The sequence below is a fragment of the Bidens hawaiensis genome, unplaced genomic scaffold (genome assembly GCF_021521415.1).
Source record: "Bidens hawaiensis isolate Kalapana, Puna unplaced genomic scaffold, B.hawaiensis_p1.1 tig00005663_1, whole genome shotgun sequence".
NCBI lineage: Eukaryota > Viridiplantae > Streptophyta > Magnoliopsida > Asterales > Asteraceae > Bidens > Bidens hawaiensis.
Window position 1 is genome coordinate 1 of NW_027491369.1, and position 72,089 is coordinate 72,089.

Consider the following 72,089-nt stretch of genomic DNA (forward strand, 5'->3'; position numbering starts at 1 on the left):
CATACTCAATGTGATAGTTAATGCACTTATCTTAAGTGATAAGTGTATGCCTTGTATGATTTATGTATGATGATTGCTTGACGGTGCGTGAACGATCTTCGGATATTGCATGAACCGTCAGGTGGTAGTTAAGATATGATTGATAAGTATGATGAGAGATATGATGTATGTATGAATATATGATGTATGCATAATGTATGTATGTCATGATGATGGTACGTGAACGCTCTTCGGAGATTGCACGTATTGTCAAAGAAAATATGTATGAACAGGTATGGTACAGTTACACGAAACAACGGGACCAGACCCTAATAATATCTGTGATGTTAGGGACCAGACCCTTATAATATCTGTGATGTTAGGGACCAGACCCTTATAATATCTGTGAGGTTATAGGGCGAAAGGCTCTTTAAAACGTATGATTATGTATGTAAAGAAAGTATGAAGGTAAGAATGAAAGTATATGCACTTATGTGTGTATGAAAGAAAGTTAAGAGGTTAAGTATGAAATGTAAGAAGGTATTGTATGATTATGTGATTAACTAGAACTCACTCAGCGTAGCTGACTTTTAGTATGCACGCAGGTGAGTAGAATGAGGCAGGTAGCTTGAGGAGGACACATGGCAGAGTTGGACGAAGCTGGCATCTGAAGATTTTGCTATGATGTTTTATTTTAAAAGACTATGTTTTGTTTTTAAGTGACTATGAATGCTCGATAAGACAAGAATTATGGTTATAGAATGTAATGGTTGAATGTTTTTAATGTTCTGCGAATGTTTTGATTAACTCTGATATTTAGAACTGCGTTCATGAGTAAATCCAATACGAAAGTAGGGCTACCGGTAACGGAGCGTTACAATATTTTACTAAATCCGTCACTACCTATTATATTTAAAAAAAATGTAACTAAAAAAATTGCAAGGATATTCATGAATACTCTCCATTATTGGGTTGCTTAACAAATTAAACTATATATTAATTTGAAGATTTTGTGTCTTTAACAAATTTACTATTCGATTCTAATACTTTTGATTGGTTTGTCTGGTGTCCCTACTTCTATTATTATTTTCTCTTTTCTAATTTAATTTTTTTGCTTTATAACATAATACTATTTTTTTTTCATAAAAACAGATAAAACAAATATGAGAATTTTGACTTTATGAAATACAATTCTATATTATTAATTATTATACAGTTTCTTTTTACAAAACTTCACCAAACCACCTATATTATCATAAGAACTTTTTTTTGTTTGCATGTTTTACATGCGAGTTAATGGGTCCGATTCATGTACGCGGTCTAATATTTACACATATGTTTTTGGTATAGTTTAATGACTTTGTCACAACGAGCGATTTATAAATACTAGTATTACTTAAACACCACAAAGTTCGTTTATTAATTTGAATTGCTTAAAAATTCATATAGTTAGTTTTTTTATTCCATCTCTTATCTCTACCTATTTTCATTTGAAATCACAAAAGGTACATGATGTATTTTGGTGTAATTGATAAACTTTTCATTTGTCTTATAATCAAAGCCTTCAATACAAAATGCTTGATTGTCTTAATAAACTTTTGAGAAAATTATTGTTTGCGTACATGTGGTTTCAGGACGGAGCACAATGAGTCCCCATAAGAAAGTTTGAACTGGTTGAGTCTCTGTGGTTTAAAAAATGAACTATTTGAGTCCCTGTAGTTATTTAACTATGTTAGCTTCAAGGGTAGATTTGACATTTCACTTTTATATATATACATTGTCACTGTGAGTCCTTGAACTTTCATAATTGGTCACCTTGAGTCTTTTTCACCGTTTAACAAAAATAAATAAACTTGACCAATTTTTTTAACAAAAACAAACAAACCGAACCACCTTTTCATCAAAAATTAACGAACATAACTACTTTAAATAAAAATAAACGGACCAAACTAAATTTTTAAGCAAACTAAAAGAACCGAATGACTTTTTTTAACAAGTAGTTCATTTCGTTTAACAAAAATAAACGAATCAAACTCCTTTTTTAACAAAATAAACGACCCGAACTTGTTTTTTAACAAAAATAAACTAATCAAACTATCTTTCTAACAAAAATAAATGAACCAAACTTGTTTTTTAACAAAAATATACAAACAAAACATATCTTTTAATAAAAATGAACGTATAGAACTACTTTTTTTTTCTACTAAACTAAACGAACCGAGTCACTTTTTTTAACAAGCAGTTTAGTTCATTTCATTTAAAAAAAAATAAACGAATCAAACTACATTTTAACAAAACAAAAAAAAAAACGAATCACACTTATTTTTGAACAAAATAAACTAACCGAACTACTTTTTTGACAAAAGTAAACTAACCGAACTACTTTTTTAACAAAAAAGAAAACACCGAAATACTTTTTTAATACAAATAAACAATACGAAGTACTTTTTTTACAAAAATAAACTAACCTAACCTACTTTTTTAACAAAAAGAAAACATCGAAATAATTTTTTTAATACAAATAAACAATACGAACTACTTTTTTTTACTAAACTAAACGAACTGAACAATTTGCTTTAACAAAAACAACGTAGAATTACTATAAAAAATAAACGAACCGAACTTATTTTTAACAAAAATAAAAAAAAATTCAAACTACTTTTTTTTACAAAAATAAATGAACCAAAGTTTTTTTAAAAAAAAAATAAGCTAACCGAACTTATTTTTTAACAAAAATATTGTTGTAGCTTATGCTAAAGTGGAGTGCGATTTGATTGCTTACTTTAGAAGTAATTACGTTCGTTTAGTTTAGTAAAAATTAGTTCATTTATTTTCGCTTAAAAGGTAGTTCGATCGTTTATTTTTGTTAAAAAAGTAGCCTGGTTCGTTTATTTTTATTAAAAAGTAGTTCGGTTCGTTTATTTAAAAAAAAAAAATAGTTTGGTTCGTATTTCTGTTAAAAAAGTATGGTTCGTCTATTTTTGTTAAAAAAAATTAGTTCAGTTCGTTTATTTTTGTTAAAAAAAATTTTGGTTTTTTTATTTTTGTTAAAATGTCACACCCCGGTTTATTGCCTAGGCGTATGACCAATAGTTGGTACATGTTTTGTAAATACATCAGAGTTGCGTTTGTTTTAGCGGAAGACTTTGGTTATAATAAAATATTAATTTATTTGAAAGCTTTCTCGGATAATAAATACCCGAGTGTTTGATTTATAAATCATGTTTATAATCTTTTAATAATTTAAAATTGAGCCATCTCTACCTTGCGGGCGTCTATCTTCATGAATGACTATGTTCCTTGCTACCTGTGCTAATATGTTTCCCTGAAATGTGGGGACAAATACGTCAGCTATATGCTGGTGAACACGTATGACTCAATAAAACATTTTGAATGACGATTACAACAAAAATGTAGTTTTCTTGACAACCTCAGCGGAAGCATTTCTACTTCCGGAATATGTACCGCTGCCCTACACACACAACGGTATTCCCCGAGCCAAACAGCCCTAAACTGAGAACTGGTCATGACCGTTTAAGCTCGCGGCTTCATTGCCTTTGATTGATTGATTGAGCTTTAACAGTTATGTTTGGATCCAGACACATGCGTATTCGGTCTGAGTTGATATTATTCTCTACTTTGTATTATAACGTTTTAGAGATTTCATTATCTCATGTAGACATTGATTGACTCGTTAAGACAAACACCCGAACGTCTCACTGAGTTTAAATAAGTTTTGACTGATTGAAAAGGTTAACGTATTCACGTTATAAAAGGTTTGAACGTATTGTGATTGATTGTTCTGAATGATATGGTGATCTCATTTGAAACCTTGACTGTGAATGATTGATTGATTGATTGATGATTGACCTATTATAAAATAGGTATATAAATATCCGGATCGTCTCTTGATCCGGCTATAGACCTTTAGTCTGGTTTAAATAGCTTTAAACCTTGATTGATCATTTGTTTGAATAAAATATTTAGACCCGTAGTCTTTCTGTTTATTTACCAAATCATATGATGAGTTTCTTCTTCATGAAGAAACATCTATAATCTGTTTCTTTTTCAAGAAGAAACATTCATTGACTGCTATACATGTAAAATCTTATGTTTCTTACACATGAAGAAAAAATGTTTTAACTATATTCTTTGTATACGAAAGCTATGTTTCTTAATCGTGAAGAAACTATATTTCCTTATGAATGTAGAACTGATGTTTCTTAGTTGTAAAGAAACACTATTATAATCCTTTGTATGTTTAAAGCTTATGTAAACATAATTATGATCAAGGTTTTTGGGCTATACACCTGACTATGGTATAAGCCGTATATATATAATAATAATATCATAATGACTTAGGTCATAACCCTTACCTTACACGGGTATTCGAAGTTAGATACCTAAGTTTGTATGAGCAGCACTTCTACTCTATGTCGCGTACTGGTGCTTAGATTGTCAGAACTTCGGGGCTTAGCACGAACTTCGAGGTTGGCACGCAAAAAGAGGCAACATATGGTGGCCGTCGTGACGTGCACATACTTCGAGATAGAATGTCGGGTTATTTTCGGATGGCACGCACTTCGAGGTACCGTCGGTATGTGGCATGAATTACGAGGTAACGATTGTCGGGTTGGCACAGAAACCGAGGTAGTGAGAGAGTAAATCTAGAGAGAGAGTGAATGTGAGGTGTGTGGGAGAAATGGTCGTAGCCTCCCCTTTTATACTAGATTTTGGGTCCCATCGCGGTACGCGACGCGATGGGTCCTCTTCCTTGGCCGTAGCGTACCGCGACGCCGCCATTTCTGCATGGGCGCCACGTGTCCTTCCCTGCTGCCACGTGTCTCTGAGTCATCACGGACCATCGCGGTACGCGATGGCCGTCTTCTTGCACTCATCGCGTAGCGCGATGGGTCCCTGAATATTATTTTTCACTTTTAGTCCATTGTCTTTGATAGCTTGTCATTTCTAGTCTAATTCTCGTTGTCCAAAAATACTAAGGCGACTCGCGGAGATGTGAGCGTGCGAAGTGCAAAGTGCGCCATCAAAGCGCCACATTGCTCCCATCGCCCAACGCCCTTCGCCCGAGCCCGTGCGCGTCGGGTGCTTCGCACCCTCCGCTAGGACCACTGGGTGCATGCTAGGCATATAAGAATATTATTATGGAAAATCTCTTCCTTATAAAGAGCTTCCATTTCTTTACCACTTTCCATGTGGGATGGATTCCATTTTCTTTATTTATACCCATGTGGAATGCTTCCACTTTCTTACATCTTTCCATGTGGGATGGAATTTCCTTATTCCATATCCTTAACATAAGATAATTTTGTTTAAGGAATATTTCCTTATAGAATGATCTTGTTTTTTTTTATTTAAATTTTCCCAACACTTATTTTAGGGAATTTTGATCCTTCAACTTTACTTAGTTGTTAAATTTGGATCGAAATTTTGTGGATGTTACATAAAAAAAAGTTCGGTTCATTAAATTTTGGTTGATTATGGTTTGGTTAGTTGATTATGGCTTGATTGGTTATTGTTTGGAGGTTAATTATGTAATTTGGAGGTAATTTTTAAAGAGGGACTAAAACTGGGCAATCACTTAACCACAGGGACTCAAACGGATTATAAAAAAGGGTAAACTAATAATTCCACATTTGACAGGGACTCAAATGGTTTATTTTATAAACCACAGGGACCCAACCAATTCAAATTTTCTTTTGAGGACTCATTATGTCTCCGCCCTAAAACCAAATGAACACAAACATTAATTTTCTCTAAACCTTTTATTTAGTGTGATTAATAAACATGATTTTTGAGAATAAACTCGTTATTGTCTATTGTATTGTCTAATCACAACTTCGAATAAATAATATTCCCCAAACACTTTGTTAATTCGTGAACAAATTGAACACGCAAACACAAATCAAAAATTTAAACACAAATCACCACACCTTTAAAATCAGTTACAACCATAACAACCGTTCAGTTCAACTTTACCAGAACCATTACTCGAGCCATGGGCCGGAAAACAACGCGAAAGCCATCGGCGTCAATTCCAACCGAATCTCCGCCCAAGTTCAAGTTCAATTTCGCCTGCTTCAATGACGTCACTAACTCATACTCGTCTCCGATGAAGAAGACCGGCAACAAATCAGCTGCGGTGACGCCTACCGGAGTACCGCCTGCGCTGAGCGAAGCGCTTAACTCAATTGCGGATCTGAAGGAAATGGCAACTAACAACGTCGATTCGATTAAGCGTCACGTCGATTTCTCGCATTCGGAGATACTTAAGGATACGGAAGCTTCTCATTCACGCCTGCATAAACGATTTAAGGTCTGTTTCTGTACTTTACTGTTTGATTATTATTATTAATATTGAGATCATGTATAACGAGCCTCAGAACATATTATTAAAATTAACAATTAATACCGAAATCGTATATAATTAGCCTCATAACATCTTATTATTATTAATTACTAATATTGAGATCGTATATAATTAGCCTGGGAACATCTCGTTTCTGCTTATTAATATAGAGATCGTATATAATTAGTATTAGAACATCTTGTAACTGCATATTAGTATCGAGATCATGTATAATTAGCCTTAGAACATCTTATTTCTGCTGATTAATATCGAGATCATACATAATTAGCCTCAGGAGTCAGGATAGCTTATTCTGCTTATTAATATTGAGATCATATATAATTAGCCTCCGATTCACTTATTTTTGCCTGTTAATGTAATTCTGATAAGAAAAGGACCGAATAAAGTGCAGTTTCATGAATTACGTTGCTGAAGAGTTCATTTCTGGTTATTAATAAGGAGATCAGATATAATCAGTCTCGGAATAGCTTAATTGTGCATTTGTGTTTAGTAATGTGATAATCATGAAAACGGACCTAATAAAAGCTAGGTTTTATGAGTTAGGTTGCTGAACAGTTCATTGCTGCTTATTAATACGGTGATCATATATAATTAGCCTCGGAATAGCTTAAACCAGCTTAGTGACAGGATAAAAGTGAGGTCTTATGAATTGTGTTGCTGAATAGTTCATTTCTGCTTATGATACTCCCTGTGTCAAAATTAGAGTCCAGTTTTTTGACTTATAAGTGTCTACTTTGCTGCACCTTAAAAGTGATGAGATAGTATTGCTTGTAGAGGGAAAACTGATATCTATATTAGGTTACAGAAAGCTACGGCAATCAAAATCTTCTATCTATAGAAGTAGCTAGATCAGTGTACATTTTGAATTTTGAAGGCACCAGGTTTGATATTCAATACTTAAAACGGTCAAATTGTACTCTAATATTGTGAAGAGTGGCGCATATATTGTTCGTTTTAAATTAAACTAGAATAGGAGACTTGGATATCTGATTATAGGTGTTTTTTTTGGATTTTGATGTGGAGATGTCATTTATGGTTTTCTAATGTATCTATATGGTATCCTTGAGTAGGTAATCATAAAATACTCACTAATTTGTTTTTGTGTTCTGCACTTTTGCTAAAAATTAACGAGTTCATCTATGTAAATGTACACCCAGAGTTCCAAACAACTAAACACCGTGCTTATAACTATACTAACTTCTTCGATCATATATTTCAACTTGAAATTTAAACTAAAAAAGGGTTTACTAATGTAATCTTGTGATATTTTGTTTCTTCATTATATACAACTAGTGGTGGCCTTGTGCAAGTAAAGATTATATTGAATATGCTTGAAAAGTCAAATGTTGTATTTGTTGAAATTATTAATCATGTTAAGACATTTTTTTCATCAGGCTTATCAATAATGTTAAATCATGTTATGCATTACAAACTTTATGTTTACTTGAAATACATCTTGTTAAGTTGTTACTTACCTACACATACCACTATAACTTCTAATAATGTGATTGGTTCAAACTTGTTATGACATTGTAAATCTCAATAAAGCTTCAAGCTTCTGGTCCACTGGTTTTTGTCTTTAAGCTTTTATCTTCTTACTGTTTTTCAAGATTCAAAACCAAGCATGTCAAGAAACAATGAATGACTCTGAGAAAGAATTCAAGAAGCTGAATGACCGAATAAGTGAAACTCATGATACCATGCAGGTGATTTTTAAGTTCTGATGCGTCAATATATGGTCAATTATCATAACTTTGAACTTCATATGTATGACAAACCAACTCCTTTTCAGGCATCATATATGGAGATGATGGCAGAAACACAAGCCAACACAAATCGTGGTATGTTTTTATTACCAATTTGTATAATTATAGTTTACAAGCAAGACGTGAGTTTTTTTGTCACAACTTGTTAAAGATTAATGTGGCTTCTCTGTTTGTGTTTTGTTAATTCCAGTATGCAAAACAACCATCCCTGAACTTCTGCAATCCGTGGATAAAGCCATTGACTCTCTAAGGAGCCACTATGGAATTTCTTAAACTAATTTGTTCTTTTAGGTGAGTAGCTATTACATAACTTAATTACAGAGACCTTTTTTAGACCTCTCAAATGTCAAAACAAACACCAAGGAATTAGGAAATACTCATATGTCATGTTTGGTGCTTAATTTGCATACATACCATTGTTAATGTGAAATAAAACCATAAATAGTTGTGATTTTAGGTTGCATATTTGGTCTCAATTCTCAAAGGTCTATGATTATATTTGCCATTAATGTAAGAATACATTTTACCAGGAATCGGTCACAGAGTAAAGAATAGTTCCGGATGCAGTCTCGTTAGTGTCCCGAGGTGATGAAAGTTACATTTCTTAAAATTTGCTGTTCATTTAGGTCTAATCCAGTTTTAATAAATAGAATTCTCACTTGAATCACCAAGACTTCTTTACAGAAGTAAATATGATACATGAAGTTGTTTTGATGATATTCATATATATGTGCTTTAGAAATGTTCTTCTTTTGTATTACTGTTAGAAAATTCAGTGGAACAAAATTATATTTGCTACTAGAAATATTGCAATTTATTTGTGGGCTTGTAGTTGTGGCCATTGCATTTGGGCCTGGGCCTGCACTATAGGTCTCATAGGATAGGGGTACTACTGTAATTTCCACAAACTTTTAAGAAGATAAGCCATCTAATCCAAAACTCATAAAACAAATGCACACCACCAACCATTTCACAAAACCTAATGCACTGAAAACAAAACCCTCAAAACCAGTTATGGAAACAACCACCTGCTACTCATTCCATCTCTCACCATCTCCAATCAATATCTCAAAACTCCCAATTCCAATTCCAAAACCATCAGTGCACCGGAATCACAGATTCCAGTTATCAGCATCACTCAATTCCCCCAAAGGCTTTGGCCCACCTCCCCCAAAGAAAATTACCAAAAAGCCCCTGAAACCAACAAAACTCAACAATGAAGACGAGGATGATGATGAAGAGATAGAGAGAGATGCAGGTGTGATTCCAGAGGTAGTGACTAATAGGATGATGGGTAGAATTGGGCTTTCAGTTGGGATTCCATTGTTTATGGGACTCTTGTTCTTTCCATTCTTTTATTATCTGAAAGTAGGGTTGAAGATAGATGTACCCACTTGGGTGCCCTTCATAGTGTCATTTGTGTTCTTTGGGACAGCCCTATTTGGTGTTAGTTATGGGATAGTGTCCACTAGTTGGGACCCTATGAGGGAAGGGTCTGTCTTGGGTTGGAATGAGGCTCAAAAGAATTGGCCTGTCTTTTGGCAATCTCTCTGGGGTTCATCTGGTTCAAGGAAGAGGTTTTAAACCTTTTCCTTTGTATAATATTCCAAGTTATTTCCTTATATTAAATATAGAGAATATTTGTCTACAATGAAAGTTTTGCTTTCTTGAATTAATTGCTCGCGCCATTGAGATCTTGTTTGTTGGTAAATATTATGTACTATTGTCGGGGTTGTAGTGCGCGAGGAGGGCCGTGGATGTGTCTATGGTGGAACCATGGAAACGAAACAATGGCCGACTAACACCTAGAAACCAATTATAACCCACATCAATCAACCAATAATATTGTGTCACCTTTTTCAAATCAAATCTGCTCGATATAACCCAATTTGGACTTGGTGAAGTGCTAGCTCAACCTACTAACCAATAAATATATGCACCTTGCATTCATACCCCCATCCACCTTGACATCATTTGCGTTCATCTTCGAGTTGTAGAACTCGATTTCCAACACTAGCACTCCTACGGACATCGAAAGGGGCGCCCAACCCACTCAACTCGCTACCCCTTGTGAGTTCCCCGTCCATGATAACCTAAACAAAGCTTGCTACTTGTTTAAGAAACAAATAAATGAATATTTGGTATTCTAAATCGCTCCATATATATAAGATTAATTTTTTAACTTAATAGTAATACTTAAAAAATAGGTTTCGGTCGCTAGACAGATTTACATTTTATTAATGCTAACTAGTTTGAGGCCCGTGTATTACACGAGTAATTGATGAAAATTTTAAACTTTAACCAAGTGAAATATAGTCAACAACATGATCATATATTGTTAATACAATTACAATCTACATTAAAATTACAGAAATTAAATAACTAAGATTACACTAATATGTTACAAATAAGTAAAACTTTCCTTGTACACTACATTTGTGATTTTATTGGTCGGTATATATTCTTTATCAAAAATCAAAATGTTTAATACATGTCTGCTTGTAACTCTTAATAAGGTAGCATATAGCTCTTTCGTGTGACAAGGTTCTTCAAGTACATACCAATCATAGATAAAGATAAATAGTAATGTATCAATGAAACTAACAGAAAAAAATATTCGTACACATAAAATATCATACTTTTTAATCAATTAATATGATGTCATTTGAGATCATCTGCTCATGTTTATCCGAAAATCATGATTATTCCAAAAACCAGATTACTTGAACTTTGATAAGAGAATCATTCTTAGAATCTTTAAAATTTGAAATTGATTGATCATGATAAAATTGTTATCATTAATATTTTGTGTATGAAAAAAAATTTAAATTGCTATTATATCTTACAACTAACCATTGTATAATCAAGGAACATATATAATCGAAAATTAAAATAGACTCCCTCCATCCCATTATAAGTGTCCCAATTTGACTTTTCAAGTCTTTCTTTTGCAACCTTGACCGTAAATAGTTTTGTTTGTGTCGTATAATACTTGATGAAAATTATATCAATGTAAAATACATTGTTAAAACTCAATTCATTAATATATTTTACATCAAGTATTATATAACAGAAACAAAAATATTGTCGGTCAAAATTAAGCAAGAGAGACTTGAAAAATCAAACTAAGACACTTATAATGGGACGGAGGGAGCAACAAAAACTTACTAACCTTAAAGCATGTTCAAATAACAGCGATTAAGTTACAAATGTGAATATGGAATGTCTTTGAAATATAATGAGAAGCATGATTAAGTTACAAATAATAAAAAAACAAAAATAAAAATAATATATATTTATATGAAGTTACATTATAATTAAGATGTGAATCTTAATGAATTTTTATAAATTTTAATAATAAATGTTATAACAATAATTCTTTTTTTTTATAAAAAAATTTGTGTATAGCTTTATTATTTTGAATATAAAACATAATAAACACTTTAATTTTGTACTGGCCAACATGTAAAACTAACATAATCTTAGTTCGCTGTATTTGTATAAAAATAAAATTAATAAGTTAATATAATATTAATAATATTAAAATTATATAAATAACCGATGAAAACGATATTCTTGGTTTCAAGATCCTAAATGATTTTTGAAAAACGAAAATAGTGGAATGAGGTTTGAAACAATTTTTTTGGTTTAACGTTTTGAATGCTTTTAGTTAAGTAATTTGTCATATAAGGCATATTAAATTAAATATATTAAAGAAGTATTAATCAAGACATAAAAAACATATTTTTAAAGCATTTCGGTTTGAGTTATGGAAGAAAATATTGAAAACCAGATATTGATCTTCTTATTGCTAAAATCATTTATAAATACACAAAAAAGTCATATAAATATATGACAAATGGTTCATATAGTAAACGTTATACATATGGATTATAATTATAATGTTAAAGATATATATAATAGGTATTCTCCATGTTTTCGATATTTATACAAAATGTTCGAAGAAAAATAAGAAAAATACACATTTTCCTGAGTTCAAATGCATATGAGAGAATTTTAAATCCAAATTTGAAACCAATCTTATATAAAAAAGTTATGCATTGCTGCTCGAATCCATTTTAAAAACAATTTGTAGTTTCCATACAAATCCGAATCCTTCAACAATGTACACCTTTATATTCTTAAATTTGCAGTTACCTGTGACTTTAAAATTTAATTCTAACATGTTTGCAACTTCAATTTTCATATTTCCTTATTTCACAATTAATGTTAATGAATGAATGGGTTAAGATTTGAATTTAATAAAAATTGAATTTATATATTGAAATGACTTAAAATATAAGGACCATATATTAAACTTGGTTGTAAAAATGGTGAGGATGGCTAAGAGATTGACAAGTGACAATAATGAGTAGTCTTTTATTAGAATAGATAGATACTATATAACGGTTAATTTCTTAGTAAGACAAATTTGTTGTTTTTTCTATTTTAGTGAAAAGTTATATATACAAGCTTGTATTTTTCATTCCATATTTCTTTAAAACAGTGTTATATAATGATTTAACATTCTGTTACAAATATATATTATTGTGGTTATCAATACCAAATATAGTTAGGTTTTTTCTCCAATTTATCTTCTCCTATATATACATATCATTGTATCATATTGTATGACACACTATATTGATGAAATCTCCATCTTTCTCCCTACATCTTTTCTCACATGTGTGACAATCGTCAATTTCAGGTTAACTCCGTTAACTCAACTCCGTCAATTCAAACTTAAGATCATTGAATCTATAACGCACACTTCATTACATTTAAACTAGGGTTTAAATGACGCTTAACACTTACTACATGTGTAGTCTTTCGGGAATTGCACCGAAACGCAAACGAGTTGACACAAACGATTGGTGAATAAAGGAAAAACGTCAAAACAGTAATTATGTGATAATTATGTGTTAGACTTATGTGTTATGTGATAACATCGTTATAAACACTAACTCAAGATGTAAACAAGTTAGTTTAAGCTAGATAAGTAATACTTAGAAGTGGAGGGGCCAAAGTGTAACATAGTATTATTATAAATAATAATAATAATAAACCCTAACTTGTTATTTCTCTCCCTACACAAACCGATCAGCCCCCCCCCCCCTGGCTCCTTGGCTGCCGTCGACATACACACACATACATACAACAAATTTCAAGCTTTTGATTCAAGATTAAGGTGCTAGGAAGGTATAATCAACTATCCTATGCATCCTTTATACTTTATCTTGACTTTTATTGGGTTAATTACAAACCCTAGATGCCGATGTTTATATGTTAGTGTGTTCATATGATTTTGTTTGATTTGATGATGTATTGATGATGATTTGATAACTAGAATTGATATTGTTACATGTTAATTGTTGTGTCTTTGATTTGAGTTCAAACAAAAACCCTAATCATGTATGTAATGTGTAATTGATGTGCATGGATAGTGTTTATGGAGTCTAGAGTGTTATATGAATGCATGATGGCCCATAGATAGTTAATATGTTGAGTTTGGATGCAAACAGTTTCTGGACAGATTGTGTTATTGATGTTTAAGTGACTGTAACGAAGTGTAAATGTGAAAATTGGTTGAGATTATTGATACTACAGTAAACTAGGTTGAGTCTAGTTTCTAAAAAATATAAATTTGCAATTTTTGGACGTGGAAAATTTAACTTTTATGATTTTACAAAAACGTTGTGCAAAGCTGACCTGTTAGACCTGCTGTTAGGTTGTTTTGTAAATGTTATATCTCATGAACTACGAGACCAATTGGGTTGGTTCCACTTCTGGAAGTTGACTCATTGAGTTAGGAACCTAACCCAAGTGGTCTTGCATTTATTGGATTTTTCGTTTAACAGGAATTTCAAATAACATTCTGTTGCGCATGAATTTGACTGTTATGAGTTTGCTGTAATGATTTGATGATTGTGAGAAACCTATGTGGAATAAAAATATAATAAAATATGTTCTGGAATCCTAAGACATATATGCTTTTGTGATGATTTTTGGTAAATTAATTGAGATGCTATGATCGGTGGAATAGTACAATCTTTCAAGTAGGATTTCTGTCTCGGTGGAACTAGCTGCTGAGTTTTGTGAAAATGCATGAAACATGATACTTGCTATATAGTTGTTATGTTTTGACCAAATTGCCCTTGCGGGGAATAATTGTTAATTGATTGTCATGATTTGACCAAATTGCCCTCATGGGGAATAATGGCTAGTTAATTGTTATGTGTTGACCAAATTGCCCTTTCGGGGAGTAATTGCTAGTGATGTACTTTATGAATACATGACACGTAAATAATTGTTTACACATGTAACGTATCACAAATACATTTGTTAAAGTCACACACAATTCACAAACGAAACACGAAACATGTTATGTGCATAGGTATTATGTGCCGGGTCTAGAGACTCGATAATATTCCGACACTTAGAAAAAATCTCTTTGTTGTTTTAGAACGCTAGAGAGAGTTTTTCTGTGACGCGCATCTTGGTGAATTATTTTGGGAATACTTCGCAAACAGTGAGTTTCACTTTCCCCTTTTAAACCTTTTAAACGCTTTTCACTTGGGGGAGATAACATACTCCGAAACGCATTTAAGATTTTGTTAATATAGATTATATATCACTTGTAAAGACTAAGTGGCAAACGCAATAACTAAAGTCCTTCATAACATCGAACCGGTTAATATTTGGATAATAGCGAGTCACTGTTGAGTAGTACTACTGGGTTTGACAAACCCCACCCAACGCTAAACTCGACTGGAGGTCGAGTGGGTGTAATCTTGGCTAAACACATACCATGGTCTGGATGACCTGGTGGCAAGGCAAATGATAAACAGTCAGCTTCGGTGTCGAACACTTAGTGATATTTGTTTTATAGGCTAGCTACCTATAGATATATAATTGACATAACACTATCTGGTAACGCAAAACGCTTAACGCAAAACGCTGTAACGCAAAACGCTTAACGCAAAACGCTGTAATGCAAAACGCTTACGCAAAACGCTGAACGCTTTATTTTATATAAACTTGTGAACTCACCAACCTTGTGTTGACACTTTTAGTATGTTATTCTCAGGTAGCCGAGGCGGGCGCGCGGTTTAGGAACATGCATTGCTTGAAACACTTTTAACTATGCAAACTTATTTTTAACTGTTATCATTGGGTTTTAAGTCGTCCTGCGTGACGTAACATTGTTTGCTATGGTTTTACGCTTCCGCATTTAATTACTCGTAAACGTTTTCATGGTTTTGAAACTTTTTTTTATGGTTTGATTATAACTAATGATTCCGATCCTGTTAGTTCACACCCTCTGACGGTAAGACTCCGTTAGTGGACTTTGAGGGTGTGACAGATTGGTATCAAAGCCATTGGTTATAGCGAACTAGAAGTTGCATGCATACTAGACTATAACCGCGACGACCCATTAGTTATAATGATACGCACTGCATAGATTAGTGTAGTCTTTGTTATCTTATCTCTTTACCTCTTTCACTCATACGCGCGCGCATACACGGCTTACCTGTAGGAATGTCGACGCCGCCATCATCATCATCATCCGATCCGATGACTCATGCTCACGGGAAGGAACCGCAGTTACCTACCGCATCGCCACCCCGAGTAGTTCCGGAACTCGAAGCTCCCGCACCGAAGAGGTACCGCTTATCCGGAGGCATGTACGAAAACGAAGTTAGCTGGGATTGGTACCCTAACATGATTAGACGTATGGTCTATTGCGAACAAGTTCCCCCGTTACCTCACCCGAACCATCCTGCTTACCCCAACACCCTACCACCCATAACCGAACCTGTAGAGCGAGTTCTCGCAGCTGTCGTTTCTTGCTTGGAGCGTGACGTGGGTTACATGCGCTATACGAGGGCTAACGTTTCCGGACTGTTAAAAGACGGAACCGAGACTAAGGAGGAGATTGCCCGCATGGCAGCGGCAATGAAGGAAATGCAAGGGGCTAGTGATCAACAAATGAAGATTATGAGAAAGATGCAAGCCGAGATGATAGACTTGCAAGAGCAACTCCAAGAGGCAAGGACCCGAACCGGGATAGCTCTAGCGTGTTGCGATGTCTTACAAACGCAAATTGCTCAGAACGCAGCGAAACCTGAGGCAGAGCCTAAAGGGGAAACCGAGGAAAATCTCGAGGAGGAACTGGAGGAAGAACCGGCTGAGCCAGAGGCACACTCGGACGTGTCCTCAGGCGACGACATCTCGGGATGATAATACCTAGATGGCTGGAAGAAACGCTGGACACGGACGTGGTAACATCAACTTGACTGCAGCTGAACTCCAAACTCTGCTGAACGACCATGCAGCGGCCGCTCTAGCCGCACACGTTCAGAATCAAGCTGGAGGTCCAAGTGGAACGTGTACTTTCAAGAATTACCTTGACTGCAAGCCCAGTTCGTTTAAGGGCACTGAGGGAGCTATAGGCTTCCTGCGTTGGGCTGAGAAGGCCGAGTCGGCATTTGAGATGTGTAATTGTCCCCCTGCCAGTAGGGTCAAATTCGCTGCTGGAACACTGGAGGATTCTGCCCTCACTTGGTGGAATTCAAACGTGCAGATCCTTGGATTGGAACTGGCTAACGCTATGAACTGGGAGGAGTTCAAGAACATGATGCGAGAGGAGTACTGTCCGAGAGAAGAGATTACAAAGTTGGAGTCAGAATTTTGGTCGCTGAAGATGGTGGGCTCAGAAATCGAAGCCTACACTACTCGTTCTCACGAGTTAGCGGTGATGTGTCCGCGGATGGTAGATCCGCCGAGTAAGAGGATTGAAATGTATATTGATGGGTTAGCACCGCAAATTCAGGGCATGGTGACGTCTTCCAGACCAGCCACGATTCAACAAGCGATCCGTTTAGCTCACAAACTGACGGATCAAGCTGTGACCCAAGGTGCGTTACCACCTAGGGGTTCAACCGCGAAAGCCCGTGACAACCCGAGTAATGACAACAACAGCAACAGCAACCCGAGCAGCGGAAAGAGAAAGTTTGACAACACCAGATCCTCGTCCTCGAACCTCCCACAGCAACAACACTACCGTAAGCCCAAATTCACTCGGAGCTTTAACAATCAGAGTCACAACAACAACAACAACGGTAGCGGGCAGGGTTCGAGTGGATATGCTGGGAAATATCCAAAGTGTAATAGGTGCAACTATCATCATGTTGGCCCGTGTGACCGTGTCAAGTGTCAGAGATGCGGAAAGATGGGTCACCAGGCGAAGGAATGTAGAGGAGACCTTGCGGCAAAGGGTGCTCCTAAACCACCTGTGACGACGAAGGGATGTTTCGAATGTGGGCAGGAAGGTCATTTCAGGAAAGATTGTCCCAAACTGAAACAGAACGACAACAACGGAAGTAACGGAAGTGGCAGTAGTGGTGAAAGCAATGGCAAAGGAAGAGCTTTTGTAATTGGGTCGGGTCAAGCCCGCAATGATCAGTACGTGGTGACTGGTAAGTTCCCTGTGAACGATTGTTTTGCTTCTGTATTGTTTGACACTGGAGCTGATAGGAGTTTTGTGTCGAAAGCCTTTAGCCAACTCTTAGACTTAACTCCAATTCCGTTAGATGCTAAGTTTCCTGTTGAATTAGCTGACGGTAAGACTATAGTAACGACACATGTACTTGCGGGATGTAAGTTAAAACTGTCAGGTCATGTCTTTGATATCGACCTTATTCCTTTTACGCTTAGTAGTTTCGATGTCGTTGTCGGCATGGACTGGTTATCCGAGAACCGAGCGGAGATTATATGTCACGACAAGATAGTCCACATTACTACCCCTTCCGGCGAGATCATTTCGATCCGAGGTGAGAGAAGCGGCATGACCACCAGCGTCATTACCCTTATGAAGGCGCAGAAGTACCTACGAAAGGGTCATCCGGCAATTTTGGCGCAGATTGTTGAGAAACCCGCGGAGGAGAAGCGAATTGAAGATATATCAGTTGTGTGAGATTTTCCGGAAGTTTTCCCGGAGGATTTGCACGGACTCCCTCCTGTACGACAAGTCGAATTCCAAATCGAGTTGACCCCCGGTGCAGCACCCATAGCACGAGCCCCGTATCGGCTCGCACCGGCGGAGCTTCAGGAGTTGTCCACTCAGTTGCAAGATTTGTTGGATAAGGGTTTTATCCGACCTAGCTCATCACCATGGGGAGCCCCTGTCTTGTTTGTCCGAAAGAAGGATGGGACTTTCCGCATGTGTATCGACTACCGGGAGTTGAACAAGGTGACGGTCAAGAACCATTATCCTTTACCCCGAATTGATGATTTGTTTGACCAGCTTCAAGGATCGAGTTACTACTCGAAGATCGATCTGCGATCTGGTTACCACCAACTAAGAGTGCGCGAAGAAGATATTTCAAAGACGGCTTTCAGAACACGGTATGGTCACTACGAGTTTTCGGTTATGCCTTTTGGCCTAACCAACGCACCAGCCGTATTTATGGATCTCATGAATCGAGTATGCAAGGCGTACCTCGACAAGTTTGTGATTGTTTTCATTGATGATATTCTCGTCTACTCCAAGAACGAAGCTGACCATGAAGAACACTTAAGGGTAATTCTGGAATTATTGAAGAAGGAACAACTGTATGCTAAACTCTCGAAATGTGACTTTTGGCTTCGCGAGGTTCACTTTTTTGGACATGTGATCAACGAGAATGGTATCCATGTCGATCCCGGTAAGGTAGAGGCCATCAAAAACTGGGAAGCACCTAAGACTCCGACTGAGGTGCGGCAATTCCTAGGACTGGCCGGCTACTACCGACGTTTCATCGAGGAATTTTCAAAGATTGCTCAACCCCTCACCGCTTTGACTCACAAAGGCACTAAGTACAATTGGGGTGACGCGCAAGAATCCGCTTTTCAACTGTTGAAAACCAAACTCTGTAGCGCCCCTATTCTAGCCCTCCCCGAGGGAACGGAAAATTTTGAGGTACACTGTGACGCATCGATACAAGGTCTCGGTTGTGTGCTGATGCAACTCGAGAAGGTTATAGCTTATGCCTCTCGACCACTACGGGTTCACGAGAAGAACTACACGACCCATGATTTGGAACTCGGAGCTGTGGTGTTTGCCCTTAAGATATGGAGGCATTACTTGTACGGTACCAAGTTTACCATTTACACCGACCACAAGAGTCTCCAGCATATCTACGATCAGAAGGAGCTGAACATGCGACAGCGTCGTTGGGTCGAGTTGCTTAAGGATTATGATTGTGCCATCAAGTATCACCCTGGCAAGACCAATGTAGTGGCCGACGCCCTCAGCAGAAAAGAAACAGATAAACCCAGACGAGTGCGAGCATTGCAACTCACGATTCATGCCAACTTACCTGACCAGATTCGCGAGGCGCAACTCGAAGCTTTGAAAGATGATAATCTTCCATCGGAACTCATGCGGGGCATGAACAAGCAACTTGAAACCAGATCGGACGGGGTCCGATATTTTGAGAACCGGATTTGGGTTCCACGGTTCGGAGAGTTGAGAACTCTGGTAATGGACGAGGCACACAAGTCCCGATATTCTATCCACCCTGGCTCAGATAAAATGTACCATGACTTAAAGGCACTTTACTGGTGGCCGAACATGAAAGCCGACATTGCCACCTACGTGAGCAAATGCTTGACTTGTGCCAGAGTCAAAATAGAATACCAGAAACCATCTGGTCTACTGCAACAACCGGAACTCCCAATGTGGAAATGGGAACATATCTCAATGGATTTTATTACGGGTTTACCTAAGACACCGACTGGATGCGATACCATCTGGGTGATCGTTGACCGGTTGACTAAGTCTGCACACTTCTTAGCGATTAAGGAATCGGACAAAATGGAAAGACTGACTCGTGTTTACATGAAAGAAGTGGTGTCTAGGCACGGAGTGCCTGTCTCAATCATTTCTGATCGAGATTCTCGTTTCACTTCGCACTTTTGGAAGTCGCTGCAAAGCGCACTAGGCACCCGTCTTGGTATGAGCACAGCATACCATCCTCAGACGGATGGGCAAAGTGAACGAACTATTCAGACCCTGGAAGATATGTTGCGTGCATGCGTGTTGGATTTCGGAAAAAGTTGGGAACCTCACTTACCTTTGGTAGAGTTTTCGTATAATAACAGCTACCACGCAAGTATTAAAGCAGCGCCGTTTGAAGCGCTGTACGGACGGAAGTGTCGATCACCACTCTGCTGGGCAGAGGTGGGTGACAGCCAAATCACTGGTCCAGAACTGGTACTCGAAACTTCGGAAAAGATTGTTCAAATCCGAAATCGCATGGCAGCAGCACGAGATCGCCAAAAGAGTTACGCCGACAAGCGCCGAAAACCTCTCGAATTTCAAGTGAATGACCAAGTGTTACTTAAAGTCTCACCTTGTAAAGGTGTGGTTCGCTTTGGTAAGCGAAACAAACTCAACCCATGATATGTTGGTCCCTACCGGATAACTGAGCGCATTGGTCCGGTGGCGTACCGACTAGACCTACCAACGGAACTCAGTGGCGTACACAATGTATTCCACGTATCCAATTTGAAGAAATGCTTATCCGATGAAACCCAAGTAGTCCCTTTGGATGAACTACAACTTGATGAACAGTTACGTTTCATTGAGGAACCAGTCGAGGTTTTGGATTGGGAAACCAAAACGCTCAAGCACAGCAAAATTCCAATCGTTAAGGTTCGTTGGAACTTGAGACGTGGACCGGAGTTCACTTGGGAACGCGAGGATCAAATGATGAAAAAGTATCCTCACCTTTTTGAAGGGCTGACCAAACACAGAAAACCGCGAAACCCGACAAACCGTCAGAAAACACCGGAGGTATGAATTAAATTTCGGGACGAAATTTCTTTCTACTAGGGGATGATATGACAAACTGAAAATTTTTCTTACGTTTTCAGACACTCATCACGACTTGACTCAAATTTTCGGGACGAAAATTCTTTAACATGGGAATGATGTGACAATCGTCAATTTCAGGTTAACTCCGTTAACTCAACTCCGTCAATTCAAACTTAAGATCATTGAATCTATAACGCACACTTCATTACATTTAAACTAGGGTTTAAATGACGCTTAACACTTACTACATGTGTAGTCTTTCGGGAATTGCACCGAAACGCAAACGAGTTGACACAAACGATTGGTGAATAAACGAAAAAAGTCAAAACAGTAATTATGTGATAATTATGTGTTAGACTTATGTGTTATGTGATAACATCGTTATAAACACTAACTCAAGATGTAAACAAGTTAGTTTAAGCTAGATAAGTAATACTTAGAAGTGGAGGGGCCAAAGTGTAACATAGTATTATTATAAATAATAATAATAATAATAAACCCTAACTTGTTATTTCTCTCCCTACACAAACCGATCAGCCCCCCCCCCTGGCTCCTTGGCTGCCGTCGACATACACACACATACATACAACAAATTTCAAGCTTTTGATTCAAGATTAAGGTGCTAGGAAGGTATAATCAACTATCCTATGCATCCTTTATACTTTATCTTGACTTTTATTGGGTTAATTACAAACCCTAGATGCCGATGTTTATATGTTAGTGTGTTCATATGATTTTGTTTGATTTGATGATGTATTGATGATGATTTGATAACTAGAATTGATATTGTTACATGTTAATTGTTGTGTCTTTGATTTGAGTTCAAACAAAAACCCTAATCATGTATGTAATGTGTAATTGATGTGCATGGATAGTGTTTATGGAGTCTAGAGTGTTATATGAATGCATGATGGCCCATAGATAGTTAATATGTTGAGTTTGGATGCAAACAGTTTCTGGACAGATTGTGTTATTGATGTTTAAGTGACTGTAACGAAGTGTAAATGTGAAAATTGGTTGAGATTATTGATACTACAGTAAACTAGGTTGAGTCTAGTTTCTAAAAAATATAAATTTGCAATTTTTGGACGTGGAAAATTTAACTTTTATGATTTTACAAAAACGTTGTGCAAAGCTGACCTGTTAGACCTGCTGTTAGGTTGTTTTGTAAATGTTATATCTCATGAACTACGAGACCAATTGGGTTGGTTCCACTTCTGGAAGTTGACTCATTGAGTTAGGAACCTAACCCAAGTGGTCTTGCATTTATTGGATTTTTCGTTTAACAGGAATTTCAAATAACATTCTGTTGCGCATGAATTTGACTGTTATGAGTTTGCTGTAATGATTTGATGATTGTGAGAAACCTATGTGGAATAAAAATATAATAAAATATGTTCTGGAATCCTAAGACATATATGCTTTTGTGATGATTTTTGGTAAATTAATTGAGATGCTATGATTGGTGTATTAGTACAATCTTTCAAGTAGGATTTCTGTCTCGGTGGAACTAGCTGCTGAGTTTTGTGAAAATGCATGAAACATGATACTTGCTATATAGTTGTTATGTTTTGACCAAATTGCCCTTGCGGTGAATAATTGCTAATTGATTGTCATGATTTGACCAAATTGCCCTTATGGGGAATAATGGCTAGTTAATTGTTATGTGTTGACCAAATTGCCCTTTCAGGGAGTAATTGCTAGTGATGTACTTTATGAATACATGACACGTAAATAATTGTTTACACATGTAACGTATCACAAATACATTTGTTAAAGTCACACACAATTCACAAACGAAACACGAAACATGTTATATGCATAGGTATTATGTGCCGGGTCTAGAGACTCGATAATATTCCGACACTTAGAAAAAATCTCTTTGTTGTTTTAGAACGCTAGAGAGAGTTTTTCTGTGACGCGCATTTTGGTGAATTATTTTGGGAATACTTCGCAAACAGTGAGTTTCACTTTCCCCTTTTAAACTTTTTAAACGCTTTTCACTTGGGGGAGATAACATACTCCGAAACGCATTTAAGATTTTGTTAATATAGATTATATATCACTTGTAAAGACTAAGTGGCAAACGCAATAACTAAAGTCCTTCATAACATCGAACCGGTTAATATTTGGATAATAGCGAGTCACTGTTGAGTAGTACTACTGGGTTTGACAAACCCCACCCAACGCTAAACTCGACTGGAGGTCGAGTGGGTGTAATCTTGGCTAAACACATACCATGGTCTGGATGACCTGGTGGCAAGGCAAATGATAAACAGTCAGCTTCGGTGTCGAACACTTAGTGATACTTGTTTTATAGGCTAGCTACCTATAGATATATAATTGACATAACACTATCTGGTAACGCAAAACGCTTAACGCAAAACGCTTAACGCAAAATGCTGTAACGCAAAACGCTTAACGCAAAACGCTGTAACGCAAAACGCTTACGCAAAACGCTGAACGCTTTATTTTATATAAACTTGTGAACTCACCAACCTTGTGTTGACACTTTTAGTATGTTATTCTCAGGTAGCCGAGGCGGGCGCGCAGTTTAGGAACATGCATTGCTTGAAACACTTTTAACTATGCAAACTTATTTTTAACTGTTATCATTGGGTTTTAAGTCGTCCTGCGTGACGTAACATTGTTTGCTATGGTTTTACGCTTCCGCATTTAATTACTCGTAAACGTTTTCATGGTTTTGAAACTTTGTTTTATGGTTTGATTATAACTAATGATTCCGATCCTGTTAGTTCACACCCTCTGACGGTAAGACTCCGTTAGTGGATTTTGAGGGTGTGACAACATGTTTGGCTTTTAGGCTTGTTTCACAACACGTTATCAGCACGAGTTGCTTTTGGAACTTGATTGCTTTATCACAAGGTGCGCTGGTATTGTCTAATTTATTTATCATTGGTCTTTATTCCCTTAAACATAATTCATATTAAGATGCAAACAATTTTGGGTTAAAAGGTGATTTATATTTATCGTTTGAATAGAATTATGAAACTGTGAACATCATCATTATATTTGAAAAATAGTATTTCTTTTTCAGCCCAATAAAAAGATAGACTCACATCTGAAGAGATTTTAAAATATTTTTTTTTACTTCCATGCTCACTAAATTATTTTTGCTATGAAAAAGGAAATAGTTTTCTGATCACCGTATTAACCAAAGAAGACGAACACAAATGGTATTCTTGGTTTTGTGCTTCTTGTAGTTGGTGGGCAGAACCACCCAAATCCAAGAAAACCTCCGGAGACATGTACTATGTATTTTAAAACAAGCAATGCACATAAATATGGTTTTGTAATCGTTTGAAAATCCTTCTTTTAATTATCCTCTAAATTAACGATTTTTTTAGAAAAGTAAATAAAACCTTGATTAATAGTTATTATTCTCTCACGTCATTTAAATTTGATCGTATAATTTATTAAATTAAATAAAGAGCATTATGTGAAGTGATGATTATAATTTCTTTAGTTATATTTTCTTTGTTGATTATAAGAATCACATCTTCATGCATTATAAAAGTTTGAAGCATTTAATTAAAAATTGTGTATTCTTTTGTTTAGAATTTAGAACTCTGAACTTGGATTTGATTTTTATATATAGTAATTAATTTTCAAGTATGAATTTCATATACATGCATATATACCATAAGTTATTATTCAAGATGTATAATTTAAATGTGCCTTTCATCATATATCAGTTTTGTTCATTACGGAACAAAATATTTTTAAAATTAAGTCATATACTTGGTGTTTATAAAATCGAGAATGAAGTTTAATGGTTATTATTATTATTTTTATCTCTAATTTGTTTAAAAACATTATGATACATATGACTTTTATGATGGTATTGCATGCTAATTTCACATGAAAAGGTTAAATGCATTTTAATTCGATTACCATAAATGTCATTTTGTTTCAGTAATACAAGCAACAATCTTTATACGCTAAATCATAAATAAATAAAAGTATATTTTGCTCGGTTAATTGGGTTGTTATAAGAAAGGTATATAATCATTAATTTGAGTTTTGGATTGGAACAAATTTAGTTGATACTTTTTTTGGTGTTTGTGTATTGAAAAACAGGTTTGTATAAAACTTATTCCATACATCATGACTCTTTTATGTTTTTTATGAGTATGAAATAAAATACCGCAAATTAGATAAGTTTGTTAAGATATATTGGTAGAAGTTATGTGATAATGAAAGTGATATGACCTTTTTACTACAAAAACAAAACGTGCATACCTTTGATTGTGTAATTGATGAACCATACATGTTATAGCATAAAACGTTATTATTGTTTGTTTTATTTGATGAAACTATAATGGATACTATAATTATAATTTCTTATATAACATAATTTGTGATTTTAATATACATTGTTTTTAAGATGTTATAGTTTATTAAACAAACAATAGAAAATCTAAAGTTGTGCTTTATTTACCACTATCATGAAGTATTATAATCATATTTGGGTTATAGTAAAAGATTCACTTACTTATTTACAATAATATGACACTTGAAGCGTCATTTTACTTAAATCTCATTATTGAAGGTTATAAAATATTAGCGTGATAAATCATACATGACTCATTCATGTAATTACTTCTTAATACTTATTATATGAAGAGAAGATTATTTACGAGGAAAAAATGGATAACACAACTTTTATTTGCCACGCCTCATTTATGTTCCAGATATATCAATATTATCAAAAGAATATGAAACGATGGTTATAATAATGAGATTGACCATCGAAATTGTAATGATGGCCATGCTAATAATGAGATCGACCACCACATGTGGCAAAGAGATTGATCATACATGAGAACAAAATGTGGAAATACAAAAGTGAAATCACATGATCGTTTGAAATAATAACACGATGTTCACTCATATTTACTATCTTGTACTAAAGAAGCATAGTACATATATGATTATAAACCTGAAGTTTATGAATCATGATTATCTTATGGCGTGACCGGTTAGACCACACCGAGTCAATGATGTGAAATATATTGAAAAACCAAATGATTCTTCATGATAATTGAACATGCTAAGTTTGCTCTCAAGGGAAATTATTTGTTTACCAACTCAAGGAGGGTGTGAATCCCTAAATGTTATGGAATTGAGAAAATGATACACATATCCTAATATGATACCATTTAGTGTTTTGAAAATCGATGCATCGTCTAAATGGTTATCAAGATCGCAACTTCATGTTTGCATGATCAATGGCTTAGATAATAAGATAGCAAAAGAATTATTCCAGATTGGTATATTTACATTCAGTTATAATAATGAATTGGATTCCCAAGTTAATAATGATCATTGGAATAAGTGTTGAACTTCATAAACATAAATTGTTTTGTTAAATATGATTACTCAACGTCTGTAATTTGTTGCAAAGGCAATTATCACGAGAGCAATGTTCATGTTTGTATTTGAGTACATATGAGTTTACACGTCTTTAAACTAATTCACATCAAGCCAACAAATTATGATACTTCCTGCCCATTGCAATTGGTTTTTTGTCGGTAACCAAATATTTCTCATCTAATATTTCGTGTGTGTTATATACTGAAATTAATCCACCACAAGACACAAAGATGAGACCACAAAGGAAGTTGGGAATTTATGTCGGTATTAAATATTATATATGATTAAATACTTAGAGCCATTAATGAGATATTTGCTTATGGCTCATTGGTTTTCACTTTAGTGAATCGATGTTTCCAATAACAGGGGAGATATAAGGCAGTTGGAAAATGAATTCAGTTGGAATGAATTATCATTGATCCTCAAACTAAATTATAGAAACTGAAATTCAATTCATGTATGCAACTTAACGAATCAATTACCAGACAATTCACTGACTAAAATAGAGTGTCTATCTAGGACACATATACCAACTGTTAATGCTCCAATTAAAGTTGTCTAAGAAGGACAAAAGAATATTAATAATGTGTCTAATACACGCGAGTAACATGGTAGACCAATCGATTCCAAAGGTAAAATATCCTCACAAATTGGAGCAAGTAATAAAGATGGTCAAGTCGAGGTACATCAAAAAGGTCTCTTAAAAGACATTAGACATGATGGTTCTTGAAAAACCTCAGGTACCTGAAAACAAAGAGCTCTTAGTAAATTATATTGTATCATGTCGATAAGGATATATGGAATCGAAATAAAGTCTACGTCGCTATACTTTTATATAAATGATGATGATGAGGATCAAGATTATAAATCTGCCTATGAAAAATGATTGGCCAAAGTGGAAAGACGCAAACAAGGCAGAGTTGAATTCTCTAAATAACGGAAAGTTTGTTGGACCAACAGTCCGTATAACTAAACTTATAACATATGTTAGATACAAACGGGTATTGTATATGAGTTACGAAAGTTCATCAAGTGATATAAGACATAAATTGATGGTACAAGAATTTTTGCAAAGACCCATGATTGATTATGAGGAGCCACATTCTTCAATGGTGGAAGCAATTACTTTCCGATAACTAAAAAGTCTGGTAATATAAAGAGAGAATTGATATGCGTCCAATAAATATTTATGATTCAGTTGATACTGAAAGTTTACAAGAAAGTTTTTGAACGATTTGAATTAACAAATCATGTAAAGTAAGTTCTCGAGAACACAATGATTTTTGTGTATAAAGTCATATTTGAATAGGTTACGATTATTGAATATGTTGAACATAAATGGAACTTCTAAAGAGTTTCCTAAGGTAGCTTGAAAGGTTTATTGATACATCTTAATGATGGAATTCTTGTGCATTTATAAGCATAAACATAGAAGAGAATGTACATGATGAATACAATATCTCAATAAATAAATAATTTATACAATATGGATTTTTGATATATGATACAAAATGATGTGTTAATGAGCAAGTTTATGCAGCAAAAATCCTGGAAAAGTGAATACGTATGCATAATTTGTCAAGTTGAAAAGAAGTCCATGATGGATTAATAAATGCATGGATTTATGCTTATTACGTATGGATTAAATTATTCGGATTGAGCTTGGCACAAATCAAGAGATATTTTGATAAAGAGGGAGATAAGTTGGATATAATTAGTCATACTTTTATCAAAATTTCACTCTTAAAGGGTCATTATAATCACATTTTACAATGATGATGCACATATCACCGAAAGAAACTTATAAGCTTCTAAAGAGAAAATTCTTTTTGAAAGACCTTGACACAGTGTGATTATTGTTCGACTTATAGTTCGAGTATATGTATAATTATATGTTTATAAATCCATCAAAGTGCATCTAGAAAATGTTGAGACATTTTACCATGGACAAATTGAATCCTGTTAGCATGTTAAAGGATGTCTAACAATGACTTGTCTATCTAAATATGAATATTTTTGGCTCGGAAATACCATAGTTAAATGCATTTGTGCATTATGTTGTACTGTTAGCTAGATATGATTATTATTTTCTTTATTTATATTTATTGACATGTGTTCCACTAGGAGACATCACAACGGGTTAAAAGATATATTTCAGGTATGAAAGATATGTGTTTATATTTTACTAACCCATCAAAACAAGTTTGGTTAGTATTGTTTATGCAGAGAAACACATCAAGGTTATAGTGTTTACCAGATTAAGCAATAGAAGTTTTCATGTTTTCATGTGAAGATCATACAACATTATTTGTAGGTTCCCTGGACGGATCACACGAGATATCCCGATATACACAGGTGCGGAATCCCTGTGTAGATCGTTACGGACGTAGAACACAAACACACGAACACACGAATACGATACGAACAAACACACGCAATATTAATAACTCAACACGTGATATAATCACAGTTACAGACTCTCGACCTCACGTCACTTGACTCACACGAACAATAACTTAAACTCACACGAACTTGAACTATAAACTCACACGAACTTGAACAACCTCTAAACAATAATCCGTAACCTTTATAAATACACGACAACTTCGCCTCAGGCGAAGTTGTCCATAACTTCGCCTCAGGCGAAGTTGTCCATAACTTCGCTTGGTTAACAAGTTCGCCTAAGCGAACTTGTCAACAACTTCGCTTGGTTAACAAGTTCGCCTAAGCGAACTTGTCAACAACTTCGCTTTAAACAAACAAATACATAAACAATATTACAGACTCGATTACAGACACTAGACATATGAACTACTGACATTTATGCACCAACAGACTCCCCCTTGGCAGTAGCTTCATATCTTGATCTTTCAGCTCTTGTCTCATAATCCTGTAACTTCAAGCGTGCACTCCTTCTCTAACGCATACCGACACAACCCTTTGATACTTTCTTGCTTCGTCCTTCCAAGCTGGAATATAAAAGATTTTCTTTTCGTTAAGCACCTTCAGATCAGCTTGCGATAAGTTAACAAGATGCATCGGATCGTAAACTCTAAGAATCTCTTGTTCATCCTCATCTTCCATCACTGCCTCCGCTGTCTCACAATCAACGAACCACCACTTTAGGTCTTTGAGCACATCCTTGGGCATAAGCTTCATCGGTACTTCTTTAAGGCACCGGATTGGTTTATACTTCATAACCATCCAAGGCTTTCCATCAGCTCTCAAACCTCTATCCTTGTCTTCAACAAGTTTCCCTTTCTGTGGTTTCAACAGCTCAAACTTCTTTTCCTTTATGCTCTCTTTCCATACGATTTTCCCTATGACTCTAGCCATATTATCATCACTTCGATTGATCAACCCCAATCTGGCTAAGTCTTTAACCTCACATTCAGGCAGTGTGTTTAACGATCTCAACATTCTTCTAAGGTACTGAACTCCATCATATCGTTTAATCACGAAGAGCCGCAACTGCTCATCATAAATCCAGCATATAATCCCTTTCTTTGCTTCAGCATAGCCCTTAATATTGTAACTCTTTTTGAACATGGTAGGGACTGCTGGTTTCTTCGTTTTGACGAACCATTAAGCGTATCCTTCCTTCCACCTCTGCTGCCCTTCCCATTCAGTATCTTCAACTGCCGTCTGATCACCCATATCGGCCTTCTCAACCTCTGGAATGTCATGTTCGACATTTTCCTCTACTATCTCTCCTTCCTCAATCTCATTCTCAATCTCAATCTGCTCACCGATCTTCTCAATCACATCACTCGGCAGCACATCTTCATCAAATAACACATCGTCACTGAACATATCATCGTCAAGTTCCCTCAACGCATCAATCACGTCATCATCAACCAACACCACATCATCACCACCAGAACCACCAGCCGCGTCGGCAGACTCCCCCTGAGCTGTGGAAGTACCAAGAGCTAGAGTAGTTCTTGGCAACTCACCACCTGCATCTTTCGATGCATTGGGATCATCGTCTCTGTCGTTTCTCTTCTTCGTCCTGAGCTCGTCGCCTTTACAGCTCATCTCCCCCTGAGATGCCAAGAACTCCTTCAAGGCATCTATAATTTTCCCATGCTCAACCAGGAGGGATGACTGTAGTTGATTTGCTTCTACTAGGCGTTGAATAGTCTTCGATTGCTCTGCCACGATCCGCTCTAGTGAAGCTATTCTCTCTGAGTCTGACATAGGCGTAGGCGAGACATCAGAAGCAGGCGTAACCGCAGGTGGTACCATACCTGATAACCCTGCAATAGTGATGACCGTTGACTCTACAAATCGTGCAGCTACCACCGACCGAGTAAGCGTTGGAGGTGGTAGAGACACAATCTCCGGAGTCAACATCTGGATAGTAGTGGTAGATGGAATGCCAGCAGATGATGTAGCCACCACGGGAACATCCGCAGTGCTTATACTTGTAACCTGTACAGAAGTAGGAACGATAGACATACCAGACAGTGCAGCCGGAGCAAAACGTACCATCCTTGAAGTCTCTCCAGCTCCCATACCTGCACCTGTCCTTTCCCGTCTTGAACGTCTTATCAGCTTATGTATATCTTCTTCCTCTTCTAACTCATCATCATCCTCCATTCTCTTTCTCTTCCCAAACGTTCTCTCTCGAGACACCATCAACCGTCTCCCCTCATCCATGATCTCATCCAAATCTGAGTCAGCCATCGACGTGGCTGCTCTAGTAACACTCACACCCGAACCCTGTGCAGCAGAGACTTGTACCTCTTCCAGCGGATCAACTCGGTCCATATCAAAGTAATCTTGACCACCAAATACTTGATCAAGATCAATATTCTCCTCAGCCGTCACAGCAGGCACAGCAGATGCAGCTTGAGTTGCTCTTGCCTGTCGCGGTTGAGGATCTCTGAACTCGTCCCCACTAGCAGGAACATACTTTGGGTTGATTAAAAACCCAAACAGTGGAGTATGCCTTGGAAGCCGCTCAGGCCTGCTCCTCGCACTCGAAGTGCGGCATTGAGCGAAGATACGCTTGCTCACAGATTCCACGTATCTTATTGGTCGTCGCTGAGGTAGATTCGGAGCCACATGGTTCAATATCATCTGGATGAAACGTGGATACATAATGAACCGCTCACGAGCCATCGCTCTTCTCTGTCTGTCAATCTCGTAAAAGACCATCTGACTAAAACTATAGCGTTTATTGTAAGTCAGTGCAGTCATTGCGGACTGCATGGTTGCACCCATACCTTCAGTGCCCGCCTTCCTCCCAGACATGAAAACTATCATAACGTGCATGAGGAAGCGCCACTGATCAAGCAGATAACCCTTCCGTCTCTGTGTATCGCCTAATGGACCAGAATAGCCCATTCGGAGAAACGCTCCATCACGAAACGGAGCCACAAACTCAGTTGGGTCGTCCCTCGTCTCTTCTCCAAACCGTAACGCCACCCGAATCTGTTCAGAATTGAACTGAACCTGTTGATTGTTCACAGTCGCTCGCATGACCGGGGGCTCAACACGACAATCGTATTCTACCGTCTGCCAAAAGTCTTCGATATTTGGTAAGGATATCGGCAGAGTGTTCGTGATAGCATGAAAAATCCTCGAGCGTATGAGGAAAGTAATAATCTCGCGGTAATCCTCAACGCCACTCGCTTCCGGGTCAAGGGTGATGTACATATTGTGACCCGGGAAAAATTGCCTCTGATTGTCACCGTCGTCTCCTCCTGCACCTCCAGCACCAGCTACTGCAGCCATATCTGCAACAAACGAACCAAGTTAGATAAACGTTAATGAATAACACAAGTTCGCTGGTTACCATGAGCGAAGTTGTGATAATCTGTTTATAGGCGAAGTTAAAGGTGGGGCGAAGTTGGGAACAACTTCGCTTCAGCCTTAAGTTCGTCATTTAACATTCAGTAAAATTTATCTAGGCGAAGTTAATGTTAACTTCGCCTCATCACAACATCGCCTCAGGCGAAGTTAATGACAACATCGCCTCAGGCGAAGATAAGCCTCAGGCGAAGTTACGGATAACTTCGCCTAAACCTTAAGTTCGCCTGAATCTGAATCGGCGACAGTAAGGATTATGGAACAACGTGCAGTTGATGTTTTCGTGATTAAGGAATCCGGAAAACATGATGTTAAGGTTATCTAGACGATCAAAGTGGTTCTTAACATGTAAAAACAAGTTTTGAAAATCGGTTTTTAAATTCCGATGGTCCGAGGTTTCGAAATCGGTCCAAACGACCCCTGATTAGCATGAATGAACATGGAATATATGATAAATCGACATCTCGAACCTTGAATCTTAATGAAATCTGGGAAAAATAACTCGGAATCGAAATAAACAATAAGTTCGCCGAAAATCAGTAAGTTCGCCGGAGAATACGGATAAGTTCGCTGTTTTTTGAAAAGTGATGAACAGTTTAACTCTTGAACATCCTTATATAGGGTCTGGGTTATACAGGCGAAGTTACGGATAACTTCGCCTAGGCGAAGTTATTCACAACTTCGTCTGTTTAACAACATCGCCTATATTTACAAAATCAAACCTTATAATTTGAACATTTTTCAATTAACTCTTTAAAACTTCCCTTTAAGAAATAAATGACATGATCAATTCTAAGTAACCAGTTAAAAAATCATAAAACTATCTAAGTACAAAAACTTAAAAAATTTAAAGTATAAGGGATCAAATTTCAGTCTAGTTAGGGACTACCACGTTTTTAGAAAAGATCCGAACAGGAATCATACTAATTACGTGACTGTCACATAGATCCGTGTTTAGCTGTATTATGACATATAGAGACAGGTTGTAAGCAGGTATAACTTAAAGTGGTTTTCATCGTTTCTGTGATACGAGTTAGGTTCGATTAAGCCTCAAAATTTAAGTGGGTAACAACTCAGAGATTTTGATGCCTCCTATCTATTCTCAAAGCGTATTTGGCTTTCCCCAAGTCACCCCGAATTGACTTCGACCCATAGTGTCTGATTAAACTTATAAGTATTCTTGATCTGCTTCCCGTTCTTCTCTCTTACTCAATGATTGTGAAGTCTTGATTTTGTCATCTCTAATATGTTTCAATAACTCCAAATATATATATATATATATATACATATATATATATATACATATATATATATATATACATATATATATATATATATATTTTCGAATAAACATAGACTTCAAAGTAGAAATTAACTGCAAGTCCCGAATCTGGATCACTGCAGTATCTTGAGACGCTATCTTCACGGGAATCAGAACACTTACGGGCTCGTGTATGACTGGGTAATCACTTTTCTGCCTATCATTCGGAAAGATATATATGAAGACATACAAAACTCTTAAGGAGTTTCCACGTAAAATTAAGTAAATTTAGTTTGTATCACATCTACTTTTACGCACCATTAAAAAGTTACCATGACATACAATGACTGTTCTAAAGCCTTTTAAGCCTAATAACTTCACTAGTTAAGCACACAGAATCAGTATAACTATCATTTTCCAAGGTTGGATCAATTTTCTGTTAAACATAGCAAATGAACTTTTTACGAAGTAGTAGACTTGAAAAGTAATTTCATTTCCCATTTCTTTCAAAATTTTAACATTAATCGCCCCGACCAAAACAAAGTCTTCAGGTAGACGGCTATCCCGAAGATCCAATGGATCAGCTGGACCGACCACATACTAGTATGTGTCCTTCTAACTAAGTATGATCGACTAATTTTAAGCGAAAGAATGAAAAACTCATCATAAACCGCCCCGGTCACTATCAGTAATCTGGTTAATGGCTATCCTCAAAATCTACAAGTAGAAAATGAGGACCAAAACATATCCGAAGACAAGTCCTTCAAACTGATGTAACCGACATATTTTTAAGCGATTAGTGACGTTTTTTTATTATTATTATTATTATTATTATTATTATTATTATTTTTTTTTTTAAATATCACAAGAAAAGCATGGTTACTCGGGATTGATCATCCCATTCAGTTCAATAAGGTTTTGAAATCTGGATTTGTCAAACGCTTTAGTATATAAATCAGCGAAATTATCAAGCGTATCCACCTTTTCAAGCACAATCAATTTCTTCTCAGCACAATCCCGTATAAAATGATGACGTATGTCAATATGTTTAGTTTTACTATGTTTCACGGGATTGTTAGTTACTGAGATAGCAGCTGTGTTATCAATGCAAATAGGAGTAAGTAAGAAATTCAGACCATAGTCGCGCAACTGTTGTTGAATCCAAAGAACCTGGGAGCAGCAGTTGGATGCTGCCATGTATTTTGCTTCACAGGTTGAAATTGCGACTGAAGTCTGCTTCTTGCATTGCCACGACACCAATCTGCCACCAAGAAACTGACATCCTCCTGTTGTTGACTTCCGACTCTGATTGCACCCACCATAATCAGAGTCTGTGTAGGCGACTAGCTCCAAGTCTCCTCCTCTCGGGTACCACAACCCCAGCTTCGGCTTGCCCTTGAGATACCGCAGTATCCTCTTTGCACCTTTCAAATGAGATTCTTTTGGATTTGCCTGAAAACGTGCACAAAGACAAACAGCAAACATTATATCAGGCCTAGATGCAGTTAAGTACATTAAAGAACCTATTATTGCCCGATATTGAGTTGGGTCCACATCTGCATCACCGTCTACTTCAGCACCCAATTTGTGATTGACGCAGATTGGAGTATCATATGGAGAACTGTCCTCCATCTTGAAGCGCTTGAGCACATCATGAACATACTTCGTCTGATGAATGAACATCCCGTCCTTCTTCTGATCAACCTGCAATCCTAGAAAGAAAGTTAGTTCAACCATAGCACTCATTTCAAATCTTTTCTTCATGACGGCCTCAAAATCTTGACACATGGAGACTTTTGATGCAGCAAATATAATGTCATCCACGTAGACTTGTACCAGCAGGAAGTCGCTTCCATCTCTTTTGAAGAACAACGTGCTATCAATTTTCCCTCTTTCAAAACCATTCTCGAGCAAGTAATCCGATAAAGTTGAATACCAGGCACGAGGTGCCTGATGTAATCCATACAACGCCTTGCTCAACCTGTACACGTGATCTGGAAAGTCTGGGTCAGGAAAACCCGGAGGTTGCTCAACATACACAACCTCATCAACTTTCCCATTCAAAAACGCACTCTTCACATCTAGCTGAAACACCTTCATCTTTTCATAAGCAGCAAACGCTAAAAACAATCTTATGGCTTCCAACCTGGCGACAGGAGCGAACACTTCGTTATAATCAATCCCCTCTTGTTGATTAAAACCTTTAACGACTAGCCTCGCCTTGTTTCTTATAATAATCCCCTTATCATCTCTCTTGCACTTAAATACCCATTTTGTGCCTATCGCATGCACATTCTTTGGTTTTTCAACCAAAGTCCAAACTTCCATCTTCTCGAATTGAGCCAACTCTTCTTGCATGGCTTCGACCCACGAGCTGTCCTTTAAAGCCATTTGATAATTCTTCGGTTCAATCTGGCTTATAAAGCAGGTATACAGGCATTCATTGATTATTCCTGTCTCCTTAATGGTTGTATAAACACAGGTGTGTTCATTCAAGCTACTTCTCGTTTGTACACCGGAGGACACATCACCAATCACATTCTCCAAAGGGTGATCTTTATGAATTCTCGTGGTCGGAACAGAACCGACATGCAAATTGTCTTCCAAGTTAGAAGAGAGCTCGTCAATGGTTGTTTCTGGCTGAGAGTGAAATGGATTGAAAAATTCTTCTTCAGTCGAGGCAGCAGGGGTACCAGTAGAGTTTGATGAGGAAGGTTGACATTTATCAATCAGCTGTCTTTGCAATAGATTTTCTTCCTCATCAAGTATCATCTTCGTCGCAACTCTTTCTTCTTCTTCAGAAATTTCCAAATCCGGTATGTTAAAAGACTTAAAAAGCTTAACATAGTCGAAAAGCTCAGCAGGTCCATTGCGTGGTTTTGGCGGTTGGTAACTTGTGATGTCGGTGTTACACACCACCTCCACCTTGCAGGTCGAAGTATTGAAGACACGTCTGTTGGGAGTACCAACAACATAACCGACTAAGATTCCTTCATCGGCTACTTCGCCAAATTTAGAATTTGTCTTCAAGATCGAACAAGGGGACCCGAATGGTTCAAGACCACTCAATTTGGGCTTCCTTCCATGCATAAGCTCGTAACACGTTTTACCAAGTCTCTTAACAGTTAACACTCTATTCAGAACATAGCAGGCTGTAGCAACTGCTTCAGCCCAGAACATCACAGGAAGCTTCGAATCTGCCAGCATAGTTCTGGCTCCTTCAATTAAAGTTCGGTTCTTCCTTTCAGCCACTCCATTCTGTTGCGGAGTATACGGAGCGCTGTATTGGTGTTCAATTCCTTTCTGAAGACAGAAGATCTCCATCTCAAAATTCTTGAACTCCGTTCCATTGTCACTCCTGATGAACTTAACTGTTTTACCCATGACGTTCTCAACTTTGGTAATCAAATTCTTCACCATTTGAGCCGTCTCATCTTTCGATTTCAGAAAATATACCCACGAATATCGCGAGTAGTCATCAGTGATCACCAAGCAGTAAGAAGTACCTCCTAGACTTTTTGCATTCACGGGACCGAAGAGATCCATGTGAAGCAGTTCTAGAGTACTGGCAATAGAGTTGACCTTCTTGGTGAGATGGGATTTCTTGTGTTGCTTTCCCTTCTTGCATGCTATACATTTGTCTTCAAAGTTAAAACTTTTCAAGGGAACGCCCATCACAAGTCCATTCCTGACAATGTGGTTCATCTTCCGAAGATGAATGTGCCCCATCCTCCTGTGCCACAGTTCGGATTCCGATTCGCTTGCTTTCGTCATTAAACATGATTCTTCCGTGGCCATTTCAGTAGACCTCATATCCATTACATAAGTATTTGTATCACGTGGAGCTTTCATCACTATCCACTCGTCTGGTATCTGAAAACCAGGCTTCAACACGATCGCCTCATTCTTCGTGAAATGAACAGTGTACTCCTTATCACAAATCTGCGACACACTCAGCAGATTGTGCTTCAACTCTTCTACAAAGTTCACATTCTCAAGAGTCATTTTTCCATTGGACACCGTTCCTCTTCCAGTAATTCTGCCTCCACTTTCACCGGCAAAGCTAACTCTCGCTCCTTGAACAGGTTTTAAGTCGTGCAACAAGTATTTGTTACCCGTCATGTGCCGGGAACAGCCGCTATCTACAATCCAAAGACTGTGGGCAGCCCTGTTCAACTGTTCCTGCACAATAAAGCAAAGGATTAGAATCTAGGGACCCAAGACCAATTGGTCTTGGATCTATACATCCCGTACTTCTGCTTTCCAAAGTTAGCATCTGGATAATTCCTGTCAGTCCTATTAGGAAATCTCCTTGGAAATTGAGTGTGAGGCCTTCCAAACCTATGTATATTGAAAGTATTATATCTTGTGGTTTGGTTATTAGTATTGTTAAACTGAGTTTTGTTTCTGTGAAAACCTGAATTAGTTACATTTCGGAACTTTGAAGGGTTTTCATTTTTAGCAGTATTAAAATTACCATTAGGCTTATGCTCAGTTTTAATAGGCCTCACACCTCTGAATTTCGGCGTCAGAGGGCAATCTGCAACAAGATGTCCTAACTTATTACACCTAAAACAACACCTATGCTCCATTTTCTTTTCAAAGGTTTTTTTGGATGTCGAGGCTGTGTTACCGGCCGTTCGTCTCACATAAGGTGGGACGTACGGGTTGAGTGGAGTACTCTTTTTATAGGTTTTATCTTTTTCTCCACCAGTGGGTAACACTACCTTCTCTTTTGTCTTACCCGATTCGGACAACTTATCCGAATCTGATGAGACTGGACTCGTAACAGAAATTTTCACACTTGAAACAGGCGAACTCGTTTCGCCACTACTAACACTTGGTTCTTTACTCGTAACCTTGATTGGAACTGTCTGAGGAACTTCAAAATCAACAGATTTCTGAACACTAGGGTTAAAAGTGTAATTGTGGTTATAAGGTGGTGGAACCTCGTGATAACCAATTCCTCCCCTCTTCGCAGAGGAATCTTGGCCACTAACAAGGTGATCAAGAATAGCTGAGGAATTTCTGAACTGCTCAAGTTTTCGGTTCAGTTCCACCACTTTCACCTGGTGGTCAGCAATCTGCTTTTCTCGTTCAGCAATCAGTTTAGTCTTTTCTTCTAAAACCTCATAACTTAGATCAATTACTTCAATTTTTTCAGCAAGTTTTGTTTTTAAGCTTTTAACATCTTTTTCACACGCTTTTATTTTAACTTTGTAACTGTTTTCTCTTGCTTTCATAAAGTGATGATCTTCTTTAAGAGTTTTAAATTCAGCATCTAAACGAACATACTGATCAGTTATGGTAGCAAGTTGCTCAGACAAATTCTCACATTTAGTACAAATAGGTTTAGAACTTACCTCGGAGAGTTGATCATTGTTATCTGCCATGAAAGCTTTTTCCTTACCAGTAGCTTTCTCTTCTCCGGTAATCTTCTCACATTCTTCATTCTCAACCTTAGCCATATTTGCTGCTCACTAGTTTCATTCGAATGCAGGTTCCAGTTGTATTCACCTGCTTCTCTGGACATCATGGCATTGACTTCTTTACTACTCCCAGTGTGCTGTGCAGACCGGCCTAGACCACGTTCAACTCGCTCGTTTCTGCACTCTTTGGCAAAGTGCCCGTTTTGTTGACAGTTATAGCACCTCACCTTAGACTTGTCGAACCCTGGCCTGCCACCAACAAACTTTCTCCCCGTCTTTCTCATAAACTTCTTCACTCTCCTCACTATCATGGCCATCTGCCATTGTAAATCCATTTCCTCCAGATCATCAGCATCGATCTGGTCATAGTCTTCATCCAGCATCGCTGGATCAACAACCTTTCCTTGAATATAGTTTTCATATGAAGCAATACACGAAGCATAGAGGCCAAACTGCTCTTCAGCAGATTTGACGCCCATTGGCATCTTAGAGTAATTATTGCTTGAGGATCTTGAAGATCCACTAATCTTACTTGCTGTCTGTTGAGTACCACTTGATCCACCGGCTACAAAGCAAACATCCCCATTTGAGTTTACTGACACATGCCCCTCCTGTGAAGACTTGGCACACGACTCGCCCTTCGAGTAGTAGGCGGCAGAATCAGTCTTTGAACTTGAATTTGAGTTTACTTTAGCACCGTACATGCCTGGATCTTGAACCTGATCCATAGATGTCTCTTTTCTGACCATATTAAGCTCAAAAGTTCTGAGCTTGTTGACAGTGGTTTCAAGATCATAAGTAGGGAAGTCCTTGTCTTCCCTCATCAGCACAGTATACATCTCCCATTTTGGTGGGAGGGCATCGAGAAGCTTTTCCACAATCTCTTCTTCTCGGTAAGAAATGGAGTAGTTACTCAATTCAGTCATTAGATGATAATATCGAGTGATAATATCATCAAGAGATTCGTTCTTCAAGTACTTAAAGACTGAAAATTGAGTTTTGAGCAACTTTATCTTTGAAGCCCGAATACCTACATTCCCTTCAAATCTGTTCTCAAGAGCTTCCCAAAGCTCTCTAGCTGATGTATACTTTCTGAACGTATGGAGGATTTCCTGTGGAAGAGCCATTGTGATTGCAGCATGAGCCTTGCTTTCGGCTTCATACATCTTTTTCTCCTCCTCTTCCATTTTACTGTATTTCTTGATTTGGTCTCGACCCTCATACTCCAGGATTGGTGGAATATATCCATCTTGGATGCATACCCACATTTTCGCATCCTGGTACTTAACGTATTGTATGAACCGATCCTTCCACGCGACAAAGTCGGTTCCCTTCAGCAACCTTGGGGCCTTTGTAGCTGACCCCGCTTCAACTTCCATCTTTACAAGCTCCGAAATGTTGATCGACGACATCCTTCTTGAAGACTACGAAACCCGAAAAATTCTGAGTAGGCGAAGTTAAAAAATTTCCTCTGAACAGTACTGTAGGCGAAGTTAAGGAAAACTTCGCTTAAGTAATAACTTCGCTGGATCTTTCTTAAATTCGCGTGACTGGGCGAAGTTGAGAATAACTTCGCTTAGGGTAAGCGAATTTAGAAAGTAGGCGAACTTGAAGAAAAATTCGCTGAGCTAGGCGAACTTGATGAGAACTTCGCTGAGTTAGGCGAAGTTGAGGAGGTAGGCGAAGTTGTAAATAACTTCGCTTCTTCTTATATCTTCGCCGAAACCCTACGTATCCTGACGGCAACTTCGCCTGAAGAACAGCAACTTCGCCTGACGAACTCAAACTCTCTGCAGATCTGAAAATCGGATTTTAACGAAGTTTTTGACGATTTAAAGGCTTGAACACACTGGTAGGAGGCTAGAATGAGCAAAAACACCAAAAACTCGTCCCGCGAAAAGTCGAAACGGGACGAATTCTACACCCGCGTGAATATCCCGAACCACACAATCGAGCAAAAGCTCTGATACCAATTGTAGGTTCCCTGGACGGATCACACGAGATATCCCGATATACACAGGTGCGGAATCCCTGTGTAGATCGTTACGGACGTAGAACACAAACACACGAACACACGAATACGATACGAACAAACACACGCTATATTAATAACTCAACACGTGATATAATCACAGTTACAGACTCTCGACCTCACGTCACTTGACTCACACGAACAATAACTTAAACTCACACGAACTTGAACTATAAACTCACACGAACTTGAACAACCTCTAAACAATAATCCGTAACCTATATAAATACACGACAACTTCGCCTCAGGCGAAGTTGTCCATAACTTCGCTTGGTTAACAAGTTCGCCTAAGCGAACTTGTCAACAACTTCGCTTGGTTAACAAGTTCGCCTAAGCGAACTTGTCAACAACTTCGCTTTAAACAAACAAATACATAAACAATATTACAGACTCGATTACAGACACTAGACATATGAACTACTGACATTTATGCACCAACATTATTCAACTTAAAGATTCAAATGTCAAGTGACGAAGACGCAAATGATTGACCACAAAAGTTTTTGGTAACTTTCACGGAAGATCGATATATACCATTTTAAAGGATATATAAATCAGGAGGAGACAATACGCGTTGCACTCTTTTTCCCTTAGCTATGGTTTTGTCCCACGGGTTTTCCTAGCAAGGATTTTAATGAGGCAACATCTCCAAGCGTATCGAGTTGATATTGTATGACACACTATATTGATGAAATCTCCATATTTCTCCCTACTTCTTTTCTCACATGTTTGGCTTTTAGGCTTGTTTTACAAATTCACAACACATTCAACATCTTAATTTTGTATTTTAATAATTGGGCTATATTTAGATGGTCTTTGACATGTAACCGTTAGAAAAACAAACACGAGTTAAGTTTCTCAACCACAGATTAATATAATTCTTTGGCATGCTTTAATTGTATTTTAAAAAATCATGGATTATTATAAACTTTTAAGCATGTACAGATGTACTAGTTTATTTAAATGTTGACATGGAGTGGTAAGTGCCTAAGTGGTAGCTAATTTTGTTCTAATTTTTAATTTGGTTGTTAAAAACTTGAAATATGAGAAGTTCTTGTGGGGCTCCAACATAGTCTTAAACTTGAATCTGGCCGTGTAAGTTAAACCGGTTGAAGGTTGCTTAGCATTTCTATTTACGACGTTTCCTATAGATACAAAGTTATAAAAAAAGTATCTATACATACTATTAAAGCAAGGAGCAATTTTCACATGACGTCATTTTAGGTGTTTACATCATTGTCACCTCAATGTCACATCACTTATTTCCTTTCATACTCTTGTCAACTCATCTCATACACTATATTTAACCATTAACAATTTTTAACCCTAACTATTTTAATCGTTCTCTATCTTCCGGCTTATTCCTCAACCCTCTCATATATTCCGGTAATCTAGATTGGTATTAATTGTTTTCCGATAAGATTATATTCTATAGTCTAATGGCCGATTTTGCTATATGTTTTTCCGGCAAGATTATATTTGTTTCCGGTAATGTTTTTCTCTAACGTTTTATATTTATTTTCATTGTTATGATTTTCTTATAATCGGTTTAGGTTGTAAATCAGAAACGATGATGTAATTGATATGTGGACGGTATTTCGGTAAGTTTTTCCGGTGATGTTTTATATTTATAACATTGGTGGTTTTATATTTATTCTAAGTTTTATATTTTTCCTGTGATTTTGTTTTGCATGTTGTTCCTTTAGGTTCTAAATAAAAATCAGATATACCATGGACATTATCACTGTTTTCATAAAAAAATTTTACTTTTTTAGTTTATATATATTTTTTATTACGTGTGTTTAACTTTCCCCATATTTAACTTATTTAATAAACTAGAATAAGTTATCATTTTAATATTTAAAAAACTTATTGTCAAACTAAAAATATTTGCCATAATTGTAATGTTATCTTACTTTAATTTACGTGAATATTAATTATTACTTAATACTAAAATAATAACCGCATTATTTTAGAACACAATATTCAAATTGTCATAATGTCTAATAATCAATAATTAATATATCATAAATTAAATAACGTTTCATCATCATTTATAAATATTATTCGGCACATATGATTTAGTGAATATTATTAAACATGACAACTTTTCATAATTTATTAATATTATTATTCCCATGAATCAAAATATTTCAAATTATTTCTATCTTTACATGGAAGACCAAAATTAAACTTATATTTTGGTCACTTATAAGTTTACCATTTGATATCGTATTCTTCATTGCTATTCCATCATAACTACATCCAAATTTCAATATTTTCGCTGCAACCATGTAATTTCTTCAACGAATTATTAATATACATTTCACTTTGTTTTTCAAAAATAAAATTAATCACATATTAATTTCTTATTGTCATTATTTATAGTAGATTCAATTGATTATGGGATTCCACACCCAAAACATAATTTTCTTTTTATATTCACCATTTTAAATTTGGTTATGTATGTTTAAATTTTTATTTTTTTTGAATTTGTGTTCATAATATTTTTACAATTAAAGTGTTCTTACGTTTGCAGTCAAGCAGGTCCAAGAGATTCATAATACAAAGTTGATCATTCATTTCAAAGTTTATATTGTTAGGATAAATGAGACGAAGGTTGTGAGAGATATAATGGAGAATTTCTTTAGATTGTATATCAAAATGTGAATAATAGAACACATTTATTTAAACCATTTTAAAATTCAAATTCTTGACCACTTATATTAAGTTTACAAAAATAGGTTATACAGTTGGACTTTGACCATATTTTCACGAACCAAATTTTAATAAGTTAATCATTTTACTGAATTTGACTATTTTTTATTAATATGATTTGACTATAATTTTGGTAAATGTGTACGTTATTATAATTTTAATAATAATAACTAATAGGGTAAAGTTAAAATACAAAGGACAAAAAAATGAGAAGGGTGAGAAGGAATCCAGTCCATTGATCTTAGATTTGAATGGCTGAGATTAATTTAATAAATAAAAATTGATGGAAAAGGCATGAAGGTAATAACCCACCTTTGTTCACTTTCTCTCTCCACATGCAAGATACATGTCAATTCCCCAATCATTTTAAAATGTCAATAACCTTTTCATACGATATTATTTTTTAAAAAAAATTCACCATAGTAATAAGCGTTTTTTATTTTTAATATGAGTATCATACTGTTATATAAAAATAAAAAAAATTTAATGGGTTTATTAATTTTTTTTTGTTGTTCATTGTGTCTTTTAGTTGAGTTTTCATATGAATTGTATTATAAATTTTGATCATTATATTTTTCAATTGGTACTCATATTAAAGACAAAAATTAAAACAAAGATTACGTCATTGTGTCGTTTTTTCGTTATTAACTTTTAGTCATTGTGTAATACGCTCATTGTCTTTTATTCAGACTAACATATGACAAATTCATTTACTTGAGAAAAATAGTATTGCTTTCATTGTATATTACGTTCAAGTCATTGTGTAATATGTTGTTTCCGTTGTGTTTTACATTTCAAGTCATTGTGTTATATATATTCACCATTGTGTCTTACGTTTTAGGTCATTGTGTTATATGTATTCACCATTGTGTCTTATGTTTTAGGTCATTGTGTTATACGTATTCATCATTGTGTTTTACGTTTCAAGTTATTGTGTAACATGTATTAATCATTGTGTTTTATGTATTAGATAATTTGTTGTTATTTTATCATTATTTTTACATATTATAATTACACAACGGTGTTATTAGTATTTAAAAAAACTTAATGATGAGTTGAAAGACACAATGACGAAAAAACACAATGACAAAAAAAGACACAATGATAAGCGAAAAGACACAATGGTGTGCGAAATGACACAATGACGAAAAAAGACACAATGATAAGCGAAAAGACACAATGGTGTGCGAAAAGACACAATAACGAAAAAAGACACAATGATAAGCGAAAAGACACAATGATAAGCGAAAAAACACAATGGTGTGCGAAAAGACACAATGACGAAAAAAGACACAATGATAAGCGAAAAGACACAATGATAAGCGAAAAAACACAATGACGAAAAAAGACACAATGATAAGCGAAAAGACACAATGGTGTGCAAAAAGACACAATGACGAAAAAAGACACAATGATGTGCGAAAAGACACAATGACGTGATTTTTGTTTTAAATTTCATATAACAAAAATCATACTCATATTAAAGATAAAAAACGCTTTTTATTATGATGAATTTTTTTTTTAAAAAAAAATTATCATACGAAAAAGTTTTAAACGTTCTAAAATGATGGGGGGGTATTAACATGTGTCTTGCATGTGGAAATAAAAAATGTGTACAATTACCCCTATATCCTTTTTCTTTTAGTCTTCACTTGACACATATCAATTATTTATGGCTTCTCAAACTTCTCATTTTTGTTACTCTTTGTAGAATAACTTGAACCAATAATGATTTATTCTTATTTCTATTTATACATTTGTTCTCATTGTTCTTATCACTTTACATATTGATTTAAACTTATATGTATATAAATGATTTTCAAATTCGAATTCTCAACATTTAAATGAAGTTTAGAAAAGTATGTTAAACAGTTAGACTTTGACAATATTTTAAAAACCGAATTTGAATAAATTAATCATTTCATTGAATTTTACTGTTTTTATTAATGTAATTTCACTTAAATTTTGGTAAATTTGGACATAATGTCATTTATTCAAAAAGTCTATTGTTTTAATGGTATAGGTAAATGTTTATGTTTATTGAAACTTTTGTAATTGTATTAGAGTTGTACTTTTAATTTCAAATGATTCAATTACCGTTCAATTAATATTCATGATGTAATACCTTATAATTCATCTACAATAATCCGTTATAAATATAACGTTTACGATTCATTTAAATTCAAAACATATATGTATATTTTATGTTTTCTATAATTCCTGCCCATGTGTTACACGAGTCACTCATTAGGTTATTTAATTCAAAAGTGGATATTTTTTTCATGATGATAATTTACTAATTATATATATATATATATATATATATATATATATATATATATATATATATTTCCAGTCTGACCTTTGTTAGAAAGAATTCGAATTTGCAACAGCTAAGCAAATCCAAGAGACTCACAATACAAAGTTGATCATTCATTTCAAATTACATATTGCATCAAGGAGATGGAGGTTGTGGGTTATAGTTTACTTTTAATTCGTAGTTTGGTACTATATTGTTTTTTTTTGTATTAATCGATTATAAATATGTTTTGGTATATTGTTAATTCAAACATTAGCTGGATATTATGGATTTGGAACTATGACCCGAGTTTGAAAAAATTAAGTATATTTTTTACAAGTTCTTATGTTATTGTTTTTATATTTTCAACCGTGTGTAACACAGGCTCAAGTTATAAAATGGATTTGGAACCATGGACTCATGCTGCAAGTTATATAATATTTTTTAACTTTTCATTTATAGTCTTTGTATGCTTTTGTATTTGATTCAAATAAGTTATGATATCTTATAATTCATGTAAAATAATCATTTATTAATAAGTACAACATTTGCATTTCATTAAATTTATATGATGTTACATATATTTTATGTTTTTAAATATGTTCCACCGTGTGTAACACGGGTACTATCCTAACTTATGTTTAGTATGTGTGTTTGTTTAATATCACAGTGAGTGAAAAAATATTATGATTTTGATGACCAGTTTGTTGCAATTTTTTTTAAAACATCTGAATTTTTAAGATTGTGGTTATAAAGTTATGTTAAAATTTATGATTTTCTAAAATGTTTTCTTGTGAAATTTTATGATTGTCTATATTTATATGGTAATTGTTACATTCACATAATTTGTTTTTAGTTTTACATAATCCTCTAGATATTAATGTTAACATAAACTCATTATGACATACATCAACATTTTAGTTTATACTTAATTTTTAGTTTAATACTTAATTAGGTTGCATGGTTTGTTTTGTTTTTCAGGTTCTAAAGCAAATTGTTTTTGTTTTTAGACGGAAATTTTTAAAGTTCATGCTAGGATAATACGGTTTAAACATTTTCATGACTTTGCTAATATAGACAAGTTTGTGTAACTATTAGCGTTTTATGTAGACAATCTTACTCTTTAATATTTTTGTTAAGCCATCTTAATGTTAAATATTTGTTTTCTCTAATATGTTATTTATAAATTTTATGGTTGTCTATATTCATTTTGTTATTTAATTATCCGTTTTCAACCCGTGTGTAACACGGGTACTATCATAGTATATATAAATTTATGACTTAAAAAAAGATGCTTTTGAAACTTTTCTTTTGTCTAAAACTCGTAGCCCACCTAACTATAATCTTTAAACCGTAAAACGATGATAATGAACGGTTTGGATTGTCTTTTCATAAAAATAATAGTAGCTAGCGTTTCGGGCCAATATTTTCTGCAAAACTAGCCGACTTAAACCATGACCCCCCCTAACGGCTACTATTATAAATTGTGTCGGGATGGTGGTAGAATGATTTTGGGTTGAGTGGTTGAATAGGTGAACCAAACTCGACCACATATTTATTTGTATTAAAGACATCAACCCTAACTCAAACAAATCTAACAATTGTGTCTTGTTGAGTGAAATCATTTAATGTTTATTTACGAATATGCATATATATAGGTACAGGATAAAAATGACAAATAATAGGAAAGTTAGGACACTAGTTGGGGTAATGCATAAAGTTGTTGAAAATTAGATTTGGTGAAAAGTTAAAGAAATATTAATTTCATGTATGTAAATGTAAAGCTAGAGAAAACAAAAACTTAATTATTAACTACATTCATTTCAGAATCAAGAATTACTATTGAGTATTATGAGAACTATATAATACACTAGCTTTAGAGCCCGTGTAATACACGAAATGATCTAAATAATTAAGTTACAAATAAAGAAATACATAATGTATATATAAAAATATAATAGAGAAAAAAAACAGGTTAACCCGTTCAATTTTGTGAATGTTTTGCTTCACTTGAGCATAATTTCGTACGACATGCTTCGTATACAACATTCTGATCACTATTTAAGAAAAAATTAATGATGACACAAATGTTTCTAATTTGATAAAACTTATAAGCATTGATAGGCCTTGAGGTGGCATGTCGGAAGTGTTTTGACTATTTCCCGAATCTTTTGACTATTTCCAAAATGTCCTTAAAAATATATTCGAAACTGTCACACCCCAACCTATGGCGGAAATGCCGAGGCGTGAACTGATTGCCACACCTCTCAAGGTACTATCATGCAATATTTAAATGACAATATCTATTAATTAAATTGAATTATCAAATAAATCAAATACAAACAAGTACATAATTCATACAACATTTTATATTTCTTGATTAAAATATTCTTCTAACTAAATTCTTCACTAAGTCTTCACCAATCTGCGTTAAATTTCTACGATAACCTGCATATGCGTATAAAATATAATATTTGTCAACAACACATGTTGAGTGAGTAAAACCTCAGTTTAAGACACAACAGTAATATTATATAATAAATAAAGAAAGATACAAACTGTTCTTGTGAGATAAGAAGTTAAGCCATAACACATAACACAATCAATCAAACCATAAAGAAAGGGCTCAACCAATTTCATATAAATGGACTTAAGCAAGGACTAAATCGTTGCCATAAAAATGGACGCCGGTTGCCGAAGTAAGCAAACAACGTTCAAATAAAGCAAGTAAGCAAATAGCAAGTTAGGCATAAACCGATATACACACAAGGATTAACAGTTGCGGTTTTGAATACTATATAATAGTTAACTATATAAGATACATACATGTCCCCAAAAATGTTTAAAAATAAGTAAAATAGGGGAGTGATTAATCACCTTAGTAAATAAGCGAGACGATAATGAATACGGTAGGAATGGTAGCAAACGAGAGTCACGCTCTTCGGAAATTACTGACGGTAAATCCTAGTAAAGAATAGTTGCGGGAATAAATATATTTCAACGACGAATCTAAAACTAGATAGAAGATCAGGAATTCGATGATGATCGGGTGTAGTATTACAAAACCTAACTATTACTTTAATTTATTATTACTTTAATTTATCAAAAGTATATAGAAAATAGCATATCTTAATTATATAAAATTATAATCATAAGTAGAATAATCGAATAAATAATATTTATAATTTATGATAAATTATAATAAGAGATTCGTTTTAAATGTTTATTTTAAACTAAAAATATATTTTAATATATATATATATATCATTTTATTGTTAATAATAAATAATAGATAATAAATAATAATGTTTATATAAAATATAATCTTTTATAAAATACTTGAACTCTATTTTTAATATGTGAATTAATGATATATATATATATATATAAAAATTAAAACCCCTTTTTAAATATTAAAAACCTATATAAATTGTTCAATAATCTATTACGTATACATATATATACACACACACACACACAGTTTTAACCAAATTTGGGAAAACAATTAGTTAAGGTGCCGGTTTAAAATCAAATACTGAAGAAACACGGATCTACTCCCCTTGACGGGTCCTAGATCCAATGAGTCAACAGGGTAAGGTACGGTTAACTGCCAATACGATATGAACTCAATTCCCAAAGTCCAGTAACGTGAACCTACAAAACAAACAACGTGAGCTCGTTACGGGAAGGACTAGAGGGGGGGGGGGGTCTTCCCGTAACCACCCTCAGGCATGAGAATAAGTAAAATTCCGATGAAGATAAAGTACTTAAGTATATTGAGAGAGTACAGTGGGAGTGAATGAATACCTCGTGATGATTGAGAGGGTATTTATAGCCGAAGGGTGTGGGAAGGTGATTGGCCCAGCTGTCTCTATAGAAGATGCTCTTGTAACCAAATGGACACGTGTCCTTATATGATAGGTTCAGCTTATACGTTGCATGTGCATGTATAACAACCTAGACACGTGTCTTCTCATGATAGGGTGGTGGAAAACCCTGGCCATGTGCACGGTTATGACGGCCTTGCCAGGTGTTCTTTTCTGGTTGGTTGAGAGATCACGTATTGCTCAAGAAAGCATCTTGGTAGATCTTCTAGAATGTTACTAATTAATGACAGCTGTCCTGGGGCATTACCTCGTAGTTATTTACGTTGACGAATGTTCCATTTTGCGGATGACTTTTGAGGGTGCCAGGATGCTTCCGCATGCCTTGTTGGGGTGTTCTCCCGCCAATAATTATGCGGGTGGTTTATATGTCCCGCGGGTGTCTTATGAAGGACTTCTGGTTGACCCGCGGGTAATACTTAAGGGTATTTGGGTCTTTTTGGTACCCTACCTCTATAAGTCCCCCCATTCCAGTGCTTCTTCCGTGTGAAGTATTTTATGCGGGTGAAATTCTGGACTTAATGTGTATTTGGGGATTTTTTATTCTGCAAGTTGTTGAGAAATATCTTTTGTTGCTGTGGATAATCAAGAAAAAGGAAAAGTTGACCACTCGCAGGCGTGTGTGCAGGTGACAGGAGGTTTATGACGGCTATCACTGTACCTGACTGTACAACTTTTTCCCTTTTTCGAATTTTCCGCGTGACGTGGCATCTGAATATTGGGTTACTTTTTCTCTCTCCACTGTTCTTATCCCATCGCATTAATTGCGATGGGTATAAATAGAGGGAGTTAACTTTCTTTCAAAGTTTTATCGCCTTTGAATTCTGATTATCATCTTGCTTTGAAACTTTCGAGTATTTACTCAATCTTTATTAAAATCACTTGATATTTCATCGAACCTTATTGCAATGACTAATACTATGGTTGAAGTCGATGAGATAGAGATTCAATGGGACCAGTCTGAGTACCAGAAGCTCGTCGAAACGCATGGTATTCCACCGGAGTGGGGACCGGAATTCCCCTCTGCCGGTTCGATTGCCAGTTTCCCTCCGCCTGGGAAGATGGCTTTATATGCCGACTATTTTGTCCATGGGAACTTTCGCCTTCCATCACAAAGTTTTTAATGCGGGTGATAAAAGCATATGGGATTCACTTATCCCAACTTCACCCTCGCGCCGTCATGCGAATTCGTCACTTTGAATTCGTGTGTATGGAACATGATATGGTGCCCCGATTGGACCGGTTCGTTGTGTTTTATAAGATGGTCAGTCGAAATGGCTGGTTTACTTGCCATGCTTTGACTGACAGAGTCATCGGACATGAGACCGAGACGATTTCTAAGGACTGGAAGAAAATTTTTTTATGGATATCTGAGGACGTGGTGCCGGAAACCATGATCTATCATTCGGGCAACGAGGCTCTTCTCGACATTACTCCGGCTGCCCATGAGAAGCGTGACTGGTTCCGCCAACTGACTTCCTCATCAACTCCGATGCGGGCACTTCTTGAGGAAGCCCTTGTATGGCCGGGCTTAAGCCGCTTATGGCCTTCTCCTTACATGGAGCCTGTTTTAATCGGGCTGGACGGCCATAATTTTATTACTCTGTTCTTTTTCCTTTTTATTTATGAAGTTCTATTATTGAGTTATGTACTTGTCTTCAGGTCCTGGATTGATGCTAAATGCCCTGTACGACGACAGGGGCTGCGTGGGAAAAAGTATCCGCGACGTGAAGGATACACCTATCATTGAGAAGACTGCTAGGTATTTTCTTTTCCCGGTGAAGGCGCGTTACGGATGCCACCTTTGAATCAGGTGCGTATATTCTGAACCCTCCTCCTCTTATTACTATGACTTCTTATAGGGTGGTCGTCATTCTGTCATCGAGTGATGATTCTGTCACCCTTGAAGGAGAAAGTTCTGATGATGCTCCTGAGATTTCATCTGTCTCACATTTGCTAGCAGAACTATATCGGAAGAGGTCTCTTCGCGCTTCCCAGGAAAGTGACGCGGGCGTTAGCTCTACGGATGCCGGGAAGGAACCGAAGACAAAGAAGCAGCGGACGCGCCGTCCGAGGAAGCCACAACCCAGCCTTGCAGAACGTCTGGGAACAGTGACTGGTGAGCTTTCATTCTTAACGTTTATTGTATTCTGAAACGTGATCTAATCATGGTTTTCTTATGCAGATCCATCGGTTGTTGGAGATGATGTGACCGAGAGGCTGTCGACGCCAACGCCAAACTTTGAGAAACAACTATCCCCTCCCCCAGAGAAAGAGGCGGATAAGCCTGCTACCCCTCCAACTGAAACAAACGTGGAGGGGTCCAATGTTCATCCAGTGATTAACGAATCCCTGGACTATCTTTTCCAGGGTGGGGGAGCCACTGGTTTTCAGAGTGATAATCCTGAAGTCACCGCAGAGGGCTTCAGGATCCATGAATCCCCTTCGCGATCTCCTCTTCAATTTTATACTACTTCCTCACCCTTTACTATGGGTGAAGGGGGTAACTTTCAATTTGGATCATCTGTTCATGAGGTCGGATGGGGTTCTACCCAAGGTGCCTGATGGTCGGTTAATTTGTATATGTTTTAGTTCGTTTATTATTTAGTTTTAACTGTTTATTCTAGAACTATCGATACTTCATACGTGTATTATTGGATTTCAGGTCACAGGCGTTAAAGTATTCAATATGGACCTGTTGTGACACGGAATGAAGACCCGAGATGTCCAGCACACAAAACGATGACATTTGTTGAAGATTGCTGTAGCAGAACCCATCGCAGTACGCGATGGGTGTGTTGAAGACCCCATCGCGGTACTCGATGGGATGTTAATGAAGTTTGACTTGTGGTCAATCGCGGTACGCGATAGACTCACAGAAGGCCCGTCGCGTACCGCGACGGGTGTGCAGACGTGAATTTTAGGTTTATACCATCTTTTTCATCAACACATAACCCTAACTCCGTTTTGACGAACCATAGGCGATTCCAGCAGATCCAAGAGGCTATTTCCACCATTATAGCTTGTGCCAAGACCTTCCACATGATCCATATCATCCGTATCAAAGATTTGATGATGTCACGGCTCGGCTAATCTCCTAGAATCGCACCCGGGATGTATAGTTTGTAACCTTTTACAGTTTTTCTCATGTGATTAAGAATACTTGTGTATTGTTATTGATGATTGATATATGATTATTGATATTTAGTATTTCTGTGTGTTCGGTCGGTTTAGGTTTACGTTGGTCTGAACGATCTATTACCAGTTGCTAGATAATTAGTCATATAACTGTTTGGTTAGATTGAATACGATAAAACGTACAATTACCCTTAACTGAGTCACACTAGCAAGGACTGTTTGATAACCAGTGATGTGTGTAATGTAATTGTTGATGTCTAAGGTTTTGTCTGATTGATCAGTTTTCAGTTAATCGTTAATAATCAATCTGTTAGGTTGCATGAGATACTGTTGGTTGCTTACTTGAATTCCCGGGTGTGATTTGCTTTGTTAACTGTTTACAACTCGTTTATCTGTTCATTTCTTAGTTCTCTACTTTCACTAATTTTGCTTGTGTGATCAGCACTAAAAACCAGTTACTTCATAATAGTAAATCTGTTACACGAATTCATTAACCACATACTCCTTGTGATACGATACCCTACTTGATCTAACTATTTAGAATAATTAGGTTTTTGATTGACTCAAACGACGATCATCAAAATGGCGCCATTGCCGGGGAGTTAATTCGCTTTTTGTTTTTCGTGTTATTTGATTTTCGTGTTTAATTTAATTTCCAGTTTTTAGTTTAAATTTTATTTTACTTTATTTTATTTGTATTTTTTCATTTTATGCGGGTTGTGTTAGTTGTGCAGATTACAGGTTTATGCGCACCCGCCATTCGGGCCGACAGTCTCCATTAGCTTACGAGCCCGAAATTGAGAGGTTAGCTCGGCAGAACCGAGTACAAAACAGAAACTCAGAGATGGAAGAACAAAACCAGAACCAAAATGAAAACCAGAACCAGAACAATAACCAAAACCAAGATCCACTTCCACAAACCAATATGTTTCACCCAGACAACATACCTGACCCACCAAACTTCAATAACCAAAATAACCAAAATAACTCAGCTCGTGCCTCCAAAAACCGAAACATAAACCGAACCCTATTTGACCAAGCCGGACCATCCACTCCAAACAATAACCCCAACCGCCGAGTTCGGATAATATTGATGATGTTCGATTGAGTGTTCCGACTGAAGATGAGGATGGGGGTGAAGATAATAATGGAAACAAAGGTTTTCGGGCAGCTGATGATGAGGTTGATCGATGGGTTAGGAGGAATCAGGCGGTTGATCCCGAGAACGAGGTTGGTGAACCAGAGATTGAGGGTGATAATAATTATGAAGATGAGGTGGAGGAGCCAGTTAATCGAAGACGGGTTGAACCAGTTAACAGACATGGAAGGGGTCGAGACAGGGTGTATCGGGCAGAACGGCCCGAAAGAGTTCATGGTATTCCGTTTAACCGGGGGGGTATGGGAAACCCCGGGGGGCAGAGGAGAAATTACATAGACTTGGCTCATGGTGTTAACAGTCACTTCAGACCAGCTATCTCAGACGAAGCATCCCCTTTGGTTCCACAAGAACGAGTGCAGGGACAACAAACTTTTAAGTCCCGGCCATCCTACATCAACATCGTTCCTCACTTCAACGGGATGGCTTCGGAAGACCCGTATTCACACTTAACTGATTTTTCAGCTATCTGCGGGACTATTGGTGACGGTTCGTTTGATCAAGATGAAATCCGGTTGCGGTTATTCCAGTTCTCGTTAAAAGACAACGCAAAATTATGGTTTAATTCGCTGCCGATGTATAGTATCAGAAATTGGGCCGAGATGCAACAAGTTTTTCTAAACGAGTTTTATTCACAGTCGAAGACTACCGAGGCCCGTTCCGACATTCGTCACTTTTCACAGTTACCTGGTGAGTTATTTTCACGAAGCCTTTACCAGATATAAAGACATGATCAGAAAATGCCCACATCACCATATCGAACTGTGGGAACCGGTAAAGTGTTTCGTTGATGGTTTGTCATACGAGGACCGGAAGCATTTGAAGGCCCCGTGTAATGGTCAGTTGTTGAATCAGCCTGAGAAAGATGATTGGGAATTTTTAGAATTTATGTGTGAAGATTCCAAGGCAGAAGTAGCAGCTGAAAGACGAAGACGTGGTAATTCATCAAAATCTGTTAAGTCAGTCGCGAGTGAGTCCTCGAGAATTACTGAGTTGGAACGTGAACTGGCTGAGTTGAAAAAGGGTAAGAAGAAAGAGGTCGGGAAAGTTGGTGTTAAATTCCCGGTCTGTGAAGATTGTGGTGAACTCGGGCACAAAGCAGAAAATTGCCCCGAGTTTTATGATGACGAGGAGGATGATACCGAGGAAGTCAGTTATGCTTACGGGGATTCCAAAGGCCAAGGGTTCAATTCGAACACTTATCAGCCGGGCCTGAGGAACCACCCGAATTTTTGTTACGGGAACGCTTCTTCTCAGTTGAACCCGAACTTTCAGGGATCGAGTCAGAACAGATCGCAGGGTAATTACCGCCAGAGCGGTTATCAGCAGGGCTTGAGTAATCAGAATCGGGGGTATAACAGAGACGGTAACCGGGGGGAAATTTTTCGGGTAATCAGGATCAACAGAAACGGTCCTCGGGTAATTCGGACGAGTCAGTACACTCGAAGTTGGATGCGTTATTGAAAGTTATGACTGATCAAAAGGCTGAGACGAAGCAACAGTTCGAGTTACGGGATAAATCGTCAGAGGCAATGATGAAGCAAATTGGTCAGCTCGCTTCAGATGTCACACCCCCAATCTAGGCCTAGGAGTGTGATCAATAGTTGGTACCATGTTTGTAAATAAATCAGAGTAGCGGGTTATTGCGGAAGACTTAATAAAACATAAGGATCTTTCTTATAAATATTTACAATACAAAAGATAAGACAAAAGTCTCGTTTAGTATTTACTTGTTTATATGTTTTACAAAAAGATTATATTTAATATTTAAACAAAATTATCTGAGCCATCGGATTCTTGAGCTTCTTCGTTTCCACAAGCTCTAATCTTGATTACCTGCAAAATGTTATAAAAATATATCAGCAACGAATGCTGGTGAATATGCTGATGCTAAAATATTTTCTTTACTTAACTACCCCTCGAGACCACGTAAGCCTCGACCCATCTTGGCTTAGGAATAATCAAGTTAAACAATCATTATAAACTCGAGTCTCTACACTAGGTCACCTTAGCAAAACACCGCAGCGTTTCGACGTACTTAGGTACCATAAATATACACAAGGTCATTCTCACTCGAACATACTTTGGTTCGGACCATCGTGGCAGGAGGTCGTGACCAGGCGTGGTGCGATGTGCCCACCACATACCACATATGTAAGGATCCAAACAAACGTATACCACAACCTGAGGGCTAGGTTTATACTCTTATTTACAATGTTTTTAGAGACACGTAGCCTCATGTAAAGTTTTACACATAACACATTTGTTTGTTTAAAAACAAGTTTATAAAAGTGGGGCGTATTCACCTTTTCAATAGGATCGGCTTCCAATACCGTTCGTGAATCTTTCCTTGCTATCTCTCACCTATAGTACGAGTATAACCTTTGTTAGTCGGATACACGATCCGGCTTAAGACCTTTAGTCTTATTTATCTCGATGAACCTTTAGTTCAATATCTCGTTTTACTTTAAAACCTTTAGTTGAAGAGTAATATTTATAAACCTTTAGTTTATTCATAAAACCCGACGTTTCTTCTTCATTAAGAAACATATTTCTTTCTTTATTATTTAAGTATACTCATTACACTTAAATAATATAGTTCATAACAAAGAATAATCTTGTAACATCCTAAAATTCGAATAATAATATTTTATATTTATTGTTATGACGGAAAAGTTTACTTGAGTTAATAATTAAATGGTAGAATAGTAAAGGTGGTAAGATAGGTAGATAAATTAGATGGAGGTAATTATGGACGAAAAAGGAAAGATGGGCCTTAGGTCCATGGGCTTAAGGGAGTATAAATACCCGTTATACCCTAATCCTTTCCATTTCCATCCATAATATCCATCTTATTCTTTCTACACCTTAAAAACACACACACAAGCCTCCATATACGGCCGCGAGCTAGAGGAAGAAGAACCGAGATCAAATCAAGTCTTTTATTGATAGATCTTTGGTGTACAAGCTATATACGAGTTAAATAAAAGATCATAGTTCATAAACAAGCTAATCCGTAGCCTAGTAACGTCCAAAGGTATGTTCTTTATGATTAAAGGTTATGTTTTTTATGAACGGTTTGCCATGAAACTTAACCCTAGAGTAGATCGGGTCTAGGTGTTTCATAAAAATGCAAACTTGATGGTTTAAAGTGAATCCAATGGACTTATGACAACATACGGCTCACAAATGAACCCTAGACCTAGCCTAGAACGTTTTAAATGTATAAAGATCCAAGCTTTATGGCTAAAACGAAGTAGATCTAGATAATGGGTTAGTGATGGGTGTAAAACGGTTGGTATGAATAGATAAGGTAGTTGAAATTCTGGTTATAAACCATAAAACAGTAATAGTGATGAGAAAGGAATGATTAGGATGGAGAAATGAATTGAAAATATTGGACCTGAGTGTTTTCGGCCAAATTTGGGAACCCTGGGTCAAACCTTATGGTTCTCGGTCAACAGGCGGACACCAAAAGTTCTCGGTTGCAAGATTTCGGTCAAACATGTTTTCGGTCAAACATTGATTTCGGTCAGACATGTTTTCGGCCAAACATGTTTTCGGTCAAACATGGATTTCGGTCAAACATTATGGTTCTCGGTCAACAGTGGTTCTCTGCTTAGAGTTCTCGGCTGAACCAGTCTCTGTTTGGGCCTGATCCTAGTGGGCCTAAGTGCTTTAATGGACAGTTTGGACCTGACCATACTGAGTCCACAAACTTTAAGTCCATAATTCATCAAAACTAAGCAAGCTCAACTTTGAAAATAAATTAAAAATCCTAATGAAAAATGTGTTAAGACAACTAATGAAAATAAAATTTTTCCAAAATGTGTTAACCCCAGCCAGGGGTTCTGCCCCTTGGACCCCGCTAAGGGCTGCCGCCCCTAGAACCCCGCTGCCAGGGGCGCTGCCCCCGGACCCTCGTTCGTTGTGGGTAATAGCTAAGACTAGAAAGATGATATGAGTAGTGATAGTTAATTGATACGTGTAATTATTATACAGTCAGCCGTGCACAACTGAAGAAAGGGATTACCATTAACGGTGAACGTAACCGCATTCAGGTGAGTTTCTAGCCCCATTTCCTTGTTATGTTTTCGGGGCTGTGTGCATACTCGATGTGATAGTTAATACACTTACCTTAACTGGTAAGTGTATGCCTTATATGATTTATATGTTATGTATGTATATCTTAAATGTGAATGAAAGCTTGTCGGTACGTGAACGATCTTCGGATATTGCACGTGCCAACAAGGGAGGTATGTTTATGATGGACGAATGTGTATGATAGATATACGTACAATATATGAATATGTATGATTGATTAAAGAAAGTATGTATGTTATGGGTATGTAAAGATAGTATGCACGAAGATGAAGAAAGAGGAACCAGACCCTAATAATATCTGAGATAGAGAAGGAGGGACCAGACCCTTTATAATATCTGAGATAGAGAAGTGAACAGGTACCAGACCCTAATAATATCTGAGATAGACAAGAAAGGAACCAGATCCTAAAATATCTGAGATAGACAAAGGAAATAGGGACCAGACCCTAATAATATCTGAGATATACAAGAAATGGACCAGACCCTAAAATATCTGAGATAGAATGGACAGTATCTATATAGTATGAAAGTAATAAAGTATGAATATACGTATGAAATTATGTAATGAGAGTAAGTTAGCAAAGTAATTATTATGTATCTTCGGATGCATGATTGAAGGTAAGCGTATATATTGTATTATGTTTGATTAACTAGAACTCACTCAGCGTAGCTGACTTTTAGTATGCACGCAGGTGAGTAGGATGAGGCAGCTCGCTTGAGGGGACACGTGGCATTGAATAAGAGGCTGGCATCGGAAGACTCAAGACGTTTAAGTTTAATGTTTTGTTATTTTGAAAGACGAGATGTTGTTTTAAGACAAGTTATGGTTTGTATGAAATGTTTTACGAAGTTTTTATTTTCCGAGAATTTTTTTATTAACTCTGATGATTAGAACTATGTTGATGAGTAAATCCAACGTCCAAGTGTGAGGCACCGGTAACGGGGCCTTACAAATCTTATATACTTATATATATTATCTTTCTTTTCTTTATTTTCTTTGTTATATCTTTCTTTCTTTATCGAGAATAATATCGACTTGGGGTATTAAGCCTTTATAATATTTTATTATTATTTTGGTCGGGCATCATGCCTACCTTGCTTGGATTAGAAATACCCTAGACACTTGGGCAACACTTCGTCGCCGCTTGATCAATCACCTTTTCCACACTTGGCACGCTTCTTGAAACACCAACACTTCTTGGCACATACTTCGAGAAAATCGTCGGGACGTCGGGGCAGCACCTCCTCTTCACTTGGAACGCCGTCGGAAAGTGGTACGTATATCGAGATGATGGGAACGGAAAATGAGGTAACGGGGCACGGATTTCGAGAGTAATAAATGGCACGTATTTCGAGGTGTGGAGAGAGAGTAGTGAGAGAGTAATATGTGTGTTTTGGGATGTGAGGAATGAAATCCCGTAGCCCTCCTATTTATAGCCAAAAATGGATCCCATCGCGGTACGCGATGGGTCACTTGGCAGGCCTATCGCATACCGCGATATAGGCCTGCTGAGTCATATAGTAGACATGCCACGTGTGACACGTGGCAGGCACCGCGCCACGTGGCGGACGTGTTGCCACGTGGCGGCAGGCGTTGCCACCGTGTGCCACGTGGCACACGTGTCACAGTGTGTCAGATACCCCATCGCGGTACGCGATGGGGCTCTCTTCTGATCCATCGCGTAGCGCGATGGGTCAGGAAATTTAGAATTTTCATTTTAGCCCCTTGAGTTTTGAAATTGGCATAATTGGTCCATTGACTTTGGAAATTGACATTTTTGGCCCGATATTTACGTGACGTTACATCAGACATGGCGAAATTACAAAAGAATGCGGGCCAACTTCCGAGCGACGCCACAGTCAACCCGAGTCATCACAGTTCAAGTTCTAAAAAGCACGTCAATCAGGTAAGTATTTTACGTAATGGTAGGAAGTAGGATAATAAGGTTGGGGATCCACCACCTTTGGTTGATGGAGTGGTGGAAGAGATTGATGAAAATCTCGTCAGTGATGACGAGCCGGAACCGATTAAATTAAATGAACCTAACAAAAGTGAAATAAAAAATAACAAATCGGTTCCGAAGGATGACACCAACAACTCTAAGGATATGGAAAAGGTGAAAACCGTTCCATATCCCGATGCTTTTTTGGCGCCATCAAAGGCGAAGATGAAATCAAAACAAGGCCTGCAACAAGAAGAAATGTGGGAAACGTTTAAACAAGTTAAAATTAGCATTCCTCTTTTAGATGCCATAAAACAAATTCCCGCCTATGCTAAGTAGTTAAAAGAATTGTGCACACAGAAAAGGAGTCATAAGATTCCTAAACATATTGATTTTACCGACAATGTGAGTGCAATTCTTTCGGGTGCTCTTCCACCCAAGCTACAAGATCCGGGAACGCCCATCATACCCATTCAAGTGGGTGATTTTAAAATGACTCGGACGCTTTTAGATCTTGGGGCCAGCATCAGTATTCTCCCGGGCAGTTTATACGATCAGTACAATTTTGGCCCGCTTCGTGCGGCTGCCACAACGGTTGTCTTGGCTGACCAGACACCAAAACTGCCCCGAGGAATATTGACTGACGTTATTGTCAAGGTGGAAGACTTTTACTTTCCAGTTGAATTTTTAGTCCTCGATATGTTTCGGGTGAGAGGACTAAACAGCCTACGGTTATCCTCGGTAGACCATTTTTGGCTACCGAAAATGCCAACATTAATTGTAGAAATGGTACTGTTGACATGGCATTCGGTAACCGTAAGCTAAGAATTAATGTTTTCACACGTGGAGATAACTCTCCGGTCGATGACGAGTGCTTTATGGCCGATGTCATTGACGAGTGCATCCTGCTATACGACTCTGTCGTCAGCTCGGATGGCACATCGGAGACGTGTTTTTTGTTTTATTGGTTACAGGTGGAAACAGACGAGTTGCTGGAAGAGGAGGAAAGACAAATGGAGATCGCAGCTGTGCGGGGAGACCGTCCACCATGGTCAGTTCAGGTGGAACCGCTTCCCGAGAAGATTGATACCGGGTTGAAACCATCAACGCTGGAAGCACCGAAAGTCGAGCTGAAAGAGCTCCCAAAGCATTTAGAATATGCTTTTCTTGGTAAGAATAATACATTGCCTGTTATTATAGCTTCTAACTTATCTGTTGAACAGGAAAATGCTTTGATGGAGGTGCTGGTTGCGAATAAAGAAGCAATCGGGTGGACGATAACGGATTTGAAGGGAATCAGTCCCTCAATTGTGATGCACAAAATTTTAACTGATCCGGCTGTCAAACCCGCGCACGATGCTCAACGGAGGTTGAACCCGAACATGAGGGAAGTGGTGAAGTGGTTAGATGCTGGCATTATCTTTGCCATATCAGACAACACGTGGGTGAGCCCGACACAGACAGTACGAAAAAGGCGGGCATCCAAGTCATCAAGGACGACTTAGGTAACGAGGTCGCCACCCGGCCGGTAACCGGGTGGCGCATTTGTATTGATTATCGTAAACTGAACGTGACAACATCAAAAGATCATTTTCCGCTTCCGTTTATCGATCAAATTGTCGAATAACTATCTGGTCAAAAATTTTATTGCTTTTTAGATGGGTATTCCGGTTACAACCAGATAGCTATTCATCCTGAAGATCAGGAAAAGACCACGTTTACGTGCCCGTATGGCACATTCGTGTTTAGGCGAATGCCATTCGGGTTATGTAATGCCCCCGCCACCTTTCAGAGGTGCATGATGAGTATCTTTTCAGATATGGTGGGGGAGTCTTTGGAAATTTTCATGGATGATTTTTCGATTTTCGGCACATCTTTCGAGTCATGTTTAAACCAACTCGAAAGTGTTTTGAAAAGATGTGTCGAAACGAACTTGGTTCTTAGTTGGGAAAAGAGCCATTTTATGGTTCAAGAGGGAATTGTATTGGTCCATGTCATTTAGAGTCGGGGGATCAAGGTGGACCGGGCTAAAGTCCAAGTCATTTCTACTCTGCCTCATCCCACCAATGTCAAAGGCATTAGATCATTTCTGGGGCATGCCGGGTTTTACAGACGGTTTAATAAGGGTTTTAGTGGCATTACCAAACCCTTATGTAATTTATTGCTTAAGGATGCCCCGTTTGACTTTAATGATGAATGTGCTAAGGCTTTTGACATTTTGAAATTGAAATTAGTTGAAGCCCCGATCTTGCAATCACCAGATTGGAGTTTACCTTTTGAAATAATGTGTGATACAAGTGATTATGCGGTCGGGGCTGTTATGGGTCAACGGGTTGACAAGAAACCCGTTGCTATACACTATGCAAGTAAAACCCTCTCGGATGCTCAATTAAACTATACCACAACCGAGAAGGAGTTACTAGCAGTAGTATATGCTCTTGATAAATTCAGGTACCTCATGGATAAAAAGGATGCAAAACCGAGGCTTATCAGATGGGTTTTGCTGTTGCAAGAATTCGATCTAGAGATTTGGGACAAGAAAGGGAGTGAAAATGTCGTTGCAGATCACTTGTCCCGAATTATGGTGGAAAATGGGAACACTGAGGAGCCCATTAACGAGTCCTTCCCGGACGAGCATATTCTGGCAGTTTCACAAAATCCCTGGTTTGCTCATATTGTTAATTTTAAATTTGCAAGTGACTTACCAGAGCATTGTCCAAGGAGAAAGAAGAAACAGTTGATGTCCCAAGCTAAACAGTACATCTGGGACGATCTGGATTTGTTTAAAATTGGTGCAGATAAGATGATCAGACGATGCATACCCGAAGAGGATGTCAGATCAGTGTTGGAACACGCGCATTCGTCTGCGTGTGGTGGTCATTTCAGTTGCCAAAAAACCGCTCGAAAAGTTTTAACGAGTGGTTTCTTTTGGCCTTCATTGTTTAAGGATGCTCACGAGTTCGCGACACACTGTTTAAAGTGTCAACAACTCAGGAGTATTTCTAAGCGGGACGAGATGCCCTTGAACCCAATCCTAGTTGTTGACATTTTTGATGTCTAGGGGATCGATTACATTGGCCCGTTTCCGAATTCACACAGTAATTTGTATATCCTAGTGGCTGTCGATTACGTTTCTAAATGGGTTGAAGCGATAGCCACCAGGACAAATAATCACACAGTCGTTTGCAATTTTGTTCAAAGTAATTTTTTTTCGAGATTTGGAGTCCCCCGAACCATTATAAGTGAAGGGGGATCTCATTTTAAGAATATTAAGTTCGGGAAATTGCTTAAACGATATGGTTTTGATCATAGGATTGCAACTCCTTACCATCCACAAACGAGTGGACAAGTTGAGGTTTCCAATAGGCAAATAAAACAGATTTTACAGAAAACTGTTCAGACGGACCGAAATGATTGGTCAACCAAGTTAATCGATGCCTTATGGGCCTACCGAACCGCTTATAAAACGCCAATTGAAACCACTCCTTATAGACTTGTGTATGGAAAGGATTGCCATTTACCGGTTGAAATTGCACAAAGAGCGTTTTGGGCTACTAAACAGGTCAATATGGATTATGATGATGCAGGTAAAGCGAGAAAATTGGCTTTGTGAGAGATCGAGGAGTTGAGAGACGAGGCGTACGATTGCGCGTCCGCTTACAAGGCGAAAATGAAGAAAGTTCATGATGCTAATATCCGGTTGAAGAATTTTGAAGTTGGTCAACTAGTGTGGTTGTACAACACGAGGATGAAACTCTTCCCGGGTAAGTTGAAAAGTAAGTGGACGGGCCCATATTTGATTGTAAGGGTCGGAAATCATGGTCCACACGAGATTGAGGATTTTGACGATCATTTGAGGCAAGTGGTAAATGGCTATAGACTGAAGCCATATTTGGAGATGAAGGACATACACGAGTTGGATGAGGAATCGGTGAATTTTATTGTGACTTCACCGGTTTATGAAGATAACTGAGTTCGAGGTATTGTCGAGCTGTAGACTTTAAATTCAGTGTCTGTCCAGTTTTGTTTTTATTTTATTGAGTCCAGTACTTAGTGTCGTCTCCAGTTTTGTGCAGTAAAGGCCAAGGGGAAGCTTGTTGAAGAATGGGAAATTAGAGATGTTCGGTAAGCATTGGTGTAGTACACGTCACTCCAGGTATGTAAAGGTATTTTCAGTTTTGAACGTGTCCAGGGTGATGTCGGGATGCCAAAACAGGTGCGTTTTCGAAAAATTTAAAATCTAATTTCCGAACCCATCGCGGTACGCGATGGGCATGGAATAACACCCCATCGCGTACCGCGATGGGGTTAAAACCCTAATTATTCTAAATTGGGCGACGGTACGCTCCCAATCTGATTTTGACCTTGGAGCTCCGCCGACCCGGGTTCTTTATAACCAGTCCTTCTTCTCTTTTCTTTATTTCTTTCTTCTTCGTCTTCCTTCCTTCTCTCTTCTTCTTCTTCCGGCGAACACCTCCAACCACCGTCCTCATCCATCTCCTCCACCCACCACCACCACTTCCCCACCCTGTCACCACCGCACCACCGCCTCTTTATCACCACTGTCCATCGCTGCCGACCACCTCCGTCTCTGATATAGATGTATTTATACATCTCGAATCCCGTGTAAAGTTGTGTTTCCTTAATGTTTTAAGTTCGTTTAAGTTTGAGTTTTGTTTATCTTTTATTAATTTAGGTTTTGAGTCAAGTTTTATATATTTATCGTGTTTTAACTCTTTTGTTGTCTTGCATGTTTTACTTAATTCTTTCTATCTTTTCATGCGAAGTTTAAGTACGTTTTGCTCGTTAATGATTACATGATTGTTCCACTTAACGTTTCGATTTGTTTTCATGTTGATGTGATGTAAAACACACATGTTTTCCTAGTAGTTTTTATGTTATTTTGTGCTTAAACGTTAACGATTATTTTGTTATTCTTGCAATAAATTACATGTTTGTGTATGTTATACGTCCCATGTTGAAGAGAGCGAGAAAACGAGTCAAATGGAAAAAGAATCAGCTATAACGGAGCTCGGATGAAGCCGGTACGCAAAAACGAAGACAAACGAGCTGAAAGTCGAAAAACGTCAGAAAATGTCATGTTCGAGCTACGCGACCAGGTCATACCATTCAAGAAGCATGTGGTAGATTCCAACATGTCCCAAGGCTGCCAAGAATGTTCAAGAATCAGCGACCATGTCTATTTTGTCTTCTAGTGGGCCTAGTGGGCTTGTTTTAACCTATATTATATTTGGAAGGAGGTGTTTAAACATATATATAAACCCTAAAACCCTATGAATGAAATTATTCAAGTTTCCAGACATCCCACACCTGCTCTAGAGGAGAAACCAAGGATGATCAAGAGTTCTTTCATCCGGGTGTTCAAGGATCAATCGCAAAGGGTTTTATCGCTCTAACTTTCGTTCCTTATTCATTATTTGTCATGGCTTTCCTCTTTGTTTTTAATACTTGTTTAGGATTGTTTTTAATAATGTTTCTAGGCTAGACTTCATGTCTACCTAGGTTTGATGAACATGTTTGACGCTTGATTCTTGCTTTGGATAATTGTTTGATTATGGATTTCATTATTTAATAGTAAAGACTTAATTTTGTTTTCATGATGCATATAAGTATTTATTATCTTGATTGATTGTTAACTATTGCTTCACATAGATCTTTTATCTTTTGATTGTATTCTTTAGATTTAGGGTTTATGTTTAAATCATTACTTGGTGTTTTGATTATTGTGATTAAATGGGCCCATTAGATCATAGAAGCTTGTTGATAGTTGGTTAGGGTTTTAAATGTTTTGCTAAATTCCAATAGCTGTAAGGTGAGGAGTTGTTCATGTGTCTTGGTCAATTGCATGCTGGGATAGTTAGTGAAAATATTCTTGATTATTGTGTTGATCCATGTTCATGATGTCAGTTAGCTTATCAAGTTATCTTGGGTATAGTGTTTCGTAAGATTGCTTGCTGTAGATACTATTAATTAACCCTAATTGATGACTTTGCGGAAATCAATAATACTGATTGCTTAATAATCTAATAATTGTTCTTTGGGATTTCATTTGATTCAGTCAAAGCTCCTTAGGGTTTGTTAGATGAATACGTTTAGAAATCAGTTTCCATAATCATGTTATTTTCCATTGCTTGATGATTGTTGATGCATGGGATTCTTAACTAGGTAGATTCCTTCTCTATTTGATTATGATCTTGTGTTTGGTTGCTTGTTTCTCGTTTACTTGTTTATTTGTTTTCTTATTTTAATATTAGTTTAGTATTAGTTTTAAAATCCCCCTTAAAACATTAATAATAAATAGTCGTGTCGTAAGTCGAGTCTAATTAGTTAATTAGCGTAATTTATAGAGTCCTGTGGGTTCGATATTCCAGACTTACTTAGCTTAGTACAATTGACCGGTTCACTTTCCGGTGTTTTGTTTAGAGTCTTAGGTCTAGTTTTTATTTTCTTGTTTAATTTAGTTAATATTTATTGACTGATTTGAGCACATCAAGTTTTTGGCGCCGTTGCCAGGGACTCTTGGCAATTGCGTTATTTGCGTTAATTGGACTTAATTACTACATAAGTGCTATTTGTTTTATTTTTGTTTGAGTCGCAGGAGTCTAATTTAAGTTTTAGTTTATTTTAGTTATTTTTAAGTATTTGAGTCTACTCACTTGATCTTTTGCGTTTTTCAGGTTTATGCCACATCTTCATTCGCAAGGACCGCCGCTAGATAATCTTGGATTTTCTCCGTTGAAGTCTGAGGCTAGTTCGTCACAAAAATCATCTCTTCTCAGTTCACCACCCGAAAGTCCTAGAAGTCAAGATCCAATGGCCGACAATAGGACAATTGCTGCTCAAGCCTTCGATTGCTTAACCGGAAACCAATCATGCATCGTGGTCCCCACAATCGACAATCCCAACTCGTGGCAGATTCCTTCATACGTCATGAACAACATCGTTCAAACTAATCAGTTTCATGGGAACGATGAAGAGGATGCGCCGGCTCATATTAACTGACTTTACCGCGTTTTGAAAACTTTTAAATTGCAAGGTGCTACTGAAGATGCAATTTTCTTACTTCCTTTTCCTTTTTCACTTACAGGTAAAGCAGCCACTTGGCTGGACACTCAGCCGCCCGGCACGTTCACTACGTGGGAAGCAGACACGGCCGCAGGAGGAAGTCTACTGGCTAGGAAGAATGTCGCCGAATGTAACGAGATGTTTGAGAGCTTCGCTCAATCGGACCTTGCCAAAGTGCCACATCGCGGGAATTCCACTCCCGTTAGCAGTACATCTTCATCTGCTCGAGGTGTACACCAGGTTAATCTGGATACTAGTGTGGCAGCTGCTTTGGAATCACTAACTCGGGAGGTGAAGGAGCTGAAGGCCAAGGTGGACAGGTGTGAGTTTTGTAGAGGTGGACATGGTACATTGGAGTGCCCGGTGATGAATCAACAGGTCGATATTGTTGCTGCTCAGAATAGGTTTCCCAACAATTACGGCAACAATAATCAGAGTTGGAACACCTACAAGAACCCGAATCAGAATAATTCTAACTGGCGTCCGTCAGGCGCACCACCCGGATTTCAAAATTCTTATGCTCCAGCACAAGGTCAGTATTTTAATGATAACAATACCAATAATACTAATGTTCAAAATAATGTGCAGGATTCGAACGTTGGAATTGGGCGTTTGGAAGAGATGATGAAACTAATCTTGGAGAGAGACCAAGCAACACAGAAAAAGTTCGCCGAGCATGACTTACTCTTCAAAAACCAACAATCTTCTATTCTCGATATTCAAAGGACTGTTGGTGACATTGCTCGTCGTTTAGAAGAAATGCCCCCAGGTCAGTTTTCGGGTATTCCTCAAACTAATCCGGTTGCTCAATTGAAAACCATCTCCACTCGTAGTGGTAGGGTTTTTGGTCCGGAGGTAGTTAGTAAAGAAATTGAGAAAGATGGGGACGATGAATTCGTAGATGAGGAGATAGAGGTAGAGGCTCCTGGTAAGTCACAAGTTAAAACACCAACTATTGAGCCACTAGTTGAAAAGAAGTTGGTTGGAGTCCGGCCACCACCACACATCATTAACCCTGCATATGTCCCGTATCCCGCTCGTCTAAAGCATCAACAATATACGAAAGATTACGGGCATTTTCTTAATATATTTAGCCAATTAAATGTTAACCTCCCGTTCGTTGAAGTCCTCCAGCATATGCCTAAGTACGCCAAGTTTTTGAAAGATATTCTTAAAAGAAAGGATAAGTTGGAAGAGCTATCGACTGTACCGCTGAATGGAGAGTGTTCAGCAGTAGTTCTTAATAAAGTACCGGAAAAATTACCCGACCTCGGTGTGTTTACCATCCCATATCTTTTCGGAAGTGATACGACTTGTCAAGCATTGGCCGATCTTGGAGCTAGAATAAACCTCATGCCATATTCTTTGTATGAAAAGTTGGGCCTCGAAGAGCTCACCCCTACTCGTATGACGTTGTCTTTAGCCGATCCTTCCGTTAAGTATCCGAGGGGTGTCGTGGAGAATTTTCTTGTTAAGGTAGATAATTTGGTTTTTCCCGCAGATTTTGTTGTTTTAGATATGGAGGCCGAAGAGAGAGTTCCTATCATTTTGGGTCGTCCATTTTTACGTACTGCTAGGGCAATTATTGATGTGTTTGAAGGTAAGATAACCCTTAGAGCCGATGATGATAGTGCCACTTATTTGGCGAAGTCCATGAGGCATCCGAGTAGTCAAGACGGTCTCATTGATCCATGTCACCCAGTTTACTCGATAGAATCATCTATTTCGGGCATGGATCCAAGTCTTGACGAGTCCCGTTCGGTGAGTTTAAGTGTGGGGAAGGAGCGAAAGGTTTCGAGTTCTCGGGTAATGGTAAAGTGTTTTAGAGAACGGGGTGGTGGAAAGCATAAGGTTGAGAGGGTTCGTGGAGTTAGAAAGAAAAAGACAAAGGTTGATGGATGGTCGGATAATGATTTGGAATCCTTGAGGGTATTGGAGTTCTACCGAGGTGGAGGAAGCTCCACTCGGTCCACCACGTGATTCGATTAGCATGGGTTCTTGAGTGAAAACTCAAGTGTAGAGTTTGTATTATTTTCTTTTATTTTTATTTTTATTTTCTTTGAGTCCCTAATGTAGTTTTTGTAGTTCGACTTTGTTTTGTGTTTTTGAGTTTTGCTAGATTGAAGATTGAGTGAGCTAGAGAGAAGATCCCCGAGGTTGAGTATAATGAAACGAACAAGTGTGGGGATGGAGCAGCTGAGCCGTATACTTTATATTTATTATTTGCTGCTAATTATTATATTTTATATATTGGTTGTTGAAGCACTTTAATTGCATAATATCTATCATTATGATAAGATACATTTTTAGATATGTTTGTTGATTTTTTGCCGCTTACGTTCGTGAGAGAAGGAGTTACCATTTGTTGAGCACGTTCGTAGTTGGAGGGCATTCATGGAAGAAGACTTTGGCATCATATTTCATGCGCATATTACCAGCTAAGTCTTTTCCATTATCTAGCTTATTAACTTTTTATTATTATTTTTTTTAAGTTTTTAGTTTTTTTGTAGTCCGACTTTATTTTTAGTTTGAGTAGTCCTTATCCTTGCATTGAGGACAATGCAAAATTTAAGTGTGGGATAGGATATTTGAGTCGTAGTTTATTTTTTCTTTAATCTAAGAAAAATAAAAAAAATTGAAAAAATAAAGAAATTTAAAAAAAAAATTGAAAAATGTTTAAAAATGTCCCTTGGATCTAGTTTTTTGCGTGAAAGTGGGAGATGATGATATTTATCGGAAATTGGTTTTTCAAACTACTAAAAATATGAGATAAATAAAAGAAAGCGCACTTAACTTGGGATGTGTCGGTAGGCTCAGCCTTGAAAATGAAAGGGCAAATCTGATAAAATGGTTCGGAAATCTCTTGTGGTTAAAGCGTTTTGTCCGTAGAAAATAAGTAATGAAAGCTCAGCCATACTCAAGCCTCAATTCTTGGTATGAAAAGTGGAAATATTATAAAGTTTAAAAAAGTTGAATACGTTATTATATGATGCTTGGGTAGGTTTAACGTTAGAGTATGCCGGTAGCCTGTGATATAAATCTTAAACTGCTTAGTTTTAGTGTTTTACACATCATTGGCGTATGGTTTTATAACCTTAAATCTTGTATTGATGGGATGCCCCGGGTCCGGAGACCATGGGTATGTATGCCGATTATTCATCTGGGTATTCACAATTCCAAATGGAGTTGTGAATATTTAAAATAAAAGCTATAAAAAGAGCAAACCCGCAGTTTTCTGCCATATAAGTCTTTAAACATGATCACAAAAAGTACAAAATTACAAATGCATTACAGACTTGATCATCCACGCTGTTAGCCATGTGGGGTCCCCTTGCTCGCGTCTCATTACCATTAAGACACGGACCACAAGGGACACGCTACATGTAAGCCCTACAGATGAAATTTTGCATACTCACCTATGGTAATGGTTCGGTGTATTGCTTGATAACGGGGGTATGCCATGTTGTGGGGAACACTAGCTATAAAATAATTGTACCTTAATCATATCTAATGGCTGCTTGGTAGTCTTTGATGCTTAAGCTTAGTTGGATAAACAATACCCTTGATCGTCTTAACTATTCACGAAAAAATTAGAGCAACAAAAAGTTTTAAATCTGCTAATTTTGAGGATTAAGTCAAGTTGGGGTGGTCTGGTCCGGTAAAAGCTGAAAATAAGCGGGTCTTAATTGTGTAAACCACTGAGTAAAAAATTGTCGGATCATATTTGTCCCGGTAAAGATTAAGGCATGGGCTTAAGTGGACAACAATATCGGTGATCGCGGTTTTTGCGTTTTTTAAGCTTTAAAAATTAACCTATATGTTTGTTAGACTATAATTTTCCGATTCTGATCCAACTGCATTAGACTTTTTCAGAGGCGAAAAAAGAGTAAGTGTGGGGATATTTGATATAGATGTATTTATACATCTCAAATCCCGTGTAAATTTATGTTTCCTTAATGTTTGAAGTTCGTATAAGTTTGAGTTTTGTTTATCTTTTATTAATTTAGGTTTTGAGTCAAGTTTTATATATTTATCGTGTTTTAACTCTTTTGGTGTCTTGCATGTTTTACTTAATTCTTTCTATCTTTTCATGCGAAGTTTAAGTATGTTTTGCTCGTTAATGATTACATGATTGTTCAAGGCAACTGAATTCAAGAACTCGAGGCTGAACTGAAGCTGCAGAAGGAGCAATCCGAGCTTAAAGGTAAGACAGCTGCTGAGATGCAGTCCGCTTATGATTCCTTACTGCAATCCCGTACTGAAGCAGAGAACCGCGCCTCCGACGAACCACAGAAGCTTCGTGGCCGGGCGGAGCGTGCTGAACGGGAACGACAGTGGTTCCTCAACCGAGGACTTGACTCTGTAAGTTTTTCCCATACGTTGTTTACTTGTGTTCTTTATGTTTTCCATGCTAATATACTTCTTATACTCCGCCGTCAGGACATCCACCATGTCAAGAAAATCACGAAGCTTACTGATTGTTTTGTGAATTTGATGACTGCTTTGGAAGGAGTTGGCCGGATGAAAGGTTTTAATGAAGGGGTGGCATTTTCTCAATCTGGACAATCTTTTGAAAGCCATCCGCTTCTTGGCCTCGACGCGAAGCAAGAGTATGATATGCGGGTCAAGGAGTATGATGACCTAGTCTTCCAGCTACAGAATATGCTTCTGGAGTTCGCCTTAGCTGAAGACGACGTGAAGCAGCTGCGAGTATACTTAGATGATGAATCTGAGGACGACGAGTCTGAGGATACTTCTCCAAATGCTCCGGAAGGCACATCAGCCCCTAACCCATAAGTTTAGTTTGTAGGGCTTGTAATTGTTCCTCATATT

At 37.2% G+C, this 72,089-nt stretch overlaps 1 protein-coding gene and 1 pseudogene across 1 annotated transcript; both read left to right on the forward strand.

The window, feature by feature from the left end:
* Positions 1 to 5,902: 5,902 nt before the first annotated feature.
* Positions 5,903 to 8,706, forward strand: LOC143630434 (uncharacterized). The gene is made up of 5 exons (XM_077099446.1): positions 5,903 to 6,313; positions 7,978 to 8,073; positions 8,160 to 8,208; positions 8,324 to 8,424; positions 8,664 to 8,706. Exons 1-4 carry the CDS (start codon positions 5,996 to 5,998, stop codon positions 8,404 to 8,406), a joined length of 546 nt encoding a protein of 181 aa, XP_076955561.1. The 5' UTR covers positions 5,903 to 5,995; the 3' UTR covers positions 8,407 to 8,424; positions 8,664 to 8,706.
* A 281-nt stretch (positions 8,707 to 8,987) lies between these two features.
* Positions 8,988 to 9,900, forward strand: LOC143630435 (protein PAM68, chloroplastic pseudogene; annotated as a pseudogene).
* The last annotated feature ends 62,189 nt before the right edge of the window (positions 9,901 to 72,089 follow it).

Coding starts and splice junctions, on each gene's coding strand:
- LOC143630434 (XM_077099446.1), top strand. CDS start 5,996: ATGGGCCGGAAAACAACGCGAAAGCCATCGGCGTCAATTCCAACCGAA. Junction 6,314..7,977: donor GCCTGCATAAACGATTTAAG/GTCTGTTTCTGT, acceptor CTGTTTTTCAAG/ATTCAAAACCAAGCATGTCA. Junction 8,209..8,323: donor ACAAGCCAACACAAATCGTG/GTATGTTTTTAT, acceptor TGTTAATTCCAG/TATGCAAAACAACCATCCCT.